Raw genomic sequence first — 72,089 nt, forward strand, 5'->3', positions numbered from 1 at the left:
TTGTAAATGAGCCCCTCAATGAGATGTGGCAAAGGTTTGCCATATATGTTTAACATGATCAGAACAACAAAATAACCCTGAGGAAATTGCAGTTGACTGAACCATGAGACAAGGTAGGTGAAAGGTAGAGTTACAATGACCTATTTGTGGTCAAGTTTTCTAGTGGAGGGAGATCCAGTGTAATACGCTCTTCCAGATCAATATACCATGGAGATATGTGAGAACGGTGGATTCATGAATTATATAAGATTGCGAGGAGTCCTGAGGTACAAAAAAAATTCTGAGTCCTGTGTGGTCCCATCAGGCCATTTGCAGGTCTCCCCACCTGTGGCCCCTTATACAAAGAAATCAGTGGGTGTCACAGGTGGGACCAGGACACCCAGAATTTGTTTGACTTTTTTCTTCAAGAAAAAATAATATATATTTGACTATTTATTTTTACATTTTCCACTACCAAAATGTAATGATATGAACTATGTAAAAAGAAAACATCACATATATGTAGTTGAATACATGTTTTTAAATATTGTAAGTAATCAATGACAGTAAATATTTAATTGTGTGCATTATTGAAATATAGATTTTATTAAATTATTGGTAATTTTGGATTTATGGATACCCAGATGAGGAATAACAGGATATTGTCAAGATTTACAGTCAAAAACAGATGGACACATGATTGCAAATGGGGGATAACAGGATATCATCAAGAATTTCAGACAAAAAACAGATAGAAAAATGATTGAAGATTTTTGAGTACTGGCTATCATGCATAACTTTATGAATTTTTTGATCACGGCGAGACACGGAGAAGAATATTTTTTTTCTTTTACTTTACTTTTTCTCTTCCGATACATGTGGAGCTGTTAATATTCTTTTGTGTCAATATTCTTTTGTGTCCTTAACATTTCACTATTTATTTTTGTCTTCACAGAGGTTTTAAATTCTAATTTAGATCCACAGGGGCAATCCTGGAGGAACACTTCATGAAAGCATTAATTGAAGTCCTATTTTTATGATTATAAGACTCGCTAAATAGGACAATATAAAATACACAAATCTAAACCCAGTGCTTTTTAAAATTGCCAATACATACCTCACTTCATAATAAACATTAGTTATTTACATTCTTTGAGTGATTTCCAAGAAATCACTATATTAACATTGATTCCCCACATAGGAAAACTCTCTGGTAAACCTCAAGTCCTATTTCCATGACCATAATGATTGCAGGCTCACTGCACATAAATAGATAACAAAAATAGCCATGATTCAGAATGCTGTAGAAGTGAAACGGAGATCCTTCACTGGGGAGTAAGCCACTGCTATATATTTTTATCTTCCAAGGTGTGCGTGATTAGGGGCCATAGGTATCATTATTAGAAATAGTGATTACCTAATTGTAATACACTGTGAATCTCAATCCGGTAATCACTAATCCTAATGTGTGAAACTCCGTGAGTTTCAGATAGAATTTCCTAATGGGTCGCAAATCAACCTACCTCATTAATATTCATGAGGCATGTCGCAATTTGCAACCCATTAGGAAACGCAAAAATCACAGAAGTGAGGGAGTGCTGGGGTCAGCAAACTACGATGTCTGTGATTGCTTTTAAATAAAGCAATCTTTTTTTAAATGCAGACCATTTTCCTTAAAGGAAAACAGGATGCATTTAAAAAAATAAAAATGAATAGTTGTCTCTTCATTTTTTAAGATTGCTGCCTGCTCTTAAAAATTGCTTTCACTGCCATTCACAAAGGGGAAGTAGTTGGTAAAATGTGGGTGTTTTGCGACCGCATTTTGGTTACTAAACGTTCCTACATATCACTGCAATTTGGTATTAGAAATAAACACCCTAAACACGCCCCTTCCTAAAACCAAATCTATATGTATGTGCAATTTCAAATTGCGATTCGGTAACATGTTACTGTATCACAAATTGGAATTCATACATACCAAAATGCATTTTACCCATAGAAAATGGCCCAATTTTGCGAATCAGGCCATTTGCGACAAGTAAAATGCATGTTACTTATGGCCCTTTGTATCATAATGATCACCAGTTAAGTAGTATTCCTAGGACAACTAGAGTCAATAAAATGGCACAAAGATAGAACCATGGATTAAACATTAGAATACAGAAGAGGCAGATAGGAACCGGTCCTGCACATGAATCAAATGGGAACTTGTTTAAACCACTGGACAAGGAAATAATCATGAGTGTGTAAGTGCAAAATCATGAAATGGACGTTCCATATTCCATGAGAAATGACGGTATTATACATTAATCATGAAAAGTCGCGTCACAGAACGTTTTTACTGAGAAAATGTTTCACCACATATCTTCATATGTTTATTATGCATGTTCGCTATATGTGTTCCTCCGATAATCATACGATCTGGTTACATCAATTGCAATTGTTTTTCTGGGAAATAGAGCCATTTCATAGTTTGAATAGTTAATGAGTGTCATGTATATTACAATAGAAACGAATGGGTTGCAATTATGTACTTTTATGAGATTTTGCACAAATGAATTAAATCATCAAATTGCCTTTCGTTCCATTGAAAAACCCCTGATGAAGTGTGCACTATAATATTCACAAAGATGAGGATACTCAAAAAATTTATTTGAAGAAGAACATAGATACATAAAGGCATGCATGAAACTCAGTGAAATACTGAGCTATGCATGATCACCAAAGTCAATAAGTATATATTTGAAGATTAAACATGTAAAAAAGAGGGGATACAAGGATAAAAACCCATCAGGGTTAACAAGTAGCGCTGGAAGAAGACACTATCACAGGAGAGGAATAGTGCAATAAAATGTCAAGAATTGGCACCAGTAATCAGAAGGTGACACCTTACTAGCACACAAGTACACAAACAATTCAGCTGAAAAACATTACTTGAAAGACAAGAAGTGCACAGATTGTCACCTCAAGAGAGCAGAACTGTTACATTTCTTTGAAGATATGGTGGAATTCTGACCTTCTGATTCATCCAGAGCAGTGCAGCAACTTCATTTGCGGTGCTGTGTTGCGTGAACTCTTTGAAAATATGCCCCTAGGTATCCAATAGTTATTAGGTGCCACACGCCTTGTACGCCTCTCAAGAGGGTGTTCACTCCTGTGGTCCCATCACTAACACGGTGAAGGTGAAAGATGCCAAATTGTTCCATCATTTGCATAGGCAATTCCCTGTTTTAAAGAAAGGTATAGACATTGCTAACCAGGGTCGGACTTGCCTATTGGGCAATCAGGCAGTGACCGGTGGGGTGGTCTAACAGATCAGTGTGCAGGCCATTTTTTAGCAGTTTGTGGGCATTTTTTATTGCAAGGTCGGACAGTTTTTGCTGTTGATTTCCCTATTACCACAAGCATTGCCTGAAGCAAACACAAATGCATGCAACCTGCCAGACTGTGCAAAATACCCATGCAGTGTGTCTTTACAAGTTGAAAACTTGCCCAATTTGCAAATGTGAACCACTGTTTTAACTATCTGTTTTGCTAACAGGGGCCAGTTTAATGTTGATGCCAGGGCCTATTTTGTATCCCAGTCCAACCCTGTGGCCATTGCACAGGAGCAGAACACGCTCCTGCACAATGCAGAATGCATGAGTCTCGTAAGCATCAGTGGCCCCTTCTGTAATTCAGTGTGGGTCGAGGATCGTTGCAAAATGCAGGCACGGACACTCACTTTTTACCTGAGTAATTCTGCACCTTGCTCCTGTTGTACTCTCTCTGCCTATTTACATTATGCTCCTTGAAGAGATTTTTCAAGTAAGCCGCAATACATGTGCTCATTAAGGGCCATGTTTACAAGAAAGTGGTGCATCACTTGTGATGCGCCACTTTTCTTGAGGTCCCCTTGCGTCCCCTAATGCCACCATGGTAGCGCCGTATTTACCATACGATGCACCATGGTGCATGATAGGGGCAATAGAGTCATTTTTTTATGGTTTTGTAATGCTATACTGGATTACAGTAAACAAAAATGATACTAATCCAGGATAGTGTTAAGAGGTCCATTGAAATCAATGGGAGCTTCATTTTAAAACCTGCTTTAAGCAGGATTCAAAAATGCTGCTAGAAATGGCACAATGAAATCTTGTAGATTCCATTGCACCATTTTTAGCGACCCTCTAAAGAGGGAACGCCCCCTTCACATACATCATGCATATATTATGCATGATATCGCGCAAAGGGTTTGCAAGGTAGCACAAACCTAGTTTGGACCTCCTTGTAAATATGGCGCTAGGGTAGTGGCCTATGTGGTGCCTCGGAGCCCAAGGGCCTTGCAAAACTGGCCCTAAGTGTAGAGAGGCCTACAAGGGCGTATATGCTGCCAACATTTGTAGGTCAGAACGCGCTGACAATGTCTCATCCAGGTGTATGTCTAGTTCCCTTTCCTGAAATCTTTACACTCGGATCTCTTACTATGAACGTGTTTTTGAAACTGAATAACTGCAGCTTCAAAAATTACTGAAATGGAAAAATAGCAATTTCGGACTTCACGAACACTAGGCACCACTGTCGCATGCGGAAAAATGCAGTCATTCATCACGGCACCGTGCTCAAAGGCGGCGAGCACGCGTGAAATGAAGACGATATCGTTTTTAAAGCGAGTGCGCGGACGTCGCCGACATTGATATGCGGTACGAGGGGAAAGCCACCGCCCTTCAGTTGATGACAGAATTACTCCAATACTTTTTTCGTGATGAATGAGCCTTCATATTTTAACTGTAATGTGGTCTTGACTGGTTTACCAAGTGACAGCTTGGCGCTTCCACCAACTTGACGGTTTTGAAGTGATACTGTACTACTGCGCCATGGAAAAATACCGCCTTTCGCTGAGACCCTCATATTCGCGGCAAATATTTGGTAGTAGGACAGCTGCAGTTTTATTCTCCAGGGTTTGTGTGTGTGTTTCTATGTGAAGGCTTATCTGAAATCAAACAATTGCAGATGCCTTGTCTCGTGGATATTATGTTTTTTCCTCAGGTCTGTTTTATGATTTTATACATTTGCAATTGCGTGGGCTCCAAAGGAATATAACCACTGAAAAGGAGCCTCTCGCCTATGAGTTATTTTATTAAATGAAAATTAGTTAAGTCAGAAAACAAAACAAAAATAAACAAAAAAAATTACAAAAACACAGATCTGAATTCTGGATCTGACCTGAAAATGTATAATATATTTGAACGAAAATGAGATGAAAAAATGCCAATGATGATGTAAAGTAAGTATATTCCGAATAAAATACCAGAGAGCGTTATACCTAATTGTTCCCTTTCCCATTACAACATGAACAGTTTTCTACAGAACAACAGTACTTCGGTCAGGCATGAAAGAGCACTGCACTTGTTTCTCAAAGTATTTTAATGGTAATGAAAAATAGGACACCTTGTTTCTCTCCCAGCACCACTAGCTCTTCTCAAGAACAGTTTGGATGTGATTTCGTATTATGGAGGCAGTTACAATACCTAGATTGCAATGCCAAGTGGGCCAGTGGAACATTTGTTAGGATGGACTATACGACGAAACAACAACTTAAAAAACAACTACTGCCTTAACAACGAGGTCGGAACACCGACCTCGTTGCTACTACTAATGATTTTACCACGAATGCCTTAACAACGATATTTCGTTGTAAAGGCATTCCTGATAAAATCATTAGCAATAGGCACCATTCACCCTACATCCCTCACCCCACCCCCCAACCCCACCCCAAAACCTAAAACCCTCTGACCCCCCACCCACTCCCCAAAACCAAAAACGCCCCACCCCCCAACCCCACCGCAAAACCTAAAACCCCCTGACCCCCACCCACTCCCCAAAACCAAAAACGCCCCACCCCCCAACCCCACCCCAAAACCTAAAACCCCCCGACCCCCACCCACTCCCCAAAACCAAAAACGCCCCACCCCCCCAACCCCACCCCAAAACCTAAAACCCCCTGACCCCCCACCCACTCCCCAAAACCAAATACGCCCCACCCCCCAACCCCACCCTAAAACCTAAAACCCTCTGACCCCCCACCCACTCCCCAAAACCAAAAACTCCCCACCCCCCAACCCCACCCCACCCCACCCCAAAACCTAAAACCCCCTGACCCCCCACCCACTCCCCAAAACCAAAAACGCCCCACCGCCCCAACCCCACCCTAACACCTAAAACCCCCTGACCCCCCACCCCCTCCCCAAAACCTAAACCCACCACTTACCTTCGCCAACTCACTTCTTTGTACCTTAACCACGCATGTTCGTTGTTCAGAACATACGTAGTTAAGGCACAAAAAACGGAGTCGTGGTTAAAAAAAGCGTTGTTGCGCTTTCGTTAACCACGACTTTCGGAGAAAAAAAACTCGTAAAAAAGGATGTTCCCCGTTAGGATGACTTCACACTGGGTGGTCCACATGTGCATGGTGTCAGTGGCGTAGCAAAGGCCCCTGCAGCCCCTATGGCACCCCCACCCCAGAGTTCAAGGGCCCCCTTCAGCCCAGAGCACTGTGCACGGGCGGAAGGCCTCTGACTGGGTCCAGGGAGGAGCCCCCCCTCCAGGTATTGGCAGGGAACCCCCTTAACTTTTACGCCACTGCCTGGGGTAGAGCTTTGTGCAAATAATCACAACTGTTCAAACCCAAATGCCAGTCCTACCCCAAAGACCCAGTGACAGAATAAGGCACACATTTATCCTGACAATTTATGACTACGTTTGAAGTCAATTGCTAACTGTTTGAATTATCAAACAACTCCAGGTGTACTCTTGTGAAACTGCAACAGCATTGACACTGGGGTCCAGAACACAGCTGTCGGCACGTCTAAATTAGTTGTAAATCTGATGGGGATTAGAAATCCAGCACAATCTGCCTTGGCATCTGCCTCAAAGCAAATTCGATCCAAGGCGCTCACTTTCTAAGAATCTGTTGTGTTTTCATGTTTTTCGAAATATAGGCCAGGAGGGTGATCTGTATGTACATTGAGCCTGTGTTAGACCTGACAGCCTTAGGGTGGTCACCCCTGACTTTTTGCCTGCCTCCCTCCACTTTTTGGACACTGTTTTTGCTGGCTTTTAGACTCTGCGCACTTTACCACTGCTAATCAGTGCTAAAGTGCATCTGCTCTCTCCCTTTAAACATGATAACCTTGGATCACACCAAATTGGACTATTTGATTTACTTGTAAGACCCTAGTAGAGTGCACTATATGTGCCTAGGGCCTGTAGATTAAATGCTGCTAGTGGGCCTGCAGCACTGGTTGTGTCACCCACTTAAGTAGCCCCTTTACCTTGTCTCAGGCCTGCCATTGCAAGGCCTGTGTGTGCAGTTTCACTGTCACTCCGACTTGGCATTTAAAAGTACTTGCCAAGCCTAAAACTCCTCTTTTTCTACATATAAGCCATCCCTAATGTGTGCCCTAGGTAACCCCTAGAGCAGGGTGCTGTGTGAGTAAAAGGCAGGACATGTACCTGTGTAGTTTACATGTCCTGGTAGTGTAAAACTCCTAAATTCGTTTTTACACTACTGTGAGGCTTCCCTTCATAGGCTAACATTGGTGCTGCCCTCATACATTATTGAAGTGGTAGCTGCTGATCTGAAAGGAGTAGGAAGGTCATATTTAGTATGGCCAGAATGGTAATACAAAATCCTGCTGACTGGTGAAGTTGGATTTAATATTACTATTCTAGAAATGCCACTTTTGGAAAGTGAGCATTTCTTTGCACTTAAATCTTTCTGTGCCTTACAATCTACGTCTGGCTGAGTTTAGTTGACAACTCCTTGTGCATTCACTCAGGCACACCCCAAACACAGGGTACTCAGCCTCACTTGCATACATCTGTATTTTGAATGGGTCTTCCTGGGCTGGGAGGGTGGAGGGCCTGCTCTCACACAAAGGACTGCCACACCCCCTACTGGGACCCTGGCAGACAGGATTGAACTGAAAGGGGACCTGGTGCACTTCTAAGCCACTCTCTGAAGTCTCCACCACTTCAAAGGCACATTTAGGTATAAAACAGGGCCTCTGCCCTACCACCTCAGACACTTGCTGGAGAAGAAACCTGAACCAGAACCTGCACCCTGAGAAGAAGAACTGCCTGGCTGCCTAAAGGACTCACCTGGTACTTTGTGCTTGAAAGAGACTTTGGGGGTCATTCTGACCTTGGCGGTCCATGGAAAAGGGGAGCTGGCGGTTTCCCGCCGGTTTCCCGCTGGCCCAGGGAACCCGCCATGGCGGCGCTGCTTGCAGCACCGCCATGGGGATTCCGACCCCCTTCCCGCCAGCCTGTTTCTGGCGGTGTCCACCGCCAGAACCAGGATGGCGGGAACGGGTGCCGTGGGGCCCCCTAACAGGGCCCCACAAAGATTTTCACTGTCTGCTGTGCAGACAGTGAAAATCGCGACGGGTGCCACTGCACCCGTCGCACCCCTTCAACTCCGCCGGCTCCATTCCGAGCCGGCTTCATTGTTGAAGGGGCTGTCCCGCTGGGCCGGCCGGCGGTCTTCTGGCGGTCGCCCGCCGGCCCAGCCGGAAAGCCGGAATGGCCGCCGCGGTCTTTCGGCGGGAACCGCTTGGCGGGCGGCGACCGCCGACTGCCGCGGTCAGAATGACCGCCTTTGTTTGCTTTTTAAAGACTTAAGACACTTCATATCACTTTTCAGTGATATCTCTACAATTTCATATTGCATCTTTTACCGTTTTGACCTGCAAATATCCAGCTAAATATTACATATTTTTCTAAACACTGTGTGGTGTATTTTTGTGGTGCTATATTGTGTTATTGTATCATTTATTGCACAAGTACTTTACACATTGCCTTCTAAGTTAAGCCTGACTGCTCAGTGCCAAGCTACCAGAGGGTGGGCACAGGATAATTTGGATTGTGTGTGACTTACCCTGATTAGAGTGAGGGTCCTTGCTTGGACAGGGGGTAACCTGACTGCCAACCAAAGACCCCATTTCTAACAGCCTGCATCTTGGAATCGCCCCCCCCTTGACTATCGCCCAAGAGAGAACTACCACTTGTTCGGAAAGGGAATCAAGACCCACCTATTTATTGATGAGCCCTAATTGAAGTTGGTCATTGGTGCTAGCACCAGGATGCTTCTTAGTGAAGTATGCACTGCAGATCTTTTTCATTAATTCCTTAATTCATTGTTTTGAGTATTTGTCTCTTAAGTGTATCACAAGGGTATCCTAGTGCCGATATGTGTGTGCTTAGCCATTGTTTATTCATTCATTCATTCATTTACAACTGCATATGATGGACGCTTTACATTATAAATATTAGGCAAAAGTACATATTTGCACCTTCTAACTTTTCTTATTTATCCACTGTGAATTGTTCTAATTTGGGGTATCTTCCCTCTCTATTCCCTTCCTAACTAGAGATCTAAGACCTGATGTTCAAAGAGACAGGTCACAAATATTGATACTAAATTTCACATGAACAATTTTGTCCCTTCCTCTTAGTTTGTGATGCAACCTATGTGCTAATAGGTTGTGTCTCAAATCTGAAGCCTAAGAATGACCTAGCTAATGAATATTAATTAAGCTGATTACTATTTGTGTTCCACTATGATTGACTACAAACACTTGGGTAGTGCTTTGCAAGGAACACCATATCACCATCTTCATGTTTGCATTCCCAAATGGGAAACTTTAATTTTTTAATATTGCATGGGTTCCTCAAAGAATCAGTGTGGATTAAAAATAAAAGTTTCCCCTTTTGAACAATCTCTGTGGGGGTAGAACATGGCCCACTGAATTCCTTAGATTTAAATTAACAGTATGACAAAATAGCTATATCTGCAGTTATACAATCTGCCCTTTCTAGTTGCTTCTCAAGTTCAGCAATATTTAGACCTTTCAAAGCAGCATAATATTTATTGTGTCCTCAAGGTGATGCTTGCCAGCCAGTTCCTCTGTTAACACTGTATGTCTCCCCACATCAGCTGCCTTAGCAAATACAGGCCCTCATTTTGAATTTGGCGGTCTATTCAGCAGACCGCCAAAGCCAAACCCATCCACTAGACCGCCAGTGCTGGTGGTCTGCAGACCGCCAAAATATGACTGCTGGCAGCCATCCACCATAGTTGAGGTGGAAAGTCGCCAGCAATTGTGCTGGCAGTTGACTGTGCACAGACAGTTCCGTCGCCGGCACTGCCACGCCAACAGGACTCCACCCGCTGTCTCACATTCTGTGATACGTCCGGTGGTGTCTTGATGGCAGGACGCTGACGGCGATGGAAGCGCCGGACCCTGTTTCCTCCTGGATGACCCCATCAATGGACGAGGTAAGTGGATTGGGGGGAGGGGAGGGAGAGTGTATGTGGGGCGTGCATGAGTGCATGTGTGCGATTGTTGTGAATGCAGGGGGGTCTGTGTGAATGTGGGGGGAAAATTGGTATCTATGTGAGTGTTGAGTGGGGTGAGTGTGTGAATGTGGTGTTGGGGGGTGAGTGCGTGTATGCGGTGCTGGGGTGAGTGCATGTATACGGTGTTGGGGGGTATGTATGCTGCGTGGGGGCAGGGGGGAGGGAATGTGTACATGTATGTGGATGTGTGAGCATGAATGGGTGTGCGTGGGTGTGAATGACAGGGGTGGGGAGTGCATGCATGTGGGTGGGGGAGATGCATGGTGGTGTGTGGATGGGAGGGGGTGCATGTGCCAGTGCAAGGGATGGAGATTCCTGTCACCAGGTGCGTGACCGCTAAGCTTTTCATGGTGGTGCAACTGCCACAAAAAGCCTGGCGGTGTGCTGCCTCGTAATGTGGCCAGCAGCATAAGAGCTGCCATCAGCCTGGAGGGGCTCACCGCCTGCCATGATGGTGCGACCGCATCGGCTGGCCAGGCGGCATTGTGGCAGTCAGGCTTGAGCCAGACCCACAACTTGAAATGCTCCGCTCTTTAACGCCGGTGGAGGTGGCTGCCTTGGGGTTTTATGTTCAGCACCACCTCCCCTCCACCTTGGCAGCAGGCAGCGGGCCCATTTCTGGGTACAGCCTCCGGGAGCGCCAGCAGCGCTGGGAGAGGGTGCACCGGGCTTTGCACCCAGCTCTGGAGTCCGGCGCATCCAGCAACAACTGACGCACCGGTGGGCCAACATCTTGGATCGGGAGACAGACCTGCTAGGCATCGAGGTTGCGGACCTCAGTGAGTAAAAAAACAATTATTATTAGTTGTGCTCTATGCTAATAGTTTTTTTCCCAAACAGCAAGCATGCTGCTCAGTAACATACAGGTAAGTTAACTTTATGTTACAAATATAATATTGTGTGATCGTCATATAGACAGATGCTCAGGGATACCTAATTGTACTTCTTTTTGGAGCTTGCTTGGGCTGATTAAGAAGTAATGCAGAGACTCCTCCTGAGTTCCATGTCCTGTCATAGTTAGTCATTGTTAATTTATTAGCAGTAGTGATTTTGCATGTTCTCTCACTTCTCTGTGCCTTTCTTTTTTGTAGCTCGATCAGTCCCAATTTTCAAGCAATTTCCCAGGGATGTGTAGTAGTTCATGCATGCATCCAATCTAATGCATTGAGAGATTGATTAGGAGATCAGAGCTGTAGGAATCATTCATTGCAAGTTATTAGTAATTCCAAAATGCAGTTTAGGAAATTAGGAATAGGGTTAGGAAATTTGAAATAGGAGGATGGTCCTTGATACTAATTTTATTATATCATCCAGGCCCCCTGAACCTCTGATGTAGAAATGTTACTGTGTTTGCCTTTTCCTTTATAAAAAGTAATATTCTTGGAGAGATTATTTATTAACTAACCTTTTCTAAATATTTTTCTTACATCATCCAGCATCCAGTGGCAGGAGGAGGGCTGTTGAGGAGGTGAGGCTACTGAAGGTGGCCCCTCCACAAGTGCCGGGGCAGATGGGTCTGCTGGCCCCAGTAAGTGCTCCTGTTGTTAATATTAATATTTATTTCTCTATCCTTTTCCTCTCCACCCTTAGAATTATGTTCTACCTTTTACAGCGCGTCTCCTATTTTTTTCCAACTCCACTTCGATTTATCTGTTTCGTAAACTCTTCTTACCCCTGCATTATCTTATTTACTTATTTTCCATACTTTGAGATTCTTTACTTTGAACTGTCTAGCTATAATAGTTGTCTATAGCTTCCTTGTTCTGCATCCCTCTCCCGTTATGTATCTTATCTTGTGTAGTGGTAGTAACTGGTAAGGCTCAGAGAACACATGTTCTGAAGATTGCATGCCCATGTAAGGTGTTCTACACATGTTTTGTGAGAACAGTAGGCCTGGGCGGAGTGAATAGAGTCCAGCTTAGAGGAATTCTGCGGAGTTGAAAAAAAACTCTGTGTGATTCCGCGAAGCCGGAGTTCTGTGCCCCGTGGAGTCCTCCTGAATGCGCTCATCTCAGAAGCACTAAACAGGGGCGCATTCAGGTGGGTGCATTCAGGATGGCTGTAGGCAGTAAAAGGTGCTGTTTTAGGCCACTAGTGCATGGGGCAGGCTGGTGCACAAGAAGCCTGAAACAGCACCTTTTTTTCACTGCCTATGGCCCTGGCCTGAACAAGAACTGAAACTGCAGCTTTCGCTGCCTACGGCCCCGGTCTGAATTCAGGCCAGGGCCGTAGGCAACGAAAGCTGCCAAGCCTGTTGTGCACTGGCCTGCCCCATGTGCACTGCACACGGACAGGCTGGTGCACAAGAGGCCTGAAACAGCAGCTTTCACTGCCTATGGCCATGGCCTGAATTCAGCACAGGGCCGTAGGCAGCAAAAGCTGCTGTTTCAGTCCTTGTTTGTGCACCAGTGTGCACAAACAATGACAAAAAAAGAGAAGAGGACTTACCTGGGGCTTCCCCGGGGTTCCTCCTCTCTGACAAGTCCTCATCTCAGCGCAGCTGCCTCCCTCCTTTGCTCTGGAGTGCACTGTAGCCAAGTTATGGGCTGCACAGCGCAAACGCAGACTGTCTGCGGCGTGCCGCAGGTGAGCTCTGCTTGGCTGGCAGGACTAGCAGAGTTTTTTAAACAATTCCATGCTCCAAGCCGAGCGCTGACTTCCAAAAACTCTGTTAGCACCGTCAAAGGAGCAGAGTTCCCCATACACCCCTACTTTTAACAAATTTCCAAACAACAAAATGCCCCCCTGATATTTTGATTGAATAGAATCTGTACCCAAAATATAGTAATGTACTTTCATTATATTTTGCTATGAGAAAAAAAAACAATAGGTGGTGGCGTATGTGGTGTCTAAATTGTGATATTCTTTTTTCTAGCCACACCGACCACCAGTGCCGGAGTCAGCAGCGCTGATGCGGCTGCGGGACCGGATATGTGGGGGAGTCTCTGCGGTGGCAGTGGATGGTGGTAGTAAGTCCTATTGCTTCCCTATTGACAATTAGTACTATATAGTCACTATAAGGGTGTACTAGTATTGTTGACTCACTCATCAACAACACCCTGCTTTTGCAGATGCAGCGGGAGTTAAGAAAGTATTGGGCTCTTCTACCTGCAACTCAGCAGACTAAGGTTTATAAAATGAACTTGAAATCTGTGTTTTGAAAAATTGAAAAAAGGAGGGAAGTAGTATGGATGGGTAAAATATAATATGAGTGAAAGGATGTGTGTGTATGTGGATGAAAGAGTACATAATAATAATCATATAGGTGGGTGATGAGGGGGATGATAGGATGCATGTGTGGGTGAAGGATGGATAAAAGGCCATACTGGTGAACGATGCCAGGCAAGGTGGGTGAAAAAGTATAGGTGAAAGGATTCCATGCCTGGATGGGTGAACACACTCCTTGTGTGGGTTAGATCTCTTGGATGGGTGAATGTGTGAAAGTATGAATCGGTGGTTATTGGCAAAATGTATGTTGGTGAAAGGTTAGTAGAGAGCTATGTTTGGAATTTGGAAAATGGCAAAGGACTGGATGAGAGAATGTAAAGCTTAGCTGAAATGGTGTATATCAAAGCCAAGGGTGAAGAAGAATAAGAGTACTAGAAGAATACTTTTGCAATGATGATGAATACATAAATGTTTGGAATGAAGAAACAAGAGAGCTCTTCTAGGTAGGGCATTATGCTCACCCACTTTACTTGCATGGAATGTTTGTTTAAAGGTTTGATGGTATTTCAGAATATTCCCTTGACTCACAGTATTTTTCAAGTGAGGCAGGTAATAATATGTATTCTAGCATTCATTGACCACCGCCTCCCTCCCTCGCTATGGCCTTTCACCAGTGCCACCCATGATGACGTAACAGCTGCATGGTTTAATTTGGCTGAATCAGTACTGAAATGTTGGCTGTGCAATATGCATCTGTCAGCTTAAGTTAATGTGTCAAACACTTTTCAGTGCATGGCAATGTTAAAAAAAGGTGTGTTTCCTAGTTTCCTCCCAGTGCCCACTGTGTCAGTCCCTCCCTAGTATTCCACTCTGTTAATCTGTTTTAAGTTCTGTCCCAGACTTCAGAATAATTTGGGAAAATCAGTCTTTGGTAATGCCACAGTTTTCAAGCACAGTGATAAATATAATTAATTATGGGTTCCATAATGGATTTACTTCAGTTCAAATTTTTCCCTTTCAACATTTTCCAACCACAGTGAGTCACACTACTACCCACCTTAGGCACATGATGATGATGAGGTATTGATTGATCTGAAGAGTGTGTTCTCTACCTACCCATCCTAATCAACTCTATCTTACCCTGCAGTTGAGTACCTTAAGAAGATTCCTTTCCTTACTGCAAAGCAAATGTATGTATTACTTTTGCAAAAAAGTTGTTATTACAATGTGTGGTAGAGGGGGGCCTGAGGACAGTGAGTAAAGTGGTCCATAAGTAAGTGCCTTGTTTTCCTGAATGGGATAGTCTGTGACGATGCGAATGCACCACACACAATATAAATTACATTCCTTAATCTTTTCCCTCTACTGCGAAGCATTGCTTCTCCCACTACCTACTTATGGCAGACAGTATCTCTGCATGATTGATTATATTATTTATGTGGCGTGTTTTGTTCTTAGTATTCATCGGCTTTGTAGCCCAGGTAAAAAGTGGAACAGGGCCATTGGAATAAAATAATTTTCTAGTACAGCTTCCCCAGCCGCAGACAGTAATGAGCATGGCTATGGCACCAGCTAAGCTAGCAATGCCACCATTAATTTAGCACAACAGTAGAGAGAAGAATACTTGTACTCCATAGTGCATAATATGTCTGTGACAGTTATCACCTTAAAATTGAATGGCCTGAGGTGACCACCAAATGAACTGCTACTGTGCCACTACACTATGGGCCAGATGTATCAAATGATTTTGCACTCGCAAACTGCAAAATCGGCCTTTGCGAGTGCAAAATCGTGGTCTGCAATGCATCAAAGGCATTCGCAGACCACAAAATGAAAATCGCAAAAATTGCGATTTTCTGCGTTGCGACATGGATTTTGCGAATCGCAATTTGCGATTCGCAAAATCCAGGTCGCAAGGCTATTCTGCAAAAAATCGCAAATTGCGATTTTTCGCAGAATGGTATTTTGCACATGCAAAATACCATTGTCTGCAACCAGGTGGTAACCTGGTGCAAAATTAAAAAATGCAGTAAAACTGCATTTTTAAATTTAATTTGTAAAGCACACATGCCCTTTTGGCATGTGTGTACTTTACATTGTAAAAAAAAAAAAATTGGGGTGCAGGAGAGGGGGCATTAGCCCCCAGCACCCTGCCCTGCGATTCGGTAATTGCATTTGCGCTTTTTAAGAAATCGCAATTACCGAATCGCAAATGTGATACATGGCCCTTTGCAAGTCGGTAATTGCGATTTCCTCACAGCATTGTTTACAATTTCTCTTTTTTCTTTCTTGATATAGCTATTCCTGCTGGTCCACCATCACAGCAGAAATCTGCAGCTGCGGCGGATGAAGCTGGAGCCCATATGGGCCGAGCACCAGTGGCTGGTGGTCCTCGAGGAAGAGGAGGAGGAGGCAGCAGCAATCCTTGCTGCCAGTACTCAGGGCCCCAGTGCCTCCAGCCCAGCAACACCTACGCCGCAGTGTCAGGGCAGCCACCCGCCATCATATCATCCCTGCTGCCCCCAACTCTGAGACGGTCTTCTAACACCGTGTCCTGCAGAGGCTGGCGCAGCTAGAGGCCTGTCAGGCACGCATGGAGGGGCTCCTCAGAGGAATCCCAGCCCACCTAAAATGCCCTCTTCTGCCCCTTTTTTAACCTTTTATTTTGGTGTGTGGGACTTGGTTTGGTGGATAGGGTGGGAATGGGTTTGTTGCAGGACTTTTTTTGCAGTGCACAATTGAACATATTATTTCTGTTTTGTACATTCTTTGGGGAAAGGGACACATTGTTTGGGGATGGGGTGGGCAAGTTGTGGGTGGAAGGGGTGGGTATTTATTTATTATTATTGTTTGTTACGGACGGGGTTTAAAATAAATAGTTACGTATAGTTCTTTCTGCCACAAATCTTTTTTTGGGGTGTTTTACTTCGCACTGCTGCCTTTACGCAGCGTGCTTTCTAAATCTACTGATAGGTTATTCCTTTTAGCGCAGCATGTTTTACAAATCTGCTGATAGTGTATAAGAATTGTTTATGCAGTTAGGTAAACTTGTCCCAACACACTTCTAATCTCTGCAGGGCATTCTTCAAAATTTAACCGATGGGAGTGAGGTGGGTGGAGAGATTTTCCATTGCCAATTATATTGCCTAAACTAAAGGTACAACAATGCTCCATAATTATCGTACCTGAATGGATGAAGTGAGGGCTGCATGGTTTCTCAAGGTAACATGGTGGTGTAGCAGTAGCATGCTAACGCACTAACAGTGAAGGCATTGGAAACGAGGTCCCACTCCACCTAGGTGAACTGAAATGAAAATCCTGCACACTGACGTGAGGTTGTTTATACACCATCCTCCCCACCAAGTGTGAGATTCATCAATGGTGTAAATTATGATGTAACATCTCAGTCCATCGTACAGCCCGGGGGAGGAGGGTTAGGGATTTGAGGAATGGATGGGGAAGGGATTTTGAGAAAGGTGTGACAAAAAGATAAACACAACACAAACACAATATTCACCTGGGAAATTATTATCAGCCTGTTTTGGGAGGAATAAAAAAAGAAAAAAAATGAATATGTATGACACAGATAACTTAGCATTCTGCCATCCCCAGTGAGACCCAAGTTGTATATATCTAAAAATGTTTGGTCAGCTATGTTTGCAAAATTGTACAAATATAATAATTAATCTTGGGGTGAAGGTAACACACATGAGTTCTCCCAAAAATAATATAGAAAGAAAAATGATACTAGTCTGTATTGCCAAAAAATTGGATGGTACATCTGCAATCTTCGTGGATTGCTCGTCAATCTTCTTGGATGTCTGCCTGAAGTGATCCGATAAGTTAAGCATGAGTGTTATGGTGCAGGAGAAGAGAAGGCCTGTGGATTGTAAAACAGAAATGATTATCATCATGATATTCGTAGAATAAAGAAGTATGGAATGGAACATAAGCTTCATGAGAAGACTTAGAGGTGGCAGAGCAAGAGCAAAGACCTTTGCAATCATCCAGCAACAATCACAGACAGGTGTCAGCAGCATGTATCAGGATGCTCTAACTCGCAACTGTAATGCTCATCATAACATTCATCCTAGAGCACTGCATAATGTGACATGATTCTCATCCATCACATGTCTTTCTCCTTCAGTGTCCTACAACGGACCCCCCACCCACCTACATAGTTTCAAGTTTAAGCCAGCCAGCAGACACACACAGCAGCATTGCATTTCCAAAATCAAGTAATTGATGCACCTCTCAGCACCAGTCCACAGATTGGAGTAGGCCTCATAGACTCCTCCTAACATCACCCCTGTTGATTTCCATGAAGTTAATAACTTACTCTTTCTGGCAGTTGTTTAAGTTGTCAAATCACGCTCTGATTCCTCCCATCATAATCAAGTCCAGACTCAGCGTAAAGATTATTATGGCCAGCTCCAGTCCATACCAACTGCTATTGAGAGTCACAGTCATGACCTAATTGACATAGAGTGAATGGAACTGTTTAACAAGAGAAACATTGAGTTTTTTTCTATTTTCAGGACTAGAATTTTGTTTGTTAGCTAAATTAACTGATCGGGTCTTCTTTGAACCAGAAAGCAGAGCACCAGAAAACAAAGCAGTGTGAAAACGCCGGCAAACAAATTTCAGTAAGTGTGAAAATTGGAAGGGGGTAAAAATTCACCTTCAGGAAAAATATATCACCAATTATTAATTTTATGCTACCAACATTGTAAATCAATCATGACACAAACACAAGCCAGGGTAATATATTTAAACAATATAACCACCCACTCTCACTCTCTGCCACCACTAGACATGAGTCACACCAACCATTTCAATTCTCAACATTGAAACAAGTATCCCTCATATCAATAATTGAGGCATATACAGCATTACTTACCTGTTAAGCATAGTGGCACATTGCTGATCCTCTTCAATTCAGGCAATAAAACACACATTGGACAGTAAGTTGTAAAACAAATACCTTGGGCAGTCCTGCTAGGGGACAAAAAAAGATCAACACAGAATGGAGGCAAGCATTGCCTCTCAAATCTCCTTGAAGTGATTTTGGCAGATTCAAAGGCTTCTTCAATGCACAGTGGTCCAACTACAATTCAGCCATACATGTGCCTAAAACAGTTGTGGTTAATTAGTCATTTAGACAGAAACAAACAATATACACTAATAAGGTTCCCACAGTTATCTATTTTTTTTCAAAGCGGTTCATAATTGAAAGTAGAAAGCTCTATGGTGCCCCAGGTCTAGTCAGGGAAGTAGAGTTCATCCTCAAATTCAGGTGTTTCACCCAGAAGTTAGTCAGCTAACACACTACCATGACCTGAGTCCGACCAATCATCACCCTCATCCACTTACTGTCGTACTAAAGCTATGCTGCAATTTGGTGATTTAAAGTGCTTTTTCATTTTGATCATGGACAATCTCTAGACATTTTGGGGTGAGAGACTGGTCCTTCTCACAGTCACAACTGCACCAGCTGCACTGAAAAAACACTCAGCAGATTACAGGGCAAGCCAGATACTTTATTGCCAGCCTGCTGTGCACTGTACATTGGCGCCTCTTTCCATACCAATAAACCAATGACATGCATCTCTGGCACACCATGCTAGCACTGAGTACTGGAATTCAGCTGGCAAACAACATGGGGTCTAAATGTTAGATACTACAGTAACTGCTTTGTTTGGCGCTCTATTTTGCACTTTATATTTACTTATGAAGATATTAGTATTGGGCTCTCATAATTATTAAGCATTTTTTGCACATTATAACTTCTAGCGAAGGCATCAACACAGAATATGCACTTTGGGGGTCATTCTGACCCCGGCCGGCGGCGGTAGCCGCCGGCCTGGCTGGGCCCGCCAGAATACCGCTGCGCGGTCAAAAGACCGCCGCGGGTATTCTGGGTTTCCCGCTGGGCTGGCGGGCGACCGCCAGAAGGCCGCCCGCCAGCCCAGCGGGAAACACCCTTCCATGAGGATGCCGGCTCCGAATGGAGCCGGCGGAGTGGAAGGGGTGCGACGGGTGCAGTTGCACCCATCGCGATTTTCAGTGTCTGCATGGCAGACACTGAAAATCTTTGTGGGGCCCTGTTACGGGGGCCCCTGCAGTGCCCATACAATTTGCATGGGCACTGCAGGGGCCCCCAGGGGCCCCACGACACCCCATACCGCCATTCTCTTCCTGCCAGCCAAAACCGCCAGGAACAGGATGGCGGTATGGGGCTCGGAATCCCCGCGGCTGTACCGCCGCGGTCAGAATGCCCATGGGAGCACCGCCAGCCTGTTGGCGGTGCTCCCGTGGCCGTTGGCCCTGGCGGATTTTACCGCCAGGGTCAGAATGACCCCCTTTATGTCTAATTTTGCACGTTATATTTGCTAATATTGAGAACTGAAGATGGATCGAAGCATAATTGGCCGACGTTTTTAGATCAATGAAATAAAATGTACCCCTTTCCTAATTTGGCAAATTACAACTGCTTGTGAATGAAATTTGGAGATGGGCCAGTGCTGTGTTGTCTTGGTTAGGGTCAATCCATTTAAAGTCCAATAGTTTCTGATATTTTGTCCTCTATGAAGCTGGAATAATATGTGCACATTGGGAGATCTATCCAGTATGTTAGAATTAACTTAGTATAATGTTGATTATTAGAGAGATCAGTATCTTAATTAGGGTAGCAACACAAAAGGATGATGGACGGAGTGCTGAACAATGCAAACACTCACCCCGAGTCACAGATCTGGGTTTAATCCATCGTTCTTTTGCTCACCATGCCACTCCAGTTTGGACCCAGCCATAAGCAAATCAGTCTTGACCCTGTTCCTCATGGGAACAGTCCAGCCTGAACTGCCAAGCCAGGTCCTCCCTGGACCGGAAACAAGCATCCTGGGACTGGTTTCAGGGTTTCACCCTTCATCAGCCAGGCTGGCTTGAATCCAGTGGTGTGGTGAGCAAACGAACGATGGATTAAACCCAGATCTGTGACTATAGCCTATAAGCCTATAAAGATGTATGCTACACTAGGCTAGTCAGATTTTTTCTTTTTGAATATTGCATACTATTCAATAACACCATAGAATTGTCTGTGCTCCATAACAAGTGGAATTTACTGCTCTTGAAGAGTCTATTCCATCCATGTGTTTTAGATTCAGGTGAGCTGTAATGTCACCTAATAAACAGCACACACCACTGGCGAAACAAAACCTTAGTCAGTCTCCTTGCAATGTACTGCGAGGGGATCTATTTTTGGTGACCCTACCACCTGCCATTTTAAAGCACCTACAATTTCGACCTAACCCAAAAGCTATCAGCAGGGTTTTCGTGATATAAATAAGGAGATCAATAAGTTCTACACTCAAGGAAACATTAGGACATATCAGAAACTGTTTTGTAGTGTTATTGATTCACAAGAAGGGGCTATACTGTCACCAAAAAGATAAATACTTGGTAACCTAAAGAAGGGATCCCAGGGAACAGTCATAGGGCTACGAGCATATCAAAGACAACAATGAGCAAAAGCTGTGCCTTTGTGCTAATGAAAGTTCCATTTGCAATGCACTGATGAACCTTTTTACTGGTCATTTTTGTCTCTCACATTTCTGGATCAATCTTTCCCAGTCATCCTCTCACTTTAGCTCTCATTATTTCATCACTTCTTCTGCTTTGAACTTATCACATAATCTCTCATTCTTCCAGTACTGCCACACCTCTACAACATATTTAAACATATCTCTCATGAGCACTGCTGTTCTTTACCTTATTCATTCTTATTTCTATTGTGCCCAGTTTCCTCGCTTTCCCATCCTGTTCTCTTTTCTCCCAATTCTCCTAATCCTACTACTGCCCTCTGGTTTCTTTCCTTTCTTTGAATTTCCTCTTCAAATGAAAATTGATGTCTCTTATCTTCATGCCTCTGCCATGTTCCCTCACACTTCCCCTACTTGTTCCGACAATTTTGCCCTCTCCTCAACTTCTCCTAGGTTTCTATGCTCCTCACTTTCTCACTAGTTGACTCTGTCTCTTCCAATTTGCTACCTACTTTTGTCGTGGGCTTATTTTGGCACTATGCATATGCACATTTGTTTCAACTGTGGGCTGTGCCCTTTTAATTAGTTGCATTTCATGTATTCCCTTTTATTTTTTAGCAGGGCTTAATTTTAGTGGTGATGTTTTATTATTTTTATCAGCTGCCCTTCCAAACAGAATTTGTTATTAGTTCTTTTGCACACTATCTCAGCCTGTGCTCAGTCCAAAGCTGTACGAGGCAGTATATGATTACCTAGTATTGCTGGTCTAAAGGGTACAATGTCTACCATATACAGAACAGATGCAATATCACGTCAGGGCAGTTCTCAGAACAACAACATGCTTCTTATAAAACAATATGCTGCCTCAAACTAAGTCAGAGGGGGCATTCGAGCCACTCATCATATGCTGTACAATGTTGCCCCAGCTCTGCTGAACTTGGCGTCTTCTTTCCATCAACTCAGAAGAACTGCCAGCAGACCAACCAGCCCCCTGCATATTACTCAGGTATGGGGGTGGGGCTTACTTCCAGAGACCAGTATGGTCAAATTAGGGCTAACACTGCTATTGCTCTCATGTATATTTTTAGTAGTGCAGGTGAGGGGTTTGGATTTACTATTATGACAGAATGTTGGGACGTTTTATCTGTTTCACTTTTCTGGTCACCGGAATAAAAGTGTTGTGTTTCATTGTCCTAATAGTTGTAATTCATGGCTTTTTACATAGAACGCAGCTGTTTCATAAATGTATTGAACCAAATCCTGCTTCTGCTTTTCTTTACATATATGAGACTTGGGTAATTGAGAGAAAGGGGTAAAATCTGTTCCATCACAACTTCCCTAAAAAGTCATGGGGGGTCATTACGACCTCAGCTGTCTTTTCGCAAGACCGCCGAGGTACTTCCGTGCTGAAGACCGCCAGTGGTGGCTGTCTTCCACGCCGCGTATTATGACCGCTGGCAGGCCGCCGTCCTTTTTTGTACAGAAAGCCGCCAGCACAGCCATACTGGCGGACGGCGAGAAAGTGGAGGTTGCTCAACCTCCACCGCCACGTCAACAGAACACCGCCCACTGAATCACAACCCATGATTCTGTGTGGTGGTGTTCTGGTGACGGTGTTCTGGTGGCGGAGCTGCCCCCATGGATCCCGTCCCCTCCCGGAGGATCAACGGACAAGGTAAGTTGATTGTCCGTTAGGGAAGGGGTATGGGGGGTGTTGTGTGTTGTATGCGTGCATGGGGGTGTGCGTGTGAGAGTGTAGAGGGGGTGAGTGAGTGTATGCGTGCAGGGGGGTGCTGTGTGAATGGTAAATGTGTGCAGGTCGGTCGGTGTGCATGTCTGTTTGTATGTGTGCGGGTATGTGTTGTCGGGGTGTATGCGTGCGTGTAGGGGGTTTGTGCGTGTAGGGGTGTGTATATGTGCATGTTGGGTGTGTGTGCGTGTAGGGGTGTGTATATGTGCATGTTCGGTGTCGGGGTGGGGAGGGGTTGTGCCACCTTTGGGGGGTGGCAGGGGGTGGGGGGCATGGGGGAAGGATTCGTGGGGGGTGGGGGGGGGTGGGGGAGACCCCTATCAGTGCCAGGGAAGGAATTCCCTGGCACTGATAGTGCCTACCGCCATGGATCTCATGCCGGTTCCCAACCACCCGAGATCCATGGCAGTATGCAGGGTCCTGAGACCGCAATCTCCAGCCCAGCGGTCTTCACCGCCATGGCGGTCGGAATGGTGAAGTGGCGGATGACCGCGGTCATAATTCCATTTTTATTTCCGCCGGCCTGTTTGCGGTCTTACTGCCGCTTTACCACCGAACGCCAGGGTCGTAATGACCCCTATAGTGTCTTGCGTCAGGCTGCCACAAATCACCTTTCCTTCTGGGTTTTGGTGAGGTGCTGCTAGGTAGCCGAAAGGGTAAGGCTGACAGTTATCAGATAGCTGGGATCAGAATCAGTCCTCCACAGGTAATGGTGCTGCTGCCCGAAGCCCGCAGCCTCATCCCGATGATAAGAGTCCTACGACAACTCCACTCTAAAATGTCCTACTTGCTAAACTATACCTTTACCTATTTCACATTCACCCCTATTTACCCCAATTTTACTACCACCCTACCATTTATTCTCCCCTCCCTACCCATATATACTTTCAACCTGCACACCTCATGTTCTCTAATATCTAAACCATCCATTCCCCCTCACATTTAATCTTACATTTTACCACTAATCAACTCTCTTCAGTCCATCTCTTACTTTCTGCTTTATGCCTCTCATTTTCTCATTATAGGCACTCAACGCCACTTTCATCACTATCTCTGCCACTAATCTTCATGCTTCTGCATCCCCAGGTATCTCTAACTGAAAACCTTCTCTCATTTTCATTAACTTCAATGCTAGCTATCTCATTCCCATGCATTTTCTTACTTCTTGTTACTGTCTTGCTTTTGTCATTCACAACTTTCCGTTTAGCTAATTCAACTTGCTGATGCTTTCCTTACTCCTCCCCCTTTTTAATTACATATTTTATGCTTGTGAGAGTGAGCTGCCCTCAATCATCTAGCAAAGTTGGCAAAGATTTTTTCCCATTGGTTGTATGGACCTTGGTTGACTTGAAGCATTGAAAGGGAGAAAGCATCAGCAATACATTTCTGTCTTGTGAAGCCAATGGGACTCCACAATAAGGATCAGGAATTGCCAAATGCACTTAAAAGATTTTTAATACAGATTCTTAGTCAATCCAATATATAAGCACACAAAGAATCAATTCAAAGGATACAACAATACAGCTGAGAAGCTGAAATAGCTTAACAAATGTAGTTAATAGGTTGAGATGTAGGATAGGCACAGCCACAGCATTAATAAAACAAATAACAGCAAATGGGTGTTCCATAAACAAACTTTTCTTCTCTCTTCTAAACATGGATCGACATTAGGATCACCTAAGTAGGGTCTCTATTTAGGGTGCATAGAAGGTGTCAGCATAGCGTAGACCTCTGTAAAAGTCTAGGAAGAGGAAATACGTGTCTAGCACATACCTTCACACTTGAAGACTAGAGCAAGCAGAGAGGTCTGTACCTCTTGAAGTCTAAAGGGAATCTGTCTAACTACTAACTGTAAGAGCACCAATAAAAGCAGCAAGAGTTTTGATAACATTCTTATCTTTTCCTACACCACTAGGAACCAATCAGTTCATCACTCAAGAGAATCTCTCCTTTCAAAGGAGGCCTTGCCGAATGGTGGGAGGCCCTTTTAGTCCCATTTTCCCCACCCGAGCAGAAAGCGACCTTACCTGCTGCTTCCTGCTCGGTGGGGAAAATGAAGTGTGATGTCAGCGTGCCACGAAGGGGGTGGGTAGGAGGTCGGGGGGAGACACAGAAGTCTTCCATGTCTTCCGAGAGCGTTTTAAATTTTAAAAAATCACTGGTCATGACCCACACCAGGGAGGGTGTGCAGGTGCAGGCGTCGGTCAGTGGTTGTTGCCTGCACCTAGGGGGTTAAGAGCCTGATTTAGAGTTTGACAGATGGATTACTCCCGCATAAACGTGACGGATATCCTGTCTGCCCATTTCCATAGGAAACAATGGAGACATGATATGGCAGACAGGATAGCCATTATGCTTGTGATGGAGTAATTTCATCTACCAAACTGTAAATCAGACCCTTAATCTTCACACTCCTTGCCAAGTTCTCCCCTAAAGGCCTCACGATCAGCAGTGTAATACAATAATTTTCCTTTCCCTAACAAGAATAATGACAATGCTCTTGCAAAGAAAAAACATTCTTGCACAGCTAAAAGCATTTGAAAATTAGGCCTATGGTAGGGCCTAGTTAGGTTAGCAGTTAACATGAACTCAAATGCATGGTTATAAATACATATGTATAACTTTCAAAATAAATGCAAAATATGAATGTCACATAACCATTACATTTTTTACCAAACATTAGTGTCCTGTGTGTAAGTCTATAACCTCTACATTGATTATATTTCATTAATATGTTTAATTAAATGAAACCGCACTGTGAATATATGTCATGATTCACCTTTTCCTTACCGCCTCTGTCGGATGTAGGTGGAGTACGGCTTTGGATCTTTTACGTCCTGGTCTGGCCAAGATAAGGACAAACTCTTCCAGTATCCACGGTGCTGCTGCCAAGATGAAAGCCCAAGCAGTCCGTGCCCTCCAGAAGGAGCCCCAGAGGAAAAACCCCAGGGAAAAAGCCTCCAGAAAGGAGCTCCAGAAAATCAGATAAGGCACAGTAGAACTCAGGACTCCAAGAACTGGTTAATCAAGAAGCTGCAGGGAAAACCAAGCAGAAAGCAATCCACAGCAGGAACAGACAGGCACGAGGACCATCAAACAAAAGTGTTTCAACACAAATATGAAAGAAACTCAGGCCCCTTATATACCAATAAAACAGGAAGTGAACAAACATGAAAAGAAAAAACACCATATTAAGTTGGGAAAGTATCATAGAACAAAATAGGAGCTACACCGTCTTGGAAAGGTACTAGTAAAAGGAAAGAGCAATGCATGCTGGAATAGAAAAGCATTATGGGACCAAGAAAGCATGGCCCCCATGACGAGAAGGGCGGACAGCCAAAAGCCAAGAAAACAGCTAGGTATTATATATGCATCACAGGAGTCACCCACAAAGCAAAGGCAGAACACACTGTGACTATGGCAAGATCTGCGGCCCAACCCCAGGCCATCTGACCCAGCCGCTGTGCAAGAGTTGGACACTGCAGGCGAACAAACGTCCCGCAGCAGGCCCGATGTGCCGAAAAACGGACCTCAGGCCTCCCCATGGGGTGAGAATGGGTCACTGCAGGCGGTTTACCAATCCGGGGCGTAACAGTATATTTCAATTAAGAGTATAAATTGCATATGTGTGACACATAAAAGGTGGAAGCTGAATTGCGCTGCTTCTCTTGTGAAATCTCTCCTTTGAATTCCATAACCTAATTCACCCTGTAATATCCATGTCCATCCAGTCTATACTCTGTACCACTTTGCAATGCATATTTCTTTACTTTTTGTTTTTGCCTCCCACTGTTGCACAATCTCTCTGTCACTCTTGGGCTCCTGCTCTTTGCTAGTGTTCAGCCTTCGGCCTTACTTTCTCTATTCTTTCTTCCCCTTATCTTTCTCCAACCCCTCAGTTCATTTCTTTATGTGTATTTTCCTGTCCCTTTCATTATGGTCTGGCTTGACTGCGCCTTTGTCACCAGATAACTATGTGACAATAATCACCAATAGAGAGGCCTTTGCTCCACCGACATGTTGGGGGCCAGGAGCACGGTATCTTATTAGGTAGAAGTTATGTGCCGGTATCCAAAAAAAACAGTTTCAAAGCTCCTCCGATATCCTAGAGTGCAAAGAGAGTTCCTGTTCTTGTCCCGCAGCAGTATCACCACCTGCTGGTTCCTGTATGTGCCCTCTTGTTCTCCCCTTCTTTCAATTGGTTCCTGATAAACCTCTCCTGCTGTTTCAGTAAGTCTTTTTTTCCATGCCAGCATTATCAGTGCATTCAGATTTGCATGCCCCAACGTTGTATCTTGTTTCCTTTCTTTATTTACTATTTACTCATGCAGCCTCACTCTGTAGACTTTGGTACTCGTGTTGTACATATTTGAATATTTCCAGTTACCTCTTTGCGGGCTTGTACTGTAGGATTGTGTTAGTTTTGCAGTGGCATCTTGTTCGCAATCTAAATGCAGACAGATTAAAATCTGGAGGTAGGTGAGATGAGACGCATCTTGCAATGTCTCTTATCCTCATTTTAAATAGACCGTTTTATCACTACAACGAAGTTTGAGTTCTGGTTACCTACCCAGGACACAGCATGTTTGTCCAAAAGTTGTTTTTCACCCACCTTCATCTGCACTATTCCAGCACAATCTGACCCAGGTGTGATAATGGGAAATAAGTACAGCACGAGAGCAAAAGTGTGACCGAGACCGCATGAGTAAATCGTAAACAAATAATGGAAAACAGGATAGAACATGCGGCGCAAACCACAAAGCATCTTTATCCTCCTCTCCTCACATCATCCTCGAGCACTTCACTGCTAGACTTTTTTAGGGTCGAGCCTGCATAGCATGCGCTTCCGCATGCGTATCGCTTGCGAGACACTGTAGTAGTTAGAAAAGGGCTCGGTGCCCTGTCCATGTCACATCAGTGTCTTTCATTGGTTTGTGGGCTTGCCTTTTAAAATCTGCTTGCTTTCATTAGTGGAAGGCGTGCATACATCATGCCTTTTCCGGTGGTTAGCCCTCCTCGAGCGCAGCGAACAAGTACTGAAAACATACGAGGCTCACTGTTTTACGTCCGGTTTGTGTACTACTTTTTCTCTTTTTTCGCAGCACGATCTTGCTTGTTTAGCAGTGTGATCGCACTAGTTTTTTTCCCATTTAATGAGGCAAGAAAAGTCCAGTTAGGAGTTTACAACTGCTAATAGCTCTAACTCAGAGAAATGTGAGACCCGTTGCATTGCAAATGCTTGTTTTCCTTTATCTTACGTCGCCTCCGGATTTATCGCCGCATTTAAATTGACCATGTATTCATGTCTCTGTGCTCAGCTTCCGGCCTCCAAAACTCCTCGTACACCTATGTTTTGGTGGATAGTTGGCTTCTCAAGTTTTTGTGTTGGTCTCTTATGGCGTGCCTCAGTTCACTACCGTTTCAGACGTGAAGTGGTCACAAATGCAAACCTTTGACCGTGCGGAGGTTGCAGATTGAACAAGCATTTGCAATGCAATGGGTCTCACCTTTGCGTGAGTTAGAGCTATTAGTAAATCCCGAACTGGACTTTATTTGCCACATAAACTGAAAATTAAAAGCAAAACAGTTGACAGAAGCAAGCTGATTCAAAGCGCCACCGCCACCATGAGAGTTGTTGGCTCCCTGCCTGAATGTATAGAAAGGATCGCGGCTAGGTTGAAAAGTAATCTGAAACTGGTAAAGGGGCCATCACATGCAGGAGGAAGCGCGAGGTAGTGTGAGGTCCAAAGTAAAAATATCCACTTAGTTAAAACGCCTGGAGAGGGAACTCAGCACAAAAGGAGGGACATTTCACAAAATGCACCAATTAAAATAAAGCATTTAAGACAAGCACAAAAAAGAATGAATAGCAAGAGTGGGCGTGGTTAAGAGCCCCCAGGGAGATTACAACAGGCTAAAGCGCTTGTGCGCTCAACCCTAAAAATGATGAGCAGACTGTGTGTCCCTCGAGCGGGTGGGGGGGCTGACACAGAAGTAACTGTAACTGAGCGCACATGTGTGGACCGGTAACTGTAACTGAGTGCACATGCGTGGAGAGGTACCGTTACTGAGTGCACATGCACGGAGAGTTAACTATAACTGAGTGCAGGTGCTTGGAGAGTAATGGTAACTGAGTACAGGTGCTTGGAGGGGGGACTGTAACTGAGCGTATGTGCATGGAGAGGTAACTGTAACTGAGTGCAGGTGCACTAAGAGGTAACTATAACTGAGTGCATATGATGTAGAGACAACTGTAACTGGGTGTAGGTGCTTTGAGAGATAGCCGTAGCTGAGTGCGTGTGCTTGGAGATGTAACTGTAATTGAGTGCAGGTTCATGGAAAGGTGATTGTAACTGAGTGCAGGTGCATAGAGAGGTAACAGATTGCACATGCATGAATAAGTAACTGTAGCTGCGTGGAGGTGCTTGGAGAGGTGAATGTAACTGAGAGCACGTGCATGGAGAGCTAATTGTAGCTGAGTGCAGGTGCATGGAGAGGTAACTAACTGAGTGCACATGTATGGAGAAACAACTGTAACTGAGTGTAGGTGCTTGGAGAGGTAACTGTAACTGAGTGTGCATGCATGGAGCAGAAATTGTAACTGAGTGCAGGTTCTTGGAGAGGTGACTGGAGAGGTAACTGTATTTGAGTGCAGATGCATGGAGAGATAACTGTATCTGAGTGCAGGTGCATGGAGAGGTAACAGAGTGCACATGCACATCCAACGGGCTGCGCGCCTCAGTTCGTGCAGTGGTCACAAATACAAACCTTTGACCCTGCGGAGGCTGCAGATTGAACAAGCATTTGCAATGCAATGGGTCTCACCTTTGCACAAGTTAGAGCTATTAGTAAATCCCTAACTGGACTTTTCTTGCCACATAAACTGAAAATTAAAAGCAAAACAGTTGACAGAAGCGAGCTGATTCAAAGCGCCACGGCCACCATGAGAGTTATTGGACTTTTCTTGCCACATAAACAATCTGCCCTTGTCCATTTCATCCATTCACCCATTCATGTCACTATACATATCCTCAATCAGTCGTTCTTCCAAGTGTTCTCTAATGCTTAGTTTTATCCATTCACCTATCTACGCAACCACCATGCAAGAAAATAATTGTAAGAAATGTGGTCTTTGGTTGGCAGTCAGGTTACCCCCGTCCAAGCAAGGACCATCTCTCTAGTCAGGGTAAGTTACACACAATCCAAATTATCCTGTGCCCACCCTCTGGTAGCTTGGCACTGAGCAGTCAGGCTTAACTTAGAAGGCAATGTGTAAAGTATTTGTGCAATAAATCATGCAATAGCACACTATAACACCACACAGTGTTTAGAAAAATATAGAATATTTATCTGGTTAAATTCAGGTAAAAAACGATCAAGATTCAATAAGTATACGTTGAAATATCATTTAGAAAATTATATAAAGAGTCTTTAGTTCTTAATAAGCAACAAATGTCTCTTGCAAGCACGAAGTACCTGGTTTCCATTCAAATTCTCTGCAGGGGACCACAGAGAAGGAGATGCGTGGACAACTGGGAGGTGTGCGTCAATCTTTCCAGCTCACACAGATGATGTGTTGTTGGGTTTTCATTCAGGGGAGGCCCTGCGTCGATTTCTGGTGTGCTGACCTGGATCCTCTTCCGGTTGCAGGGTTTTCAGATGCCCCGGGGACGATGTATTTAAATCCTGGGCATGCAGGATGAAGTCACAGGAGCTGCGTCGATCCGGTGGGAGATGTGTAGAAATGTCTGCCGCATGGCTGGCACTTGCGTTGATTCCTCTCAGGAACTCAGGCTGGGTCGTTGAGGCTCAGCTTTGCGCTGATTCAGTGGGCTATGTGTCGAAGTTCTGGTTGCAATGCTGGCGCTGCATCGATCTCCACTTCGGGGAGCGTAGCTGTGTAGTTCCAGTTCGGCGTGCAGTGATTTTCCCACAGCAATGCAGGCTATGCGTTGTTTCGTGCAGGCTGTGCATCGAATTTTCGCCACACAAGGAGTTCTTTTGCAGGATGAAGTCTTTTTGGTCCTGAGACTTCAAGGAACAGGAGGCAAGCTCTATCAAAGCCCTTGGAGAGCACTTCTCAGCAGAGCCAGAGGGCAACAAGGCAGCAGGGCAACAGAAGGGCAGCAGTCCTTTGCAGAAAAGCAGTCAGGTGAGTCCTTTGGGCAGCCAGGCAGTTCCTCTTGGCAGGTTGCAGGTTCTGGTTCAGGGATTCTTCTCCAGTGGTATCTTGTCCAGAAGTGTCTCAGGTGGTAGGGTCAGAGGCCCTGTTTAAAGACCCATCCTGTCTGCCAGGGTCCCAGTAGGGGGTTTGGCAGTCCATTGTGTAAGGGCAGGCCACTGTCTTTTCAATTGTAAGTGTCAAGCCCTCCACCCTCCCAGCCCAGGAAGACCCATTCAGTATGCAGATGTGTGCAGATGTGACTGAGCATCCTGTGTTTGAGGTTGTCTGAGTGAAATGCACAAGGGAGCTGTCAAGTAACCTAGCCAGACGTGGATTGTAAGGCACAGAAGGATTTAAGTGTAGAGAACCGCTCACTTTCTAAAAGTGGCATTTCTGAAATAGCAATATTAAATCCAACTTCACTATTAAGCAGGATTTTCTATTACTATTCTGGCCATACTAAATATGAACTGGTTACTCCTTTCAGATCAGAATCTGCCACTCAAACAGTATCTGAGGGTAGCCCTAATGCTATACTATGAAAGGAGCAGGCCTCACAGCAGTGTAAAACGAATTTAGGAGTTTTACACTACTAGGACATATAGAACACACATGTTCATGTCCTGCCTCTTACCTACATAGCACCCTGCCCTATGGGCTACCTAGAGCCTACCTTAGAGGTGACTTATATGTAGAAAAAGGGGAGTTTAAGGCTTCGTAATTACTTTTAAATGCCAGGTTGAAGTGGCAGTGAAGCTGCATACACAAGCCCGGCAGTGGCAGGCCAGAGACATGGATAGGGGGCTACTTATGTGCAGGGCACAACCAGTGCTGGAACCCACTAGTAGCATTTCATTTACAGGCCCTGGTTACATGTAGTGATCTTGACTAGGGACTTAAAAGTAAATTAAATAAGCCAATTGAGTATGCGCCAAGGTCACCATGTCTTAAGGAGAGAGCACATGCACTTTAGCACTGATTAGCAGTGGTAAAGTGCGCAGAGTCCGCAAAAATGAGGTCAGAAAAAGAGAAGGAGTAAGGCAAAAAACTTTGGGGGTGACCCTGCAGAAAGGCCATTTCCAACATATCCCCCTTCCAGCCTAAAGCTAGGGTAGGCTAATCAACACTTCCCTGCTTAAGGTGATAGAACATGGACAATGGCCCACCACTGCAGGGGCACTTGCCAGTTCTAAGCCGTTCTGAACTCAGTGAGTCTCCTCTGTCTATACTCTCTGGGGCCATTGAACTGACCCATGGGGAACCCTTCCACTCATCTTAGGCCCCCATCTGTGAAGCTCCTAACTTTAATTTGCTCACAGATGCGTCCTACTATGCAGACAGTACCATCATGGCCAATAAAGTGATGTGGCCCGTTCCACCCCTTGGGTCTGACTTCTGTCCCCAACCCAGAGAAAACTCTGTCCACAAGGACAGTAACCAAAAGAGACCACTTCAGCTGTCAGTGTCAGGAGCCAGGCCCAAGACCATCCACTGCTAAGTGGAGGCCCTGAGTGGGGCCTTGGTTGAGGTTTTGCTCCCGCCGAGGGGCTGGCAGGGAGCTCCCAAGGGGCTCCTGAAGCATCTCAGAATGATGGGCAGTAGCCCAGGGGTCTTGTACCCCTTCTCCATTCTACCTCACACCAGTTCAGGGGTGGGACCCTGACACTGGTCAATCATCCCATGGTCTGGACCCTGAGGCTGAACAGGGGACAAGGGTGAGTCCTCCCTCACCTTGCCCCTACATCTGGGCTCACATACCCTCCTCTGGGGGGTGGTACTGCCAGATAACTGAACTGTCAGCGCACCCTTAGGGGCACCATTAGGGGTCACCCCTCTCAGTTCTCCTGCCACTAGGGGTAACCCAATTCCCAGAATGCAGACAATGGGCATCTGGGGACTAACTATGACACGCCTCTGGGTCGCCTCCCCATCCCACTCAAGGGATACCAGGGCCATGGGGTGGAAGAAATCCTCCCTATTGGGCTGGAGTCACCCTACACACCTGGCCGGTGTACTGCTCTAGTGAAACTAGTCTCTCCACCATCATGGGAAGACTAGCCCCTGTGTCCCTCAGAGCAGAGACTGGGAACCCATTCACTCCCACCTGGTGGAAGTGATGACTCCCACCCTCAGGGATCACAAGCTTACCCTCTGAGTCTATCTCCCAACTGAAGGAGATGAAGGCATGGTCCACGACCTGCCCCTTCATGCAGAATAGGAATAGTGCACAGAGCTGCACTTAAAGCTTCCCTGCAGAAAAACAGGCATAGCAGAGGCAGGTGCAGTGCAAGCTTCCTTCACTCAAAGTACAAGCACATTATGGGTACCAGCAGTGCAAATATTCCTTGCAGAGAAATGGTGCAGGATGGCCATCATCATTCACAACACTCTCACATCAGTGCATTACAGTGAGCAGCAGTGCAAGTCTCCCTAACAAAACAGGTGCAGTATGGGCAGCAGCTGTGCAGGCTTCTCTTGCACTAAACATGAAAAATATGAGCAGCAGCTGTAGAGGTCTCTCTCATGAAACAGATACAGCACCAGAAACAGGAGTACTGCAAACGTCTCTCACAAGAGCAATACACCCTGGGAGACAAGAAGCAATGACAAACACCTTCACAAAAGAGATACAGTAGGGGCAGATGCTGTGAAAGCACCTCCCACCCACATCGGTAGGATAGCAAGGCAGCAGAGCAAGCCCATGTGACAAACAGGTGATGAAGTATAAAGGGATAGGTGTGCACAGCTATCAAGTGGCAACATGCCAAATGTGACACCTTCAGTCATTCTTGGCATTTTAACCAAAAAGTACTGTGCAAACAGCTGGTGCTCGGGGGCTGATGATGTGTCCAGCACGTCCTAGCACTCATCCATGGGAAAAGCACTGGTGCTGCTCCTGTGGCCCCCCACCACATACCCCACCAGATATGGCAGAGATATAGGGGGTTATTCTAACTTTGGAGGAGTGTTAATCCGTCCCAAAAGTGACGGTAAAGTGACGGATATACCACCAGCCGTATTACGAGTTCCATAGGATATAATGGACTCGTAATACGGCTGGTGGTAAATCCGTCACTTTTCTGTCACTTTTGGGACGGATTAACACCTCCTCCAAAGTTAGAATAACCCCCATAGTTTCTGCTGCCGCCCCCAGTCCCTTCCCCATCAATCTGATGATGTTAGCATGCACACATCTCACCATCATCATCAACAGTCACCAGGGACAAACTGGAAGCCATTTTTACTTCCAGCTCATTGGGCGAGGTGGTGACAGGAGCGGTCCCTTTGACAAGGATCGCTTCCTAATTGAAAAAGACCATCTTTTGGCCGCTTTCCACCGCCCTGGGGGCAGTTATGCAATTGTTCAAGCCACTTTGCATCACAGGAGAGTGGAAAGCCACCAGATATGAAGGAATTTGTTTATTTATGTGTATGGGGAGCGACCCATTAGGCAAGGGTCACACCCCTTGAAGGACACAATTTTCCATCCCCTGGGATCAAACTGTTTGTTTTTTAGGCCAATGGCCCCCCACCCCTAGGGAGAATGAAATCCACTAAATACCAGGGAAATAAATCATTTGTTTTATGTGGAGCGACCCATTGGACAAAGGTCACTCCCCAATTTAGGTATATATATGTTTTGGCTGTTCCACCCCCATCCCCAGGGGCATTAGTTTGACTATTCTTCTCTCAGGGGGGGCACTAGACTCCAGGGATTTTCAGGCAATCAGGGAGCAGCCTACTGGGCAAGGGTCACGCCCCCAAAAAACGATAATTATGTTTTGGCTGGTTCCTGTGGGGGCAAATCAACCACTTTTTTGTAACACCACTAGACACCCGGAATTTGTCTTATGTATGCATGTTTGGGAGCGGACCCCAGAGCAAGGGTCAATTCCCAAAAATATTGGAACTTGTTTTTGGCCATTTTATAGGCCAATTTGCCCCAACCGGTCTGAAAACCACTAGATACCAGAGATTTTGTATTTATGCATGTTGGGGCTTGGCTCATTGTCAAGGATCACTTCCCAAAAATATTGGGACATCTTTAGCCATGTTCACACCCCAGGCATATTGGCCATTTATCAGGCTGATCTATACCCAGGGGGCGTTGAAAACCACTACTGGAAGAGATAGGAGGTCCTAAATAACTGTGCTTAATGGGGGAGAGCTTTGATGAAGTGAACTCAGTAAGAATTGTTTATATAAGGAGTCTGTAAATGCAGCTGGCCATGAGACCACCTACTTTGGTGCCACTGAGGAACTAAATAGACAAGAGTATCGAAGTTAGGGACGCGCTAGTTCCAGGAGGGGGGACTACATACCCCAAACTGCTCTTTTTTCCCAGGAGTCTGCCATTTCTGCCACAGCTGCTCCCACTCGCCACACCAACGAGCGCTATAAAGCGCTAGGGAGCTCACCGCAGCACAGCATGTGCTAACTCCAGGAGGGAGACTACACATCCCAGACTGCTCTTTGGCCCTAGGAGGCAGCCATTTTCTACCATAGCTTCTCCCTCTCGCCACATCAACAAGTGCTATAAAGTGAAATGGAGCTCACTGCAGCACGGGACGCGCTAACTCCAGGAGGGGGACCACATACCCCAGACTGCTCTTTGGCTCCAGGAGGCGGCCATTTTCTGCCACAGCCGCTCCCACTTGCCACACCAACGAGTGCTATAAAGTGCTAGAGAGCTCACCGTCCAAGCCCGTCGGAGCCCGAAGGAGACTGGGCGGGCCACCCCCCTAACATTTACTATCAAGTAGGCCTTGCTGGTGTTTTCCTTTAACTGTTGTAACCTTTTACAGGCTGCTCTATTGAACTAACTGACTATTAAGCACTTATCCATTGATCAAAGTACTTTTGAAGGGCAAAAGAAAAGTGATTGAGGGCAGGGCAAAAAACTATTGAAAGGCGAAAGTATGCAGCTAACAATTGCGTTATGGATAGAATTTATAATCTCCTGGGGTGATTGTGTGGAAATTTTAACCTCTTCCCCGGATAGCATCTCCAATGATACCGAGTGCGAGTTCTTCCCAGTCAGGAAGGGGGCATGTCATAAGAAAATTCCAGACATGTGTAAAAAAAATTGGACCACAAGTTTCAGCTACAACTGGGCAGTGGCAGGGCAGATATGTAATCACCCACATTCCCTTAATGTCAGTGAATGAGCCATCACTCGCTGTTAGTGATGCTCTCCAATGTACCAACCGCTTCAGCGACCTAATCAATATTTCAGACCCACACGACGAGCCTGACTTAAGTACCATGGCGAGCGGAACAGCAGACACAAACGTGAACTGAGCTTGGTCCAATGCTCAATATATCTCATGTATACAAGATCTAAAGAGTGAGGTGTCAGAGCTTAAATCTATAGTAAATTCTTTCATCTCAATAGTCAAACAAATAATTCCTTCAGATGACATGACCATCATGAATCGTATTTATAGTACCAGGTCTAATCCCCCGGGAACCCTGGTGAAGTTGCCTGTGACTTGAATAATATTCATATTTGTGTTTCCTGTCCTGCTGTTGCTGGTTTAGCACCTTATGCTGGTCAACCTCCAGTAGATGACAGGCCTGGGAACTCTTATCAGCCTTCCACACATAACAGCTTAGGCGTAGGCAAGGAACTAAGGTTCTGTTGTCTAATTTCTAAACCTATGAATGACACTGTTACAAATCACACTGTACAGCCTGTTACTGACCGGTTTCCAACTTAATAACACTGTTGTAATGGTTAACGTCACTTAAACACATCCCCTGGCCCAAAGGGAAGGGGTAGATTCTGTTATAAACAAGGCGATCCATTGGATTCGCCATGTGAGAGGTTGCAATTCTGTAATACGTGAGGATATAATTGAAGCAGTTAGAAGGCCCAATCCTGATACACACTATGATATGATATGATAAAGTTGACATTTAAGGACAGGAGCATGGTGGATAATTTGGTGGCCCAAAACGTAAGGACAAGTGCCCCAGGGAAATCTTGGATTCAGTTCAAATACCCTAGGCTCCCATCGTACCATGGAGCCCGGCTTACCCACCATTCACCAGGTAATCTATCTGTTCTCAACTAGAATGATTGACTTAGATCACTATCCAAAACCCTTGTTGAATCACACAAAACTCTGTCTCACAGAAAACAATTGTCTCTGGTTGCTTCTTCTAACGTTGACGCCACAATCACTCATGCTCCTCTTTCTGACAGACTCCATCAATCTACTCAGGACCAGTTGCTCAACTGTGATAACATTGCACTCTCATCCCTCCATCAACCATATCTGTCAATCCAGGTTCAGGCAGCTAAGTGTGAGAACATTACATCTATGGTCAAGTCAGCTCCTCTAGATAGACTCCACCAGTTAACCCAGGACCTACTGGGCAATTGTGATAATACTGCACCTCCCCCCCACCAATTCCACCTGCCAAATCAAAATCAGGTAGCCAATCCTGTGAATATCACAACTGTGGTCCGGGCAGTTCCCCAAAGCGCTGGGGTGTGATATGTTTCTTGGAATGTGGCAGGTTTGAGATCTGTTCTCCCCTTCCAACCTTTACTTCTTTTATCAAAGAACATGACCTATCCTCTGTTGTATTGGCGGCATCTTTCAAATACCCCAGAGCCTGCCTCATTTACTGCAGCTCTACAGGTCCTTTTAGAAACTGACTGCTCTCTTAGTATCCCCTGGCTCAGACATATCAAAGAGCTACTTTATCCGCTTGGGCTTACGGAACTCTGGGACTCTCCAACTACTGCCTCCTTTCAGTCGAAAATCAACCTAAAAAAACAGTATTGGAAGATGGTAGACTCTGAGGAACTGTGGGTAGCACTTGACTCTACACTGTCATGTGACTTTGTTGACCTAAAAGAGATCTACAAATACAAGGTTTTCTGGGATATAATCCTGGTGCGTAGAGAAAGGAAATTGTACTTCCAGTTTCGCATAGATACTTTGCCACTAAGATAACTTACCGGCCACTGGTCATCTGAGGGGACAATCACTTGTCCAGCTTGTAAAGCACCCATTGAAAATCTTCCCCATGTTTTATTTGTTTTCCATTCCTATGCTGCCTCTCGTAGGAAATGGTTGGACCCTAACTGTAGATTGTTGGGAGTCCGTATGTCCAGAGCAGCCCTCGGAATTCTTAGATCAGAAACTTGTTCAACTCTGGTAATCGCTGTTGCCAAGTTCCTTGGGGCAAGTTGGATTCTAAGAGCAACATTTTTATCTGCATGATGGGTTTAGCAACAATGTATCAAAATCACCCTGGAAGAGCACTTAGGTTTCATATTTCTACTGTATATATTTTGTATATTTATTGTGTATTTATTTTGTCGCTGCTATGTGCTTATATGGCCCAAGTGGCTGAAATAAAGTTCTTGATGATGAGGAAAACCACTAGACACCAGGAAATTCGTATCTGTAGATGTTGGGTAAGCAACCCCTTCAGTAAGACCTATTTCCCAGTATAACCCACATGTCCTTTGTTTTCAGTTTCCAACTTTCAGCTTTCTAATTTTTTCGTAAGTCTATGTGCCCATAGGGCTGGCAGAAATCTACTAGACACCAAAGAACATGTTTTTGTGTGGTGAATTGGTGCCTAGCTGGGGATTTGTGTTGACTGGCATGTGCCTGGCTGTTTGGCTATCATTCAGCTGGTGCTGTATGTGAACTGGTGCTTGGCTTACCTTTGGCTGGCAACTAATGTAAGGGTCACTCCCAACTAGGGTACCCATTTTTTGCCTTTGTTCTGTATCACCTTGGAGTTAGTTGTGATGCAGATCTGCCTAACACACCGACAGGCTCAAGCAGCGCAAGCAGCGCAAGAAGCAGCATGGCAGCACTCCAATAGCGACTCACCAGCGTCCCACCACATCCTCGCCATCTGGCCTACCCACGGTACAGTGCCCCAACTTACCGACATGGGACGTTACAAGAGGAGTGCTGTTGACAGTCGGCAGTCTGTGGCGAGGCTGGTGGGGGCCACATCCAGACCTGCACCTCGGATATCAGGTACCGCTGTGCCCCAAGCAACACGAGCATGACAGGCTGCTGCCGCTGAAAGTGCGCCCCAGTCCCCCACAGAAGTGGCCCAGCTAGGACTGGGTGCAGCTTGTGGGGTGTCCAGCAAAACCTGCTCACTATCCCCCGGTAGCCTCAAGACGCAAACCCCCAATTAATCCCTGCTGTAAGCCTGACTGCTTGGCAGCAGCGGTTTCCTGCCCGCTCCTCCCGGTACCTAGGCATCACGACATGGGATCACAGAGTGGAGCGCCGCGGGCATCTAAACTTTAAAAAAAGGAGTATAAATCATGCCAACCAGGGGCTAGCAGGGGAGCAGCACACCTCAGGTGCAGAGGACAAGGGAGTGAAGCTCCCGATTACTGGCAACGGGTAAAGCAAACTTCAGAATGAGTACGAGGAGGACTCAAAACTCAAAACTGTGGAGTTGTCACCTCATTCACATACACAAAACTAGCTAACGTAAACCGTCCTGAGTTTGTATAGCTAAAAACCTCAAATTTTTACAAACTGAGAACCCGCAGCTCCCTCTTGCTAATGGCTCACTATAGAGAGCAAAATATGTTCATAAAAAGAAGTGCGCACCAAAAGGAGCAGCCCCTTTAAAGCTGAGGAAACTGAGGAAGAGAAGCCCATCTCCATTAAACCCCTCAGCAGCATCCCGCGAAAAGGATTGCGAAAATGAACTCAAGGATAATGAGGCAATGGGTGCAAAGAGAGCAGCTCAGCTAAAGCCAAGTCAATTGAAAATGGAAAAAACTATTTGGGACTACTTCCACTCAGTGAGCCCAAAAACTGCTGAGCAAAAAGCTACAACAATGGTTTGTCATCTTATGTGGCGATCGCTCCACCACAAGATCACTAATCGACTGCGCCATCAGGCTGTGCTTGGATATCGAAAGCAGCAACCAGATGCCCTGGCTACCAGGATCACTACCGGACCTAGAAGCGGCTCAAACCACTGGTGGCCAGGCATCCACCACTATGGCTACCCCAGAGCCCTTGCCTTTCCAAGGGCACCCATTATCCCCAGTAATTAGAGTAATAAAGCAGCAAAAAACAGAGGTTCCAACATCATATCAAGCGGCTGCAACCATTCTGGGGCCTACATAAAACAATTTGCTCATGACCACTACCAAGAGTTCAGCAATGCAGCAACCACGGGAGGAGGTAAGTGGCAGTGGACATGTTTGGAGTCGCAGCCAGTCCCCCAAACGCGGTCCTTATCACAGAGCCCCACTTTAAGGAGCTCTGAAGAAATCCAAGATGAGTGTAAGTCCAAGTCTAAGATCCATGGCTGCAAAGGAGTTGACTGGAATGCCTTTTACAATATATTGTCTACAATTACTACAGCTATTTCAATGAACACCAACAAATTAGATATTCATGTAAACCACAGGTTCATACATAATGGAAATCATTGCTAAAATGGAAAAGCTGAATTCCATGATAACTACAGTGCAGTCGTATGCTGCAGAAACATTTCAGCATTGTGGCCGGAGCCCGGTTATGGAAAAATTGGCAGAACTACCCAGGGTCATGAATGACATGATTATTGAAATAAAAAACAAAACTTGGCTGCAAAACAAACCAGTCATACACAAACCGGATGGCCAGCATCTTCAGGCTGACACCAGTAAAGGTGTTCAACAGCTTCAGTTTGTCTACAATCTCCAAACAAAGTATACCAGGAAACAGACTGACTAAGCATGACAGAGTTACCAGACCCTAAAGACGATGTGGGCCAAATGGTCTATAACATCCAACAAAATCTAATTGCACTTTCGAGCTCAAGGGGATCTGCAATCCAGGACTCACCACTTTTTGACCTGGTTCTCTCTAGGAAAAACAAAAAGAGACCAAAAAAACTCAATAGGATAAACACAAGGCCACCAGAAACCAAGCAATTGAAAAGTCTTGAGGGCCAGTAGCTTACTCTGTATTCATACAAGCACAAGAAATTAGACCTGAGGCCTCCCAGACGGACCAGCAGAGGATGCTGATTCCAACAAGCGCACGGAACAATGAAAACAAGGCCCTGGCCAATCAGGTAAATCAGGTCTAAAAAAAACAAACTCCTTTGGATAGTGAGCTGCAAATGCAGGGGAACACCCAGGGCGCTACTAATGGCGCTATAAACACAGTAAGTCCAGCTGACGTAGGCTCAGCTGCCCCCTCAAGTGAAAAGTTCATCATAAGGCCAGCACTAGTAGATTACCTAAGCTATGCGGATCAGCTGTGGAAAGACTGGTTAGGGAGGGCACCAAAAGATCAAACATCGAAAGATAGGGGCAGCACAGACAGACAGGCCACCGGCCTGCCAATGCTCAAGTGCCCACTTTGCTGAGATCGGGCCCCACAAACACACAATTAGTACTCAAACAGAGGCACCAGCCAACACACTTGGAAGTAATCCATGATAGGCTATACAGACCCAATTCCATGAATAAACAAGTGCCTCTGACAGGTGTGCTGCCAGTTCACGTATGGTTTCAGGAGTCTTACCAGGAAAGCCAGAATTGTGATATTCAACTCTCCAATAAAAGACTAAGGGCCTGATTTAAGAAAAGTGGCTTCTTGGAACTCTTAGCACCCCCCCTTACGCCACCATGTGTGCACTAGATCTAAGATATGGCACACTATGGTGGTAGTTAGGGAACGAGCATCAACATTTTTGACGCTAGTTCCGAGCTATGCAGGATTAGTGTAAACAATTCTGATGTTAATCCTGAAAAGCCCTTTGAGGCCCATTGTAAACAATGGTGTGCCTCCTTTTAACGCTTGCTTTGAGCAGACATTTAAAGTGTTGAAAAAAATTATGCAAAGAAATCTCTTAGATTTTTTTGCACCATTTGTTTGGCCCCCCTAACCAGGTTACACCTCCTTTGCATGCATTATGCCTGGTGCAGACATAAGGTAGCACAAAGGGTTACGAAGTGGTGTCATGCATGTACGGCACCACTTTGTAAATTTGGTGCAGCAAGTTTGGCCTTGTAGAGCCACATTAGCATAAAAAAATTACGCTAATGTCGCACAAGGAGGCACTAGGAGCTTTTAAATCTGCCCCTAAGTGCAGGGAAAATGGCCCATCCTCCCCCGTCTCAGCTGCGGGTGTTCGTTGATCAGCAATAATGGCCTTCCCCTCTCAAATTAACACAGACAGGAGTTCTGCCATAGTACAAATACTGCTACTAGCAATATGCTCTGAATCACAAGTTATCTACAGGAAGACAAGAAGCAGAATATTGAGGCACAACTGTTTTTCAACCTTCAAATCCAGGGGCGTGGCCTGACCGCTGGGCAAGATGGCCGTCACTATGTGAGGCTCTGCCTGGCCCGGGGCCGTTTATCCGTATATTTCCTCATCTGACGGTGCTGGCGGGCGCGAGCCTAGTGAACCCTGCTAGGAAGAGCCCCTGGGCTGCTTTTGGCGGCTCGGCAGCGGCGCAGGGTGGGCGAGCGGACGCGGAGGCCCGCGACTGCATCCGGAGGTGTGTGGCCGGGAGCGGAGCTGTACAGGACGCGGAGCGGGCGGGCGGACGTGGAGGCCCGCGGCGGCTCCTGGAGGTGTGTGGCCGAGTGCGGAGCCGCGCCAGAGGGCTATTCGGCGACGCTGTTGTGTCGCAGCCCTGCGGCGCGCTCGATCGCGGCGACGCGGCCGAGGAGGAGGCACCGCTGGGCCCCGTGATTCATCGGGGGCCTGGCGGCTTCAACTGGCAAGGAGGAGGCCCGAACGGAGGAAAGCTACCGAGGTGAAGCCTCTCAGGGGGACACTTGAAGTTTGCAGTTGCTCTCCCTTGGCTTCTGAGGAAGAACCGCCCGAAATACTTAGGCGGGATCCCCCGGGGGCCGCTACTTGAAGACACGAGGCAGTACCCGGTTGAGGGCGGTGAAGGCTGTGATCGCAGGGGCCCGAGGAGGGTGAACGAGCAGCGACTATCCGGCTGGGCAATGTGGGCCGAGCGGGCCTGAGGGAACTGGCAGAAGCTCTGGGGCCCTGTTATTTGATGACTTCGGCTGTTGGTGCTGGCCCTACGGTGAGTTCTGCGCTGGCAGGTGGGGCCCCTGGATTTCGGGCTCCCTAGAGACTGGTTCTAATTGCTTGGTCACGGACAGAGGTGTTGGTGCAGAGTGGAACAATGGGCAAGGCTGATTAGTGCCAGGCCAAACTTACCTTTGAAGGGGAAAAAAAAGAACGCTGCTGCCAGCTCCCAGCCCTGTGAGGAGACGAATGGAGAGGATGGCCCTGAGGTATCGGTGAAGTCCATGTTCTTGGACCTTAAGACCAGCCTGGCTGGCATTGACGCCAAGCTGGATCATGTAACTGACAACTCGACCGCATCAGGGCACGTGTAGACGATCACGACTCCAGGTTTGAGGTCCTGGAGTCACGCACATCTGAGATAGAGGACGCACGCCAGGGTGACAGGGATCAGATTGCACGAATGGAGCGAATTCTTGAAGTCATACGCAACAAGAACGAGGACTTGGAGGCAAGATCCCGCCGTAATAACATTCGCATTGTGGGGCTGCCAGAGGCGACCGAGATGGGCCGAATGGAAGACTTCATAGAACAGATGCTATCTGATCTGTTCACTGGTGAGCTCTCCCGGATGTTAGTGGTTGAGAGAGCTCACAGGTCTTTGGGGCCCCGACCTCCGCCGGGGACTCCCCCACGCCCAATTATCACGCGTCTGATGAACTACCGAGACCGTGACGCTGTACTCCGTCTGGCACGGGAGAGACGTTCGTTGCTTTATAAGAGCCCCAAAATAAAAAAAATCCCAGATTACACTCTCGGTGTGCAGACCCAGAGACGTGCTTTTCTGCCGGTTAAGCGACTGTTGAATCAAGCGGGAGTAAGCTTTACCCTGCTATACCCTGCTAAGCTGAGGGTGCGTCACGAGGGTAAGATGCTCTACTTTACGGATCTGAAACAGGCGACCAAATTCGCTCGGCAGTTGCCTAAGAGACGGGAGACTGCGGAGCGCCGGGGCCGTGGCGATGACAACGCCGTTTTGAGTGACAATGACTAATAAGCTCCGATCGCCCTGATACTCATTGCTGGAGCCGCTTGGGTGCGTTGGCTTGCTCCTTGCCTGGATCCGTCCGCCTGATGCCTTGTAGTTGGCCCACGGGCCCCTCTCTCCCGGTGTCAGCTGGGCGGAGAGGTACCAGGTTGGTTACAGCCCCTAGGATGAGTCCTGATATTCACTGTTTTTGTTCTCGAGGAGGGTTTTGGGGTCAAGATGGGTGGGTCACTGGTTGGGTCCGATTGGGGAGCCTGAGTGGGTGGGGGGTGGGGGGTATCTCACATGTTTGTAGGGTATTGTTCCTTTCTCTCTGTATGGAAGTTTTCTTTGATCCTTTGCTAAATCTATGGCAGGTGGTGGTAGATCTTTGCGTGCAATGCTGGCTGATTGCTGACCGGGCTGAGGGTTGAGGAAGTGTCTGTGGTTAGATGTTTGACTTGGAACGTACGAGGGCTTAATGATAGAAGGAAAGCTCGACTTGTGGCTGCATATGTTAAGAGACACGCAATTGATGTCTGTATGCTTCAGGAGACGCACTTGGTGAAGTCCACAATATGTAGACTAAGAATTGGGTGGGTAGGTGAGATGCACTGCTCCACGTATTCCCGTGGAGTTGCAATCCTTCTTCGTAAGGGTCTGCAGTGGCGCACAAAGAAGGTCCTGGTAGACCCAAACGGCAGATACGTACTGATGAGTGGTGTACTACTAGACAAAGCGTGTCGCCTAGTTGCTGTATATGGGCCGAATGTTGATGACCCAGGTTTCTTCTTGGAGCTGTGGCGTTTGGTGGAGTCGCTGGGGCCGGGTGCAGTGCTCTGGGGGAGAGATTTTAATGTAGTGCTAGATGCTAAGATGGATAGAGAGAGCTTGGCCAGGATACAGCATGTTGCGGCGGCTAAAGCCTTGAAAGGCGTGATGCGAGATGGTGCGCTGGTGGACTTGTGGTGACAGCGGCACAGAGAGGCGAGGGAAGGTACATGTAGCTGGTCTCGAATTGATTGCTGGCTGGGTACCAGGGATATGTTGGCCTGGACTAGAGAGGTCGACCATCTCCCTCGTACGTTGTCGGATCACTCGCCGGTATGTCTGGAACTGGAGATACCGACTGAATTTGGTAAGTCGGTTATGTGGCGGCTGCCTAGGGGGGCGCTTCGGGATGCGGCCGTCGGAGAGGAATTGCGTGAGGCGATTAAACTTTATTTTGCCGAGAACCAGGGATCGGTTGGGTCCCCAGGTACTCTTTGGGAGGCATTTAAAGTTGTTATCAGAGGGGTCTGTCTCTCGAAACAGCATGGAATAGCTAAAACTCTAAGGCGAGAAATGGCTGAAATTGAGTCGCGGCTTGCTGAGTTGGAAAGGCGACTGGCATCACACTTGATGTTCTTGCGGAGATTCGTCGAGAGGTATCGCTGTATGAGGAGATCTCCCTTAGGGAAATTTGCTTCCTTGGGAGGGAGGCCCGCGCGCACCAGTATGGGGAGGGCGAAAGGGCTGGACGTACGCTGGCAGCGTTACTTTGCAAACCTTGGGCCAGTGATTATGTCTCCGAGGTCATGGATGGTGAGGGTGGAAGCGTGTCGGGATCGGGTGGAGTTATGCAGGTGTTTACCGAGTTCTACACGAGGCTTTATGCGGCTCCGGCGGGCGCCAGCGGGACTGATGCACAGGTGATCTTCGAGGATATTGCGCTAGTATGGTTCGATGAGGTGCACAGGAAATACTTAGACAAACCATTCTCAGTAGAAGAGGTGGCTGTGGCCATACATGGCCTGCCCGGAGAGAAGTCGCCTGGGGTGGACGGCCTGTCCCCCGCATTCTATAAAGAGTATGTGGATATTTTAGCCCCCCGGCTGCTGGCGGTCTATTCAGAAGAGGAAGAAAGAAGAGGGACCGGGAGATTACTGGTCCAGTGTACAGCCTCCCTACAGATTCATAATACAAAAATAGGTACACTGTTCCAAGCAAAAATTTTTGGGCTTTCCTCCCCTGTTTTAAGTGTGAGTAGGTGTACATAAGTTATCACGTTACTCCACATTTTTGTTTTTAATCTTGGTTGCCATCTCTTGCATTACTAATTAAAATTAATGAATTATTTTTGATGGTAAATCAATTTTAACTGTTTCATTCTCTCCAAAATTGACTCGGGTTCCTAAGATTGGGTAGCCCTGCATTTATTTACTCACCTTTCAGAGTCACCATTCAATTAAAGTGGTTAAGAGCTCCCCTTCGGGGTGAGCCCGCCAGGCATTGCAGTACCAGCCTGACGAGGAGCTTCCCCAATGATGATGCGAGTCATCCATTGTGATGCATGAGGGTTTTGCTCCTGATTAAGTTGATTCACTAGTGTGAACCATTTTTTTGCTTGGAACAGTGTACCTATTTTTGTATTATGGGTCTATTCAGAAGCCCTGGAGACTGAGTAGCTACCGGCCTCGCTCCGGGAGGCTTTGATAGTGACGATCCTGAAACCTGGTAAGGACTGACTCGATTCGTATCGTCCGCTTTCCATGATAAATATTGACAACAAAATCCTAGCAAAAATGATTGCGGCGAGATTGCAACCTCTCCTTCCTAGATTAGTGCTACCGGATCAGTCGGGTTTCGTCCCGGGAAGGTCTACAGGCCACAACTTACGCACCTTTTTCGCGGTGGCCGGTACGCTGGCAGAGGATGATAATGCAGCAGCTGTTTTTCTGGACGCAGCTAAGGCGTTTGATTCCTTGACATGGGAATACATGTTCGCTCTGCTTCCTTCGCTGGATTAAACTACTTTATACGTTGCCCACTGCTAGATTGCGCATTAATGGGAATGTGTTGGCTACGTTTCCGATCGCGCGCGGCACGCGCCAGGGATGCCCGTTGTCCCCTCTTCTTTTTGCAGCAGCGATGGAACCCTTGGCGGCCCGGCTTCGACAGAAATATAACGATAGAGGATTGCAATTCCAGCAGCGTCCTATCCTGATATCTCTGTACGCTGATGATATTGCATTATATGTACGGAATCCTGACCAAAATCTGGATATGCTGATAGATGAGATCGTTCTCTTTGGTACCTATTCAGGTGTTACTATTAATTGGTCTAAATCTGTGGTACTGCCTCTGACCCCCAGGGTGTCGCGGTATGACTCTCGATACCCTCTGGTGTGGGCAGATGGCCTGGTGCGGTACTTGGGTGTACAGCTGAGTTGCGCTGTGGAGGAGCTGTGGCAGGCTAACTATGGGGCTGCCCTGGCGTGGTTGGAGAGGAAGGTTGAGGCCTGGCGGGACCTTCCGTTATCATTGATAGGGCGTATCGCCATTGCAAATATGGTGGTCCTACCGAAGTTTTTGTACCTATTTATAAATCTTCCTCTCCGCTCCCGAGAAGCTACTTAAAACGTCTGCGCTCGGCACTGATCTGTCTGGTATGGGCGGGCCGACGCGCACGCATTTCATGGGAGAGAAAATACTGGCAGGCGCGGAAGGGCCACTAAGCACTGCAACAAACACAAAACAAAACTTCAAAATAACTATTCCTATTAGATTTGAAGTTTGGTCATCAGCCAATTTATCCTCTGGGAGCACATGCTCAACTGGCCTGCATTTGACCATCAGGGCTGCCCTGAACACTATGCCGCCTATGGGAAACAGAGCTCTGGGTTACAAAGATAAGGTCATGCTCAAACTGGCATGCATTTGACCATGAGGGTTGCCCTTAACACCACACCGTCTATGGGAAACAGAGCCCTGGGTTACAAAGGTAAGCGCTCCTTAATTTCATGGAATATCACAGGCATAATAAAAATCACCCTGGACCCAATGCTTGAATCCTACTTACACTCACACAACATAATATGCCTCTAAGAGATGTGGAGCCTTGGCTATCGGGGCTATGCAAAATTATACAAATCCAACAATAAAAAAAACTATATAGACTAAGGTAGGCCAAAGGGTGGCCAGACAACATATATGAACCTCAATAAAAACATAATTGCAGCAGATCTGGAGATGGGCTTGCCACATATACAAGCAATAGGCATTAAAAACTGGAAAGTAGAGGTGAATGAAATGCGCGTTTTGATAGTAAACATTTATTTGAACCCCCAGGATGCACGTACATAAAAATCAACTGAGGCAGTAGAGCACGCCTTGCAGGAACTTAGCAGCTGTTACTCATGTACACAGTGAATAGTGACTGGAGATTTTAACTTAAATTTGGCCAATCACCTGGGAAATGATACAGAGGCATGCGCCCAGGGCACAGCCTAGTGTATACCGGAGCAAGTATCGAAATACGCAAAATCCAACAGAACCTATCATCATTTATTCACAACTTTTGAAGCAATTGGCCTCAGGGCTCTGAATGGTCGGTTCCCCATAGATCAGCCAACAACTGCAACATGTAGAACTAAAGTAACAGAGTCAGCAATAGATTATTGCGGTCATTTTGATCTTGGCGGGATATCCCGCCGCAAACAATGCTGACAGTTGACAGAAGACCGCCAGATAATGACGCCTGGAGCCTCACCGCCATCGATGACACCATGCGGCATGCGCCATGCTGGTGGTCGGTGGCGGGGGTAGATGCTGCTCCACCCTCACCACCACGTCTGTCCAGACAACGCCACGCCTAGAATGATGCAATCATAGGTGTGGCAGAATATGGAGACGCAGCGATGCTGGCGGAGCAGCATCCTAGGAGCCCGTTTCCTCCCAGAGCAGTGCCACGGAACAGGTAACTGCTGGCCGAGAGGGAAGGGGGGTGGGTGTGTCTGTTGAGTGAGTGAGTGGTTGCTTGGAGGTGTGCGTGTGTGTGTTTGTGAAGGGGCGATGTGTGTTTGCGTGTATGAATGCGTGTGTGTATGTCGGTATATTGTTGCATGTGTATGTGGGGGTTAGGGGTTGGGGGACCTGAACGGAGGGTGGAGTGGGGGATGGTGAGTGGTGGTTGTGGAGGGTCTACAGGGAGATTGGAGGGAGGAGGGATGGTGGTCGGTTTTCGGGGTTCAGGTGGTGGGGGTGGGGGTGGATTTAGGGGCTTGTGGGGGTGGGTGAGATTTGTGGCAGGGGCCTGGCATGTCACATACTGGTGACAGGAATGAGAATTCCTGTCACCTGTATGCTTTCCACCAGGGATTACATGGCGGGGTATCCCACCAGGAAATCCCTGGTGGAAATGGGATTATTATCCCACCAGCGGTCTGGCCTCCACCTATGGGTCAAAAGTGGCTACCGTCGGCCCGGCAGTCCATTCCGGCATGGCGGTGGGTAGTAATGAACTGGCTGTTTTGCAGCCAGTTCACTAATGTTATCTTTATATAGTGGTGTGAACCGCAATGCCGTCGCCGATAATTACCACAGTCATTACCGCCTACATCATAATGACCTCCTATTTTTTGTTTCTCTTCATCTATTTCACAGGGTCACAGCTTGAAGTAGAAGAACGAAGGGAAAGTGAACACTTCCCCCTTAAGTTGGAGATAACAAAAGAAATTAAGGAGGCCACTGAAAGGCATAACATCGGACTGCAAGACCCGGCATCCGCATGGCATCGAATAAGATGGACAGAAAACACTCAAGCAAAATATGCAATCTGGAAAAGCTGCATTCCTTGAGGAAGCTGTGAACCTCGAAACCTGGTGGCCGACTGGGGAAAAATTCTGACAGGATTAAAGAACATGTTAGGAGCAAACAAATGACAAACGCCTTCTTCAACTATGCCCGGCATACAACAAATGGTTTGACGGCTCCCTCAAATTTTAGATGCACGCTCTAAAAGCTGCTACATGTATACATCATCAGGATTACACAAAAATCAGGAAGGAATATAAGAAATCCATCTGGAATGCAAAAAGAGCAAGGAATGAGCAACAGTGGTTGAAATTCTACAAGCTTGCAAAGAAAAAAACAGCAGACCATTGTGGTCCCTGAACATTGCTGCCTGCGGCCCGTACCGCAGGCATTGATGTTCCTCAACAAACATGGTGGAGGCACATCAGGAGGTTATATTGCTACAAAGAATCTTCACTGCTGGATTCCAACCTGAAAGCGACTATGGCAGCCACCATTGTAGCACAAATAAAGGCAATAAGAGGATCAGGAGTACCAGGCCCAAATGGTGTCCCCACTTCAATATTCAAGCAAGACCCGAGGTTCTGGAGTAGCATACTTAGCTAAGTATTTAATTTCTCCCTAATTGAGAACAGCATACCAGAGTCTTGTCGAGGGTCAATCCTGCATCTGATTTACAAAAAAATTCCCCACGCAGCCACAGAAAGCTACCGTCTAATGACTCTATGACAGACAATTTTGTTTGGTTGCCGTCTAATGACTCTACTAGATGTTGAGGCAAAGATCTTCACAGGAATCCTTCTCCAGGAATTGGAAAAATAGACAGAGGAGACAGGTCATTTTGCAAGCAACCAAACTGGCTTTCAGCCTAACTCGAGTATGACAGACAATTTTGTGGCTCTTAAAATGATGATATTGAAGCATATTCAGAAAAAGCAACGCCTCTACACATGTTTCATCAACTTCTCAAAAGCTTTTGATCATGTGGACAGGAACTTGTGGTGCAAACTCACTGCATGGAACATTTCTTCTAACCTCATGCGGGCAATACAGTTATTGTACTTGGAAACTTAGGCAAAGGTTAGCCTGGGCATTAATAAAGGCCTATCTATAGTAATTCCCACAGGCAGACGTTTACAGCAGGGCTGTGTCCTCGTCCCTACACTATTTATTTTCAGACTTAAGCTCAGCACTGGACGAAACACATTCTCACCCCCCTAAGCTGGCACAGCACCTGATGACGTCTTTAGAGTAAGCAGATGACATTGTTCTCCTGAACTTAACACCCATTGGTCTGCAAAATCTGCTTGACACTTCAACCTCTTATTGTGCAACAAATCAGATGACAGTTAACATAGACAAATCAAAAATAGTCATCTTTGGGAAGGGGTGTGAAAAGGAAGCCATATGTTACCTGGGCAGTAACATAGTAGAAAGAACCACCAGCTACAAATACTTGGGGGTTTTGTTACAAGAGAGACACTTGTCCAAGCTGCTCTTAAATGCCCTGAAACTGAGATTGGCCTCGCTGATTGAGGTCTTTCAAAAACTACACAGTAAATTTAGAATGCCAATCTGGTAACCCATTTTAACAGAAATCAAATCAAAACTGATTCCAATGCTTTCGTAAGGATCAGTGGCCTTCCCCGGGCAGTGGAACTCTTCCCCAAATAACGCCCAGAGGAAAGTCCATCATCTGGTATTTAACTTCCCACAACACACTTCACTTGTTCAAATTAGACTAGAATTTGGGCTTCTCAATCAAGGTTTATTGCAACACTGCACTCCTAAAATATATGTCACCTCCCCGAGCGAGTCCGTGAAATACTCTGAAATCGCTCATCTGGAAAGAGATTCAGGGCCAAAGCCACTCAAATCACGGGGCCAAGGCAAGTGGCGAAGCCTTGAAAGTACTGATCGCACATTCCCTGTGGGATCTGCCAATAAATTTGTCAACTTAATGTTTTATTTCTTCCTTTTATTGGAGTTCACACTTTTGATTTCCTTGATGGCAATTCTTACTTGCAGCTTCTGCACTGATCAATCAATCAATCAATCAATCAATCAAAGTTTGTAAAGTGCAGCTACTCACCCGTTAGGGTCTCAAGGAGTGATCTGCAGTTTGTGAAGTTGTGTTTGGCAAGAAAACCGTTTTGTACTGTTGGCTTCAAATGAGTATCATTGCCCTACTTGAATATGTTTCTTTTTTAAATTGTGTAATAATTGCAAATATTTTTAGCTTCTGTTTTAATGTGTGTCAAAATTACTTTGGATCTGTGTAAGGTGTGTATTGTATTGTCTTGTGTGTAATATTCTTTTGTTTTTCCTTTCGAATTGGATATTGTTGGTGCTTGCTGTATCGGACAGAGTAGGTGCAATTGATCTTCAGTTTAGCTGTCTGCGGCAAGTGAGTAGTATTTTTTGCAGTATAAATGTGTAGTTTGTATGGATCAAAATCATTATCTGTAAATAGTTATGTTTACTATTTGATACAGCCATAGTTTGTTGAGTTGTAATTTGTGACAGTGTTGTTTATTGTTGTTTTGTTGTTGGGCTTCATTAGTAAGCATTATGTCTGCCAGTAGACTGACTCCTCAGCAGGTTGTTGGTTTGCCTTTTGAATCTATCTCCAATCATGGCTCTGAGACTGACTGCATCTGAGGGAGAGGATCAAGTTGAAGATTCTGGCAGTAAATTTTCTGTCTGAGAGAAATCATCTGACGACAATCTCACTATTAGTGCTGATGAATTGCCTCTTTTAGAAGAAGACACTAATATACCAGTAGTACAGCAAGAGCAAGCAGGATTGCAGACATGGACTGGAAGGCTTGCCACTGGAAGAGCTGAACCCGGGGTCACCCCTAGTATGGTGCAGTCCGTTTTGCTTGTTGTAAGTGGTGTTGCAGGGTATGGAGTCAATACAGAAACTTTTTGCCTATCATTTTTTCCAACTGTTTATTGATGATGTGTTTTTGGATGATATTGCTGAGCACACTAATTTGTATGCAGAGCAGTTTGTGAGGGACAACATTGGCATACTTAAGATGGACTCTAGAACTAGACAGTGAACTTCATGAGATTAGGCAGTTGTGAGGTTTAACTTTGTTGATACTGTTGCTAAGAAAGCCATCACTGTCTTTATATTAGTCTACTAGTCCCTTGATGGCAACTGATATATTTCAAGCAACCATGAGTCAAGACTGGTATTTTCTTCTACATTGTGTGCTGTATTTTGTAGATAATGCGTTGTCACAAAATCACCCTGGTTGTGACCGTCTTCAAGATTTGGCCTGTTCTTGGCCAATTAGTAGATCGTTCTCAGAGATCTATGTTCCAGGGAAAGATTAGACATGGTCAGCATGCATGTTAAAGTGCTCCCCCTACAATGTTTATGCACTTTACAATTAAAAACAAGGGAACAAATAATAAAAAGAAGCACCTTACAGCTCAACGAGGTAACCCCTGCCTTAGGTAAAGGCACTCAGGAGTTGGTCCTAGTTGTGTAAAAACAAAATTAATCTCCTACCCCAGAAATGGTGATAAAAATGCCTCGCTTGCACAATCAGAGGATGTGCCCATCACAAGCATAAAAAAATCGAGCCATATTGGTGATAAAAGGATTAGCACAAAAAGTGCTTATTATCATTAAACACTTAGGGCCTGATTCTAACTTTGGAGGACGGTGTTAAACCGTCCCAAAAGTGGCGGATATACCACCTACCGTATTACGAGTTCCATAGGATATAATGGACTCGTAATACGGTAAGTGGTATATCCGCCACTTTTGGGACGGTTTAACACCGTCCTCCAAAGTTAGAATCAGGCCCTTAATATTGGATATTTCATCCACAAGTGCAATTAACCAGTTTTATGAATTTTAACTTGAGTCACTTGATATTACCGTATGAAACATTATAGTTTTTAGCTGTATGCACTGGTTTTTGTTAACTATGCAATAAACATCTTTTTTATGCATCTGTAAATGAGTCTATGAGCATATTATGGTTTTGAGATTTAGGTGGTCATTCCGACCTAGGCGGGCGGCGGTTGCCGCCCGCCCGTCGGAAGCCGCCTGAATACCGCCCCGCGGTCAATAGACCGCGAGGGGTATTCTGACTTTCCCGCTGGGCCGGCGGGCGATCTGAATCAGATCGCCCGCCGGCCCAGCGGGAAAGCGCCTTCCACAAGGAAGCCGGCTCGGAATCGAGCCGGCGGAGTGGAAGGCGTGCGACGGGTGCAGCAGCACCCGTCGCGCTTTTCAGTGTCTGCATCGCAGACACTGAAAAGCCTAGTTGGGCCCTGTTAGGGGGCCCCTGCAGTGCCCATGCCATGGGCATGGGCACTGCAGGGGCCCCCAGGGGCCCCAAGACGCCCGTTCCCGCCGGCCAGGTTCTGGCGGTAAGAACCGCCAGAGCCAGGCCGGCGGGAAGGGGGTCGGAATCCCCATGGCGGCGCAGCATGCTGCGCCGCCATGGAGGATTCCCCAGGGCAGCGGGAAACTGGCGGGAGACCGCCAGTTTTCCCTGTCTGACCGCGGCGTTAGCGCCGCGGTCAGAATGCCCTTAGGGGCACCGCCGGCCTGTCGGCGGTGCTCCCGCGCCCCTTGGCCCTGGCGGATTGTATCCGCCAGGGTCAGAATGAGGGCCTATATGTAGTGTGAAAGTGCCACTGGATATATTTATAATTTTGTGGTGTCCACTGGTATGGATTCTTCAATTGCCCTTCCAATTTTGGTGTTAGTGAAAAAATTCTGTGCCAACTTGCCAGAGGACTTTTTAATAAAGTTCACCATTTCTACGTGGATCACTTCTACAAAGGTATGCAATTATTTAGGGAATTGTTCAAGGTGGGCACAGTGGCATGTGGGACAATACTCTATGACCATAAAGGTTATACAAAAGAGCTTGTGTGCAAAAAACTTCAAAAGGGACAGAGCATTGCCTTATGTAGTAATGAACTTCTTGGTCTGAAATTTTCAGACAGAATAGATGTCCACAGGCTCATAACTATTCATGATGGAAGCACATCACCTGTGACTGTTTGGAGTCACATAGCAGAATTGTGCAAACCTGTGTACATTTTAGACTATAACAAGCTCATGGGAGGTCTAAATAGAATAGATCAGAGGTTGGACCCGTACATTGCTGCTCGAAAGTCATACATCTGGTACAAGAATTTGCTTTTCATTTGTTTCACTTGGCATCCTTCAATGCTTACATTGATTCCAAGGTGAGTTTTGTACAGTTTCAGCAGTCTGCAATAGGCAGCCATGTTGCAGCCTTGTTGCAGTTAAGCAGACAAATGTTCCTAGAGTTGGAGTGGTAGAGGATGTGGCTAGGTTGAAAGATCGCCACATTCCTGAATACATTCCTCCAACACCCAAAAATACTTTTCTTGTTGGAGATGTAGAGTCTGTGCCCAAAGGAAAGTGTAAAAGGAGAGTCATATGTACTGCCCCAAGTGTCCTTCTAATTAGGCCTGGATGGAGCTCATGGAGTCCTGCTATGCAGAATTCAGTGAAGCAGTTGAAATACTCTGCAAGCTCTGTAGAATTCCTTCAGTGGCCGGAATTGCTCAACGCGCCCATTGTGCTACGTTTTTTGTGCTCAAGACCGACATGGTTCACATGTACTCGGGCATTTTGTTTTCTCTGTTTCTCTCTGCATGGGGCTGGGACCACCTTAATCCACCCTTAATCTTTTCAACTCCCACCATTATCTAAATCATCCACCTTTCATTTTCCTTAATTGCATCAGTGTGTGTTTTTGTGTTTTTTACATGTATGTCATTTTTTGTGTGTTTTTTGTGACTTTTGATACTTTATTGTTTTTTCTTTTGCTGTTACACTTTACTTCTTTCTTTCTTTACTTCTTTCTTTTTTCTTCGTTTCTTTTTTCTTTCTTTCTCTCGTCTTTCTTTCTTTCTTTCTTTCATTCTTTCTTTCTTCCTTTCTTCCTTCCTTCCTTCCACGTCTTCCCCTTTCTTTCCACCCAGCACCGTAGCAATGGCAGTGCTGGGTACCAGAGGGAGTGGCCGTGCTGGTGCAGTTGCTAGCCCCATACTTTGTGAACATCAGTGCCGCCAAGGGGTGCAGCCCCAATCCACGTTTATTAAGGCAGAGGTGGTAGTGCAGTACCACTTCCCCTCTATGCTGGTAGCAGGCAGCAGGCCTGGGAGCTGTTACGCCCTTCAGGAGTATTGGCTGCTGTGGGGCACAGTGCATTGGTGTGTGCATTGGCACACTGGGGTCCAAAGCACCCAGCAGCAGTTGGCCATGCCATTGGGCAGACAAACTGGACTACAAGGGAGACCTGCTCGACATTGAGGTGTTGGGGAACAGTGAGTGAATAGTTATTTATTTAGTGTGATGGTTCCACAATGCTAATTGTATTTCTAATACCAGTACTGCCTCCCAGAGGTAAGTTAAGTTTACGTTATGATGAATATTATGTCGTCCATTTTGAGTTAGACAGGTGCTCAGTCAGCGTTACCTAATTGCACTAGTCGCCATGCATTTTAGGCTGATTATTGAAGAAGCCATGCAGACTGAGACTCTTCTGTCCTGTCACCGTAAATAAAACAGTGGTAGTAGTATTAAGTAATATCCGTGATTTAGCATTCTCTTCTTTGTGTCTTTTTTATGTAGTTTATGCAGCTTCAATCGCAATATCCCAGTGATGTGTTGTATGCATCTATGCATTGAAAAAAGGGAGACTGAGCTGGCCCATCAAAAGTGGTTGAGAAGCAAAGTTCATTTGCTACAATATGAATGCCTTAGTAAAAGTACATAGTTGCAAATGTAGTTTAGGAAATTTGGGGTAGGGCTAAGGTGTAGGAAATAAACAGGTCAACTCGAATCGATACTAGTATTATAGGTGATCTGATTAGGAAAATTACATTGTTACTGTGTTTGCCTTTGCCTGTCAATGTACTTTTTGGGAGATTAACTGTACCACTAATGTATTTTTTAATCTTCTTTATTTCTTACTTCAGCACCCAAGGGGAGGAAGATGGCAAGATCTTAGGCATTCTGGAATACTTTGGAGCAGATTTATACTTTTTCACGCAAAACTGCATTAGCGCAGTTTTGCATGAAAAGATATAGCGCTGGCTAGCGTCATTCCAAGATGCTGGCCAGGTGCCATATTTATGGAATGGCGCTATCCGGCGCTAATGTCCTGTCAGCGTCCTTGGAAAGGACGCTAACAGGGCAGGGGAGGCGTACGGGAAACCAGGGCTCGTGTGCCGAATTATGGCGCTACGCTGTTCAGAGGCAGAAAAACTGCCTTTAAGCAGTGTAGCGTCAATTTCTGGCCCACAAACCCCATGGAAATGGCTCCTGTCTTAGAAAAGACAGGAGCCATGCCCACCACGCAAATGGGGGCCAGCGCCGTGCAGGGGGCCCGAAGTCAGGGCCCCTGAGCGGGGTAGGATAAAAAAATACATAGAGATTTTCCAGGACTTACCTGGGATGAGTCCCCTAACCTTAGGTGTCCTCCTGGTGTGGGTGGGGGTGGGTCGGGGTGTCCCTGGGGCCAGGGAAGGGCACCTATGGGCAATTTCCATGGTCTCTGGCCATGGAAATATGCCTACAGGTCCCCTTACGCCTCCCCATACCCTGGTGTTAAATAATGGCGCTCAGCAAACTTAGCACCATTATTTAAGGCCCCCATGCTGGATTTTAGCACAGGGAGATAAATATGGCGCAGAGGCCATATTGTCTTTTTCTGGACGGGAACGCCTACCTTGCATCTCATTGACGCAAGGTACGTGTTCACATCCAGAAACCAATGTTAACTCCATAACTTTGGCGCTAGACGTGTCTAACGCCAAAGTGTAAATATGGAGTTAGGTTTGCACTGAATTAGCATTAAAAAAATGATGTTATTTCAGCACAAACCGAATATAAATATGGGCCTTTGTTATTAAGCTTCACTTTCACTTCTCCAAATATATAGCTTGCAGACTGGTACTTTTAGACTAAGAGGGAAGATATTTAGGACAAGTACTCTACTGAGAAGATTGCGTGCCCAAGACAGCATTTCTACACATGTTTATGAAAGTTTTATTTTCCTTGTTCATGCTCAAACTGTAAAACGAGTGATTGGCCATGCTCAAGGTGCCCCCCCATGTTGTTTGTATCTGTTATTTATTTACAGAGTAATATACCATACCAGTACTTTCAATGACAGTGCAGCATGCCTGGAAAGTAGTATGAGGATGTTACCATTGCATTTGCCAACCAAGACCTTACCGTAGGTCATCCTGGATTGACAAACAATTCCATCCCTTCATTGTGCATCAGTGACTTAGCTCTGCCCCTCCATTGTGAAAAATGTTTGTGGTTCACTTGACTACCTGGCTTTTCTAACATAGTTTACTAAAAGACTTCCTAAGGTGAATGAAAAAGAAGATAGAACTGTAGTGATCTATTGCAGTTGCATTTTATTCAATTAGTTCTTAAAAAATAATAAGGGGACTCGTATCTGGCATCTAAAATGTGTAATTGTTTTGCAGCCATACCCATCACCAGTGGCAGCACCAGTACACCAGATAGGCTGGAGTCAGAGGGGGAGACCTGGCAGCAGCAGGGATTGGTGTTAGTAATTGCTTATTGACAATTATTGGTATACTCACCCAAAGGACATTGCTTGTGAACCACCTGCTTTAGCAGGTACAGTGGGGTTTGATTTCTTAGGGGGTCATTCCGACCCCGGCGGGCAGCGGAAGCCGCCCTCCTGGCGGGAACCGCCAAAAGACCGTACCGCGGTCAAATGACCGCGGCGGTCATTCTGACTTTCCCGCTGGGCCGGCAGGCGACCGCCAGAAGGCTGCCCGCCGGCCCAGCGGGAAAGCCCCTTCAACAATGAAGCCGGCTCCGAATGGAGCCGGCGGAGTTGAAAGGGTGCGACGGGTGCAGTGGCACCTGTCGCGATTTTCAGTGTCTGCACAGCAGACACTGAAAATCTTTATGGGGCCCTGTTAGGGGGCCCCACGACACCCGTTCCCGCCATCCTGTTCCTGGCCGTAAGAACCGCCAGGAACAGGATGGCGGGAAGGGGGTCGGAATCCCCATGGCGGCACTGCAAGCAGCGTCGCCACGGAGGATTCCCTGGGCCAGGGGAAAACCGGCGGAAAACCGCTGGTTCCCCTTTTCTGACCGCGGCTTTACCGCCGTGGTCAGAATGGCCTAGGAAGCACCGCCAGCCTGTTGGCGGTGCTTCCGCGGGGTCAGAATGACCCCCTTAATGTCCTCTTCTATCTGCAACTGTACAGACAAAAGCTCATAATGAATGGACACTTCAAATGATGGGTTGACAGAAAAGGGAATGAAGGATGGACAGTTAAAAGAAAAGATGGGTGAAATGGTATATGAGTAAAATGATGTGTGGGTGGCTGAAAGGATGTAAAGGTGTGTGATAGTAAATGCCTGGGTGGGTGAAAGGATAGATGAAAGGGTATATAAGTGAAGGGATGCCTTAGTTGGCAAAGAGTGGATGGGTAAAAGGATGCGCTGGTGGGTTAAAGGATAGGTGGATAGTAATGAATGATGCATGAATAAATGGATGGTTGGATGAAAAGGTGGTTGAAAGGTTGGATACTGAATAGGTGAATGTATGGGTGAGTATATCGATGGATGGATTAGAATGGTGAAAGACTGAGTGAGAGAGAATGTAAAGCTTAAATGGCAGGTATCAAAGGGTAAAAAGAGCAATGAAAAGATGAATAGATAATTGCTTGGTTCAAGAAAAAAGGGAGCTCTTCTGGAGAGGGATGTGTCTGTTCACCTACTTCACGTGGTTTGCTTGGTTATCAAAACTTTCGTTCAATGTGGAAGGGTATTTTAATTTTCTATCTACTCCCTTAACTCACTGCAGTTGTTAAGCAAGGCATGTATCCTCCCACCCTTAATCATTCATTAAATCCCTGCCCATAGCATTTGGGGTACTATGACATAACTGCAGCATGGTTCAATTTGGCAGTACAATAGTGTTGTCTGTGCAATGTGCATCTGCTTCAGTTAATGCAGCATTTGCAAAGTTGTCAATGCATTGCAGAATTAAAACAAGGTATGTTTTCCTTCCCTACCAGTGCCCACTCTCTCACCTCCTAGTATTTCAGTCCTTTATTTAGTTATGTCCCAGCCACTGAACAACAAATTTAAAAATCACTTTTTGGCATGTGACACATTGATGTATGAGTGATTTACATTTCATGGCCTCCATAATAGATTCACTCCAGTTCAGCTTTTACCCTTTTGACATTCTTCAACTACAGTGAGGCATGTGTTGGTAAAAAAATGGCCCTGTGAACGTAATCAGCTACATCAAATTACAGTGGCCCTAGGTGTCCAAAAATTTACTGCTACTGTGCCATGCTACTTTTAAGCAATTGTTTGCATAGATCACTGTTTAAAATTTGTCATTTGCCTTTTTCTTACTTGCTATAGCTACTCCCAGTGGACATACTCCTACACACCAGGAGAAATCAGCCCAGCAGCAGAGGCTGGAGGCCATCTGCATGGGGTACCAGCAGCTGGTGGCTCTGCAGGAGGAAGAGGCTCAGACAGCTGCCAACAAGTCCTCAGGTCTGAGCTCCTAAAACCAGCTGCCAGTGCCTCCAGCTTTCCAGTGGCAAAACCACTGTCAGCACCGCTGCCAGCTGGCAGCAGTCCATCAATATCTCACTAATGCTGCCCTTCACGCTCGGACCTTGTATTCCAGCGTCATGTCCTACAACACCACGCGTGCCTGGACTGCCAGGTGGCACAGATTGAGGCAGCTCTCAATGATCTCTTGACCTGCATGGGGAATACCCTCTTTCAACCCTGTTTAATTTTTTGTTTTGGTGGAGTGACACTTGTTGTGGGTGGAGAAAGTGGGAAAGGCAGTTGGGACTGGATTTTTTAACCTTGGGCTTTCTCTTTCGACTTCTGTTTGACATGAACTTAAGTTCGACTTTGGCTGGGTATGGGGCAATTTGTTTGGGAAGAGGGGTGGGCATGTTGTGGCTGGAATGTAAATAATAAAAAGGGAATAATTTATTTTACTTTATTTATGTCTCAAATCTTCATTTAGATGTTTTAGTTTGCACTGCTGTCTTTTAGCGTAGCTTATTTTTAAAATCTGCATAAAAGTGAATATAAGTTAGTAATAACTTTGCTCTACTACCCTCTATAACTATATCGGTCACTAGGTGGTGATTGCCATTGTCTATTTTGCCTACACATAAACAACATCTTCGGTAATAATTAATTACTAACTAAACAAATTCACTTCACTCCTTGTTATCTTACCTGAAGAGATGAAGCAAGGACTGCTACCTTGGTCTTCATGGTGCCATGTTATAGAGGTGGTAGTAGTAGTAGTAGCAGCTAGTGCACTAACAGGGAAGACATCACAAGCAAGGTACTACTCCTACCTTTGGAAACTCCAACTGTAGGATTAATCAAAGGGTTATCTATCACTGTCAACTAGATTGAAAGAAAACAGAGAGTTAGCGTGGTATAGTATATCATAACTTTAGAAAGACTGAGACTAGACTACCACAATGACAGTATGAAACACAACAAAGAAGACCTGATGTGAGAAGAAAAACTAACAAAGTCAATATCAACTTCTTTTGAGCAATCAGGAGCAAGTATTTAATGAAAACTAACCTTAGGAATTGAAATCCTCGAGTCAGGAGAAGTGGGCTTAGAGTCAGAAGTGGTGTGGCAAGGTTTAGCATGTACGCAACACACAACACAAGGCCTGAATGATTATGTTGACGAGTGATGTGTGGGTCGGTAAATTGTGCCAGTGTGTGATATTGCTCAGGTAATTGAAGATCATGCAGTGAGTTGGTGTCACTTTCATCACATCGGCCCTGGCAATTGTGTACCCATTTATGGTGTCAAATTAAGTCACACCTCAATAAAAATCACATAGCCAGGGGGAAGAGGGTTAGGAGTTTGATGAATAGATGGGAAAGAGAATTTGGGAAAAGGTGTGACAAAAACAAACACTACACAAAAGAAGCAATGACAATATTAATTCGAGTGCTGAGCAGCACATCATCAATATGTTGTAGAAGGAAATGAAGGAATGAGTATGACACCGTTCAGTTAAATGCATTGCAAACAGTCTTTCAGCTCCCAGAGAGACCCAAGATACTACATCTCTAAAGGTTCTGTCTTCTAAGTTTAAAAATGCAAATGAAGGAGAAAAGTTAACCCACCCAGTTCTAAAAATCATGATTGTTAAAAGAAAAAGTATACTGTGTTGCCAAAGTGAGCGGGGCCTCTTCATTCTTCTTGGAATGTCCGTCACTCTTGGGTGCCTGGTGGAACCTTTCCAGTAGATAAGCTGGAGTGTTTAGCTTTCACCAAGTTTCATTCATATAGGAGAGGAAAAGGAGTGTATTGTAGAGTCAAGGAGAAAGACAGATGAAAGCAAGGTAAGCTTCATGAGGAGTCAAGAGTATACCAAGAAGACTCAGAGGCAGAGCAAGAACATAAAGAAGAGTTTCACATTTGAGCCAGCAATGCAGCAAACACACACTTTGCAGCATTTGCCAAATAAACGCACCTCTAAGCAGGCCATAGAGCTGAGTGAGTACTAGGCCTCAGAGTCTTCATCATCATCATAGTTTCTCTTTGAAGTCGATAACTTTCTTCTTCCAGCTGTTGAGGTAGTCCCTGAGTTCTTCCTTCCTCCTCCTCCTGATTCTGAGTAACTCAGTCCCACGTCCAACCTGAGCGAGATAGACCTGTGGTGCACTGCTATTGAAGAACAAATAGAGAAAGGTAGTTGGAGTGTTTTGTGTAGATTTGTGTTTGTTAACTAAAGTGACTGGTCTGGTCTCTAACAAACAAGAAAAAAAGAGTGGACCCTGGAGGTAAATTTTGCTAAGTTTGAAAAGCCCTTCACCTTCAGGAAAAAGAATCACTCATCCACCACCAACCATTGCATATTTATTGAAATCTAGTTTGCAAATTTGTTGAACACCCTCCCTTACTTTCTGCCCACACATACATCATCAACCGTCATTCACAATCACTCAAAATATATCATCATTCAGTGGTCCAATACTCAGCAGTTACTTCTTCCAATCCAAGCACAGCACTAGATATAAAATTGTATTGCCTCTTTAACACTACCAACAAATTGGAATTTAGCATTGGCATTAGCAGTCTTTTAATCGATGATCTTCTGAGGCAGCCCTACTAGGTGATGCAAAAAAGGATAGGCAATGGCATATGAAGGAAGCAGGCATTGTCCCCAATGTCCTTAAGGGAATGTGGATGCTTCTTCACTGCACACTGGTCCAAAAAAAAGAAAGAAATTCAGGGAGAAATAATTAAAAAGTTCAATGGTGGTACTGGAAAACTCGGTCCTGTAAATTGAGTTTGTCCTCAAATTCAGGTGGTTCACCCAGAATGTGGTCAGCTAACACACTTCATTCTCAACATTTATCCCTTCTCCTTCTCCTCTCCTGTGCTGTTTAAGCAATGATGTAATAATGTAGTATAAAATGTTGGTTCATTTTGATCATGGTCAATCTCTCTACTTTTTCAGGTGAGCGACTGGTCCTACTCACTGTAACATCTGCACCAGCTGCACTGAACACATGCTCAGCAGTCATACTGGCTACAGGACAAGTCAGATATTGTATTACTAGCCGGCTGACCTCTTGACATTGGCAGACCTTCTGATAGAAATACACCAATGGGTTTAGATCCACATGCACCTCTTTTGCGCCTTTCAGATACTCTAAGAACATCCCCTGAATGGTCATTGGTGTTGCCACTTGCTCAACCACTTTTAACTTTACCTGTGCACTGTACTTGAGACCTGCCACTTGGAATCAAGCCAGTGCAGGAGTTGGGTCCAGTTCTTCTATTGCAGCTGTTGCCATTGTTCTTGTTGCTTGTGTAGGCTGCTGTGATAAGACCAGACTTCCTTCTCTGGAAGTTGAAGGCTGCACCACAGAACTGTGGAGTGGGACTCTAAGTTCCTGCGGTTCTTTTTCCCGGTGGCCAGCTTTATCAACGACCTACCTCTTGTATTTTGAAACATCCTCTTCAGAAAAAATAAGGAAAGTGGGTAGACTTATTTGTGGTATGGATAAAGTAGAGTGGCACAGAAGTACTCTTTGGGTGAGATGATGTCATTTGCCAGCCGTGCATTACATGTCAAGCAAAATATTAAACTCTCAACCAAGGTATGTGCTCCTGATGTTTTGTTCACACCTGCGACTGGGAACCTTTCAGACACTTTTTTAGCTTGTTCTATAGCAGATGCAACAACAGGATAGCTTGGCCCATTGTACTGTCCTCCTTGCTAAATTCCCATGTGAAAACCTCAAAAGGGAGTAGTATCTATGTCAGGCATTTGATTAGGCCCCATTTGTCCGCATCCTTGGTCATGATCTATCTGTACTGCTCAAACGGACGTTGCAACATATAAGAGATTGAGTTCCAACAGGTTGGCACCTCCTGTTTCGGGTTTTAACTGCAACTCCATTAGCACACTGAGTAATTTGCAATGTCTTCCGGGCTTTAAAAGAAAAGCTGAAATGAGTGCAGATTCATCTTCAGGTGGTAAGTATGTTTCTGACTATGCCTTCTTTCTTGAGAAACTCTTGAAACAACCAGGTTGATGCAGTGCATCAAACACAGGACTTTGAAATAGCCACTGCCTGACATGGCCTTGGCTATGTCACCTCCATTGTCTTTGGAAACAAATCCACTTCAGAGCCTCTGGGCTGCAGACATTCAGACACGTTGCTAATAAATTTGTCCAAGATGTTTGCAGCTATATGTGATTCATGCATGGTAAGCATGGATACTGTTGCATGCGGCTGAAATTTCTTCAGGGCCAAGACCTGTAGCTAGCTTTTGCTTCACCCTCGCAAAAGAGATCCAGTGCGCAGTGATGCACATGTAATCAGTCTCCTGACAACTGGTCCACATGTCTGTCATCAAGTGGATAGTGTGGGCAACACTTTGCCTGAAAGCTTTTCCAACCAATCGCAGCATATTGTGGTGCAGCACTGGAACAGCAACTCTGGCATCTTCCATTTCAGACAGATGGTTGCCACAAATTCTAAGAATCCCACTCCTCCCACAAAAGAAAAAGGGAGGAGTTCCAGGCTAACACTTTTGATGCTTCCCATTGTACAAACGTGTCATTGGGTAGTTGCGGTTGTAGGACCCCTCCTGCATAAACATGCCCGAAATAGTAGTCTGGATTTTCTTCTTTTTTTCTAGGGCCATTGATGCAGGAGACTTTCGAGAAGTAGCTGGTGGAAGACTCAATGTGTCATGGTGCAGTCACCATAGGCCATGATGTCTCCATCTGACTCTGAGTCTTCCTGTGCCATTCTAAGGTCACTTAAGCAGGTGGTTCTGTCGCACAGCTTGGGACAAGGCTGCTTTGCATGCAGATGTCACCCTCTTCTTCCTCACCTTCCACCGTGATTCGACCAGTTGTAGCTGAAGTTTCCTGGCTCTTCTCACCTTCACCACCATGACCACATTCAGCAATTCTTTTGGGTGCTCCTCACACTGGATTGCATGATGTTTTTTCTTATGGGCCATCTGGCCTCCGGTACCATTTTGTGAACCAGGCTTACCATGATGAATACTTGCATGGCAAATGGAGCATATTGCAATGTTCTCCTCCTGTTTGCTAATTGTAAAAAAAAATCCTAAACTGGGGTGGAGTATTTTCTTAGCTGGCCTCTGCCAATGCCTGAAAAAGAACTGGAGGTAGGTGGGTGTGTCATTGATTGCCTCACTGCAGTGCATATTTCTACTGAGGTAGGGTTTGGTGCTGGTCTCAACAGGGGCTTTACAAATATGGGAGCTGGTGGTTCTATCTGTGCCACATCTCTTAGAAGAGATTGAATGGTAATGTCGGACTCTTCTGTGACATATTCCACAATTACTGGCTCGTCGAAGTCATCCTCCTCATTATGGAACTATTATTTTCCCTTGCCTCCTCTGGCATCTCTCAGACTCTGACAGGATCCACTCCTTGTCCCTATCATCATCATCAAACGTGGAGCTTGGAGGAGATGGTCGAGTAGTACCCTTCCTTTTTCTTGCTGGAGATCTGGGAGACATAGATTCTAAAAGAGGATGTTCTTGCTCGTCAGGAAGCTTGACCTCCTGTTCTGCTACAACTTTGGGAATATCTAATATTGCTGGCTGTGGCTGCTGTCCACTTTGCTCTGTTTCCTGAAATAATTGGCTACTACTTTGCAATAGGGACAAATCAAATTCAGCATCATTTTTCATTGGCGTCGCCATGATTGCAGTGGCTGCCTCAATGACAAACATGGTCTTAGGCTCAGATTGGTGTGGTGCTATTGATGCAGCAGTGCTGCCCTCAGGTTCCTCCCCAGGGCACGTCTTCCGAAAAAGGTTGCGGTCAGCACGCCACTGGTGGAAAGCTTCTTCTTCTCACTGGCCACTTTCTTGCAAGCAACTTTCTTTGGGGCCATCTTAATGCTCTCATTTGGCAGTGGCATTAAGTTGTACAAGCGGAAGAGATTAGAGGACTGAAATCACTGTACATGCCTTCTCTTTGGTAGTACTGGGGATGATATGACGTCTTTTCTCTTGTGCACCCAAAAGCAACCAAGCAAGAAAAACATGTAGCTAGTGAAACTTGGCATTGTTGCAGGTTGAAATAATACAGACAATTACAATATCAATACATTTGGTTACTTAAAAATACTATTTTAATCAAACATTGTAAAGTAAAACCACACCACCACACAATAAATGTAATTGCAAATCACACAACACAACATGCAGTTATAGCTTGTTGCTTTAGCTCTATCTGCTTTAAAGGAGACACTTGTGTTGGTCTGAGAGAGGTGCACAGGTAAATGGAATATCGCATGGCAGCAAGGTGGTCCAGGGGAAATGGAATAATCATCCAGAAAATGTAATTATGCTGCTGATGTGTCTGCAGTGCACCTAAACCAAGGTATTCAGAAGGAAATGAAATTATTATACATCTAAAGAAACCGAATGCTGTTGCGCGGTTGTGAGCCTATGGTGGATGGATGGATGGATGGATGGAGGAATGGATGGATGAAATGCAGAATTAAATAAACCGATAGAATAAAAAGAATAAAAAAGTAAAAAGTATAAAAACTAAAATTTAAAAAAATTATAAAATTGAATTCAAATTCAAATATTAAAACAAGAAATTTAATTAAAAATAAAAGAAAAACTGAAAGAAAAAATTAAGATAAAAACTTAAAATATAAACAAAATAAACAAATGATCAATAATTGCCGAGGTTTGTATGAGAGGACAGTAAGAAAGAAACCTATTGTGAGGAAAGAATAAAGTAGGCCTAAAATAAAAAATGCAAAAGAAGGAATAAAATAATATAAGCAATGTTCATCAGAATCATATTTTTTTAGTATACATATACTACAATGATCCACACGCATATCCATATTAAACAGTTATCACATCAATCCATGCAAGCCTATTGCAAAGGCACAATGGCTGGATGCACAAAATGGCCACCAGCGACATGGTCAAACAACAACAAGGAGCAAGTAGGCATGGGGAACAAAGAACACATGCAAACCTATGAAAAAGGCACACTGGCTGGATGCACAAGATGGCTTTGAGCCACATTGCCAAGCAACAACAAGGAGCAAGGAGGGATGACAATTAAAGAACACATCCATGGCAAAGGCACACTGGCTGCACTCACAAAATGGCTGCCAGCCACAAGGTCAAACAACAGAACAAGGAGAAAGGAGAACAAAGAACACATGCAAACCTTTGGCAAAGATACACTGCCTGGAAGCACAAAATGGTCACCAGCCACATGGTCAAACAACAACAACAAGGAGCAAGTAGGCATAGGGAACAAAGAATACATGCAAGCCTATGGCAAAGGCATACTGGCTGAATGCACAAAATGGCTGCCAGCCACATGGTCAAACAAGAATAAGGAGCAAGGAGGCATGGCCAATGTTAGAAATTGGGTCTTTGGTTGGCAGTCAGGTCACCCCCTGTCCAAGCAAGGACCCTCACTCTAGTCAGGGTAAGTCACACACAATCCAAATTATCCTGTGCCCACCCTCTGGTAGCTTGGCACTGAGCAGTCAGGCTTAACTTAGAAGGCAATATGTAAAGTATTTGTGCAATAAATCATACAATACCACAATATAGCACCACAAAAATACATCACACAGTGTTTAGAAAAATAAATAATATTTATCTGGATATTTGCAGGTCAAAAACAATTAAAGATGCAATAAGTAAATGTAGAGATATCACTGAAAAGTGATATAAAGGGGGTTATTCCAACTTTGGAGGAAGTGGTAATCCGTCCCAAAAGTGACGGTAAAGTGACGGATATACCACCAGCCGTATTACGACTCCATAATATCCTATGGAACTCGTAATACAGCTGGTGGTAAATCCGTCACATTTGGGACGGATTACCACCTCCTCCAAAGTTGGAATAACCCCCAAAGTGTCTTAAGTCTTTTTAAACCAAACAAAGGTCCTCATTACAACATTGGCGGGTGGCAGTTGCAAGTTGTAACCAACGTTCGGCCCCCAATGCTGCAGCACTCTCGTGGTGGCCATTTTGACATCCCCGCCGGCCCAGCGGGGATGTCGGCTGCAACATGGGAGCCGGCTCTAAATGGAGCCGGCGGTGTTGCGGCGGTGCGACGGATGCAGTTGCACCCGTCGCGCTTTTGAATGTCTGCTATGCAGACAGTGAAAAGCTTCATGGGGCTGTGCCAGAGGGCCCCTGCACTGCCCATGCCTTTGCAGGGGCCCCCGTGGTCCCCCAGGGGCCCAGCTACTCCCCTTTCCACCAGCCTTTTTAGGGTGGTTCCTACCGCCATGAAAATGCTGGCGGGAGGGGGACTCATAATCCCCTGGGCAGCGCTGCAAGCAGCTCTGCCCTGGAGGATTACAACTGGCGGGACCAACGTGGCGGAAAACCACCGGTCCCGGCGGTGCGACAACCGCGCTTCTGCCACGGTCATAATTCCCAAGATTGCACCGCCAGCCTGTTGGCGGTGCAATCGTCAATACAGCCCAGGCGGTCTTTGACCACCAGGGTTGGAATGAGGCCCTAAGTCTCTTTTAAGCACAAAGTACCTGGTTTGCATGAAAAATCTCTGCAAAGGGCCGCAGAGGAGGAGAAGCGTGGAAACAAAGGGGGTGTGTGTCAATTTCTCGGGCCGCATACGGTGATGCGATGTTTGGTTTCCTCGCAGAGACGGCTGTGCGTCAATTTCTGGCGCGCGGTCGTGGATCCTCTTCGGGTTGCGGGCTTTTCAGACACCCCGGGGTCTGTGCGTGGAATCCTGGGCTTGTGGAGCGAAGTCACAAGCGCTGCGTCATTCCGGTGGGCGTTGAGGGGAGTTTCTTCCGCACGGCAGGTGCTGTCTCGATTTCCCCTCTGGAAGTTGGGCTGCGTCATCCCAGTTCAGCTGTGCGTCGATCTGGTGGGCCGTGCGTCGAAGTTCTGGTCGCAACGTAGGTGCTTCGTCGACCTTCTCCTTGCGAAGCTGCACTGCGTCGTTCCAGTTCGGCATGCGATGAATTTCTCACAGCGGGCAGGCTGTACGTCGGTTTTAGCAAGCTATGCATTGAATGTTCGCCGCACAAGGAGTCCAGTTGCAAGAGAGAAGTCTTTTTGGTCCTGAGACTTCAGGGAACAGGAGGCAAGCTCTAGCCAAGCCCTTGGTGAGCATGTCTTCACCACAGCCAGGGAGCAGCAAGGCAGCAAAGCAAACAGCAAGGCAGCAGTCCTTCACAGAAAGCAGTCAGGTGAGTCCTTTGGGCAGCCAGGCAGTTCTTCTTGGCAAGATGCAGGGTCTGGTTACAAGTTTCTTCTCCAGGAAGTGTCTGAGTGGGAAGGGGCAGAGGCCCTGTTTATATATCCAAATGTGCCTTTGAGGTGGGGGAGACTTCAAAGAGTGGCTTAGAAGTGCAACAGGTCCCCTTTCAGTTCAATCCTGTCTGCCGGGGTCCCAGTAGGGGGTGTGGCAGTCCTTTGTGTGAGAGCAGGCCCTCCACCCTCCCAGCCCAGGAAGACTCATTCAAAAGGTAGATGTATGCAAGTGAGGCTGAGTATCCTGTGTTTGGGGTGTGTCTGAGTGAATGAACAAGGAGCTGTCAACTAAACCCAGCCAGACGTGGATTGTAAGGCACAGAAAGATTTAAGTGCAGAGAAATGCTCACTTTCTAAAAATGGCATTTCTAAAATAGTAATATTAAATCCAACTTGACCAGTCAGCAGTATTTTACGTCACCATTCTGGCCATACTAAATATGACCTTCCTACTCCTTTCAGGTCAGCAGCTACCACTCAAACAATGTATGAGGGTGGCTCCAATGTTAGCCTATGAAGGGAGCAGGCCTCACAGCAGTGTAAAAATGAATTTGGGAGTTTTACACTACCAGGACATGTAAACTACATGGTACATGTCCTACCTTTTGCCTACACATCATCCTGCCCTATGGGTTACCTAGGGCATACCGTAGGGGTGTCTTATATGTAGAAAAAGGGGAGTTCTTAGCAAGTACTTTTAAATGCCAAGTTGAACTGGCAGTAGAACTGCACACACAGGCCTTGCAATGGCAGGCCTGAGACAAGGTTAAGGGCTATTTAAGTGGGTGGCACAACTAGTGCGCAGGCCCACTGGTAGCATTTAATCTACAGGCCCTGGGAACATATAGTGCACACTACTAGGGACTTATAAGTAAATTAAGTAGTCCAGTTGGGTATGATCCAATGTTACCATGTTTGAAGGGAGAGAGCATATGCACTTTAGCACTGGTTTGCAATGGTAAAGTGCGCAGAGTCTAAAAACCAGCAAAAACAGTGTCCAAAAAGTGGAGGGAGGCAGGCAAAAAGTTAGGGATGACCACCCTAAGGCTGTCAGGTCTAACAGCTAACAAAAAACACATGCAAGCTTATGGCAAAGGCACATTGATTAGATGCAGACAATGGCCACCAGCCACATGGTCAAACAGCAACAACAAGGAACAAGGAGGCATGGTGAACAAAGAACACATGAAAGCCTATGGCAAAGGCACACTGGCTGGATGCACAAACTGGCTTCCAGCCACATGGTCATACAACAACTGCGAACAAAGTGGCATGGAGAACAAAGAACATGGTCAAGCCTATGGACATAGGTTACACAAAATGCTGCCCTGGTCACACAGCATGGAGAAGAAAGACACATGGTGGACGATGACAAACACACACACACTGGCCGGAAAAAGGAGGCATGATCATACGATTGAAGAAAACACTACCGTTAATTCAGCCATGCAAAGCATGAAACTTAACTGACACAACAACACACATCCTCCTCCTAGACCATCCAATATTACCCTGCAACATGTGCACTTTTTGCAAAGAAAATGAAATGCAAACAATAGCCAACATTTTTTATTTAATCAACTGCCATCCCTGCCTTAAATGAAGATTTAAAATCATATACCACATGTACGAAAGTCCTCCTTTTTGCCCTGGTCACCCCCAAATGTTTTGGACAGATACTGGTGGTTACTGACTCTTACCTGTGCCCTGGGTAGTGCCAACCAGTCCCAGGGCCAGTGCTCTGTGTAAAGTGGATATGTAAATTAGGCTATTTATAATTGACAGTATCAACCTTCCTATAAGTCCCCAGTACATGGTAGGGCATGTAGGTTTAGGGACCCCATTGCTGAGGTGCCCAGTGTCATTTTAAAGACAGGCCTGCCTTGCTGGCTGCTTTTAAACTGAAAATGCATGCAAACTCGACTTTGGAATTAAAAGTACTTCAAAGTCTTAAACTACCTTATTTTTTACATATACGTCACCCCTAAAGTGAGCCTTAAGTGCCCCTAGGGCTAGGTGCTATATCACTATAAGCAGGGACCTTATAAAAAGTATTTTATAAACCCTGGTGAGGAAAAATAGCCAAATTCATTTTTCTCTCACTGTAGTGAATGGACTCTATAGGCTACAATGGGGAGACTTTATTTTAAATTAATAAAGTCCCAAAAGGAGCTAAATAAATAAAGTTTGGTATCAACCTTATTGTTACAATAAATCCAACAACTTGCCATTGTCGAATTTAATATAGCTACTTCAGGGAAAGAGTTTTAAAACTTTACCTGAAAGTTGCCAACTTCAGCTCTGTGGTACCCTTCTCTGATTGGCCAGCCTCAGACAAAGATGCCTTCATGAGGTGTGAAGTGGCATGGGATGAAGAAAAAGGAAGTTCCTGGAGAGGGAATCGGCCTCAGCAGATGGGGAAACAGGATGGGGAAAGAGCAGCCAAACTGGTCTTCAAAGGTGAGAAAGAAGGGAAGGACATTTGGAGCAGCTCAGGACCTCCCCCATTTCCTGAAAACCAAGACAAGCAGGTGCTCCCTTGATTAGATTAGGAGGGGGCAAGAAAGGGGTGTGTTAAGGAATTTTAGCTAGAACAGT

The sequence above is a fragment of the Pleurodeles waltl genome, chromosome 1_1 (genome assembly GCF_031143425.1).
Source record: "Pleurodeles waltl isolate 20211129_DDA chromosome 1_1, aPleWal1.hap1.20221129, whole genome shotgun sequence".
Lineage (NCBI taxonomy): Eukaryota > Metazoa > Chordata > Amphibia > Caudata > Salamandridae > Pleurodeles > Pleurodeles waltl.